Source organism: Carcharhinus amblyrhynchos, unplaced genomic scaffold, assembly GCF_965287045.1.
Source record: "Carcharhinus amblyrhynchos unplaced genomic scaffold, sCarAmb.v2.hapA scaffold_47, whole genome shotgun sequence".
Taxonomy (NCBI): Eukaryota; Metazoa; Chordata; class Chondrichthyes; order Carcharhiniformes; family Carcharhinidae; genus Carcharhinus; species Carcharhinus amblyrhynchos.
Window position 1 is genome coordinate 1165090 of NW_027649788.1, and position 72089 is coordinate 1237178.

The 72089-nt window shown below is 46.9% G+C and overlaps 1 protein-coding gene across 1 annotated transcript; it reads left to right on the plus strand.

The window, feature by feature from the left end:
- Positions 1 to 12084: 12084 nt before the first annotated feature.
- Positions 12085 to 46643, plus strand: LOC145337354 (putative G-protein coupled receptor 139). Its single transcript, XM_080182145.1, is given in 5 exon segments — positions 12085 to 12524; positions 29700 to 29758; positions 44070 to 44175; positions 44177 to 44909; positions 46584 to 46643. Coding segments are annotated over 5 exon segments (1398 nt in total).
- The last annotated feature ends 25446 nt before the right edge of the window (positions 46644 to 72089 follow it).

Genomic DNA, 72089 nt, shown 5'->3' on the forward strand with positions numbered 1-72089 from the left:
ATTGACATAATTAGTTGGATTCTAATGAAATAAATAATCTGGAGAAACTAAATTTCCTGAATTATTCTTGTAGTCATGTTGTGTTGGATGAACTATTTCCATCTCACCCATGACTTTCAGCTGTTGGATTCAGTGCAATATTGTTTCTGTTGATCCAAACATCGAAGTAGGGGGAAAAAATCATCAGGAACATGAATTTCCAAGGTGACGAGTTGGCAAAAGTTATACTGAATATGATGACCAATTAGAATGTGGCATCTGGCTTCAGTAATGAGAAAAAATATTGTTTATCAAGTTAAAATAATCTTGTGTTTGGGGTGGTAACTGGAGGGCAGATAAAGACTTGTCAATGGACAATATAATTCAATCTGGGAAGAAACTTCACTCATACTAAGGAAAGTCAATGACCGAATTGTCTTGTAACGATTGATCTTCTTCCCCAAGTCTGGTCCTGATAATCATTAGGTCCTGGGCGCAGTGTTTTTAAGAGGTTATCTCTACAAATGTCATGAAATAAACATTAATATCTCTGACCATGTAATACTCAAGTTTCAGATCTTAAAACATGGAAACTCACCCCAACTGATTTACTTCAATCTTTATTTTGTCCTCAGTCTATCTTTATTACAGCTGGTCTAATCTCCATTCCTTCCTCGCCGTGGTTCAAACTCACTCCGTGAACATTTTTTCACATTTCATAAACATTTGAAATACACTCCGTCCATGTATGTGTACAATACTTGAGAAGGATGTGAAGGCTTTGGAAAGTGTATAGAGGAAATTCAGAAGCCTGATTCCAAGCCAAACGAACTGTAGCTGTTTTGATGGATTGGAGAGAGTGGTCTATCATCTGCGGAGGAAATAAGGCTGAGGTGCCACTTGATCTGGTTGTTCAAGATGCCGAGGGACACAGATAGAACAAAATAATGAGAAATTGCTCCCAAATGAGAGAGCAGCAAAAACTAGAGAAGAGATGCAACATAATGGGCACAAAGTTCGAAAGAGAATGTGAGTTTATTTTCACTCAGACTGTTGCTGGAACCTGGATTGAATTTCCATGAAACAAATGATAGAGGAACATCCTTTCAAGGCATGGAATAGGAAATTGGCATGCAAACTAAAAGCAGTAAAGTGTAAAGTTACGGGGATAGGCCAAGGTTCTGATACGAGGTTGAATATTCTTTCAGAGAGCCAGTTGCTATATAATGGGCCGAAAGGCTTCCTTCCATACTTTCAGTACTCTATGATTCTATGTCGTAGCAAATGTACTTTTACTCCACTCATGGAATAGAAGATTGCCTGTGAAATATGTATCTTTGTGTATTCATAAATAGTTTCGCCTAGTTTTGATGAAATTTAGGTTTGCACAGCCTCTTAAGTGTTACAGGTATCTTATCCACATTCAAAATCTCAAACCCCTTGGAAATTTGAATTTCTTCTGTTGAGTCACCCCTTATCCTCCTCGTCTCCATATTATAGAGACGCGTTATTTTTAGCTAATCCACACCTCCACAGTTTTGGTGTGACTTCCGTAATAATACAACCGCGCCACAAAAAAAAAATCACCTGAAGATCGGAACACAAACAATAGGCAAAGGGTTTCGAACCAAAAAGAACACAACTTCTCTTAATTTAGTAATCTCCCATGTGGAAAATAATGCTGCACTTTGATCATGCCTGAATACTAACATTATTATTCTTCTGAATATAAAACACTGAAACTTCAACAGCTCCGTTCCAGAATCCAGGGAATGGCCTGAAACGAATCGTTTTCTCTGATTGAGGGAGTGTTTTGAGTTTGCAAGGGAATCTGGAAACGTCGGAATCCCCATGCACGCTTCATTGCTGCAAAAAGAAAAGTATGCTCTGTGCAGAAAGGGAAGATGCTTATTGGTGGTTTATAATGTCTGTTCCTTCTTTTTATTTGCAGTTAACTCAGTGGCAATCATCATTCTGTCCAACGGGAAATGCGGCCTTTCCAGTTGAACCACGTGCTACCTGATGGCAATGGCCATAGCGGATCTACTGGTCATTATTACTGAGGTCATTCTCTATCGAATCGATGATTATTATTTCCCACTGAATTTCCTCACAATAACGCCTGTGTGTAGTGTTCGCTATGTCCTGCTCCGTGCAGCCACAGACTGTTCTGTCTGGTTCACAGTCGCTTTCACTTTTGATAGATTTGTTGCCATTTGTTGCCAAAAGCTAACATCAAAATATTGCACCAAGAAAACTGCGTCCACAGTTCTAGGGACAACGAGCACTTTGTTTGTTTTGAAAAATATTCCTATGTATTTTAGATTTGAACCCAGAAGAATTGTTGACAATGTACCATGGTACTGTTCCAATAAGCGAAGCTATTTCACTGACCCTAGATGGATTGGGTTCAGAAATTTTGAAAAGATTTTAAACCCGGTGATGCCATTCAGGTTAATTCTGTTACTCAACGCTCTGACTGTCAGACACATTTTAGTGGCCAGTCGAGTCCGCAAGGGATTAAGGGGTCAGAAAAAGGCAGATAATTGCAATGATCCAGAGATGGAGAGCAGAAGGAAATCTATAGTTTTACTGTTCACCATATCTGGGAGCTTTATATTTCTGTGGTTACTGTACGTTTTATATTTCTTTAATGCTGCTAGTAGCTTAGATGATCTTTCATTTTATATCTTTGAAAACATTGCATATATGCTGCGCAATTTAAGTTGCTGCACAAACACATTTATTTATGTAGCAACTCAGTCGAAATTCAGAGAGCAGTTAAAGGGAGCAGTGAAATATCCTGCTACATCAATTATTAAATTAATTAATAAATGCAAACAATGAAAACAGCTCACAGCATCAGTGTGCTGCAATAGGTGAAATTCAGTGAACCAGAAGTAAAATATTTGGAAGGGCAAAAACGTGGAAGTATTACTAAGGATGGGTCAGGAGGCAACAGCCCATGACCCAGGAGAAAGGGCAACCAATTCAAGGGCTGGAAAAAGAAACAATGAGTGGAAAATGCAGACAAAACAATAAACGGATTGATAAACGCACGGGAGAAGTTTGAATGATTTGTAGCAACTACAAATTGGTAGCAGGTGGAATCGGACACACCAAAGTGACGCAGCAAAATGGCGAGTGGTGGCATGCAGATTATTAGAAGGAAATAACAGGAGGTCTGTTTGTCTGTCTCTCTAATGTCCATCTATCCATCCATCACATGTCCGTCCGTCCGGCGACCCGTCTGTCTGTCTGTCTGGTTATCTGTCTTATTTATCTATCCATCTGTCTGTCAACCTGACTGTCTGACAGTCTTCCTGCCTGTATGCCAGTCTGTTTGTCTGCCTACCTTTTTGTTTATCTATCTCTCCAAACATTCCTCTACCTATCTGTCTGTCTCTCTATAAATCTGCAATTATTTTTTCCCTCTCCTTCCCTCTCTCTGTTTCCAGATCACGCTCTTGTAGATCAAAACCAAAAAAAAGTCAAAACTCACACATGCTTAAGTCCCTCAACACCGTTAAAACAATTGTCATCGAATAAAACCACTGAGGAACATACTGAACTTAAATGGAGAGTAATAAGAACATAAGAACATAAGAAATAGGAGCAGGAGTAGGCCATCTAGCCCTTCGAGCCTGCCCCGCCATTCAATAAGATCATGGCTGATCAGAAGAGGATCAGTTCCACTTTCCCGCTTTCTCCCCATCACCCTTAATTCCCTTGTCTATCAAAAACCTATCTACCCGTGACTTAAATATGTTTAGCGAGGTAGCCTCCACCACTTCAACGGGCAGAGAATTCCAGAGATTCACCACCGTTTGAGTGAAGACGTTCCTCCTCAACTCCGATCTAAACTGTCTCCCCGCCCCGCCCTTTTCTTGAGGCTGTTCCCTCTAGTCCTGCTATCCTTTCTAAGCGTCAGGAATATCTCTACCTCTACCCTATCCATCCCTTTCATTATTTTCTACGTCTCTATAAGATCCCCCCTCATCCTTCTAATCTCCAACGAGTACAGACCCAGTCTATTTAGGCTCTCTTCATAGTCCAACCCCCTCATCTCCAGTATCAGCCTAGTGAACCTCCTCTGTACTCCCTCCAAGGCCAATATATCCTTGTGCAAGTGTGGCGACCAAAACTGCACACAGTACTCCAGCTGTGGCCTCACCAGTGCCCTGTACAGTTGCAGCAAGACCTCCCTACTTTTATATTCTATCCCCCTCGCTATAAAGGCCAGCATCCCATTCGCCTTCTTGATCACCTGCTGCACCTGCAGACTGGGTTTTAGCGACTCATGCACAAGGACCCCCAGGTCCCTCTGCACCATAGCATGTTGCAGCTTTTCGCCCTTTAAATAGTAATCCCTCCTACTATTATTTCTGCCAAAGTGGATAACCTCACACTTGCTAACATTGTACTCCATCTGCCAGGTCCTCGCCCACTCGCTCAGCCTATCCAGATCCCTCTGCAGACTTTCCACACCCTCCACGCAATTTGCTTTTCCACTCAGCTTCGTGTCATCAGCAAATATCGTCACCCTAAACTCAGCCCCCTCCTCCAGATCATCTATATAAATGGTAAATAGCTGAGGCCCCAGCACCGATCCCTGCGGCACTCCACAAGTCACCAACCGCCAATCAGAATAGCACCCATCGATACCAACTCTCTGCTTCCTATTGGACAACCAATCCTCTATCCACGCTAACACCTTACAACCAACTCCGTGCACCCGAACATTCTGTAGCAACCTTTTATGAGGCACCTTATCAAACACCTTCTAAAAATCTAAAAACACCACATCCACCGGTTCCCCTCTGTCTACCGCATGAGTCACATCCTCATAGAAATCCAAGAAATTTGTCAAACACGACTTCCCTTAACAAATCCGTGCTGCATAATTTGTAATATTTTGTCCTCCCGAACAGCTCCTGCTTCTCTTCTCTCTTGCCCTTTTTTGCTATGAGATTTCGATGGTACGTGACACTTGACCATCCACATAGCAGCAGTTCCGCTGGAAATAGCCCAGTTGTCGTTTGCAGCGTGAAACAATACTGGGATAAAAATCTTCAGATCTTTGTACTCAACGAATCATCTTCCACTTTTTTTTCAATCCCTACTTCAGAGCTCCGCCAAACCATTTGAAACCACATGAAATGGTGCAGTACGGAAATAGTATATGCCATTGTTTTGCATAAATTCTTGAAGAAAAAACATTGTGTACATAGTTCCATTATCCAAAACAGAAGAATCATGTGCACCATGAGTTGCAAATATTTGATGTAGTTTCTCACTTTCATAGAAGTTGGAATATTAATCATGAATTCTGCTCCCAAACACAGTCAAAACGGCCGTCCGTGACCCCCACAGTATGCATCAATCCTGCATACATAACTCATCCTCTATGATAGTTGCCTATCTTTGCAACACAAATGGATTAACTTTTGACAAAACAGAGTCTCTGTCCATCAACTGCTTCGTCTGTTTTGGAGATTGGGAAATGTTTCCAGTAAAAAGAGATACCATGGGAAGACAGAATGCCTTGAATGGCAAATCCAAGAAAGGGAGATGACTCAACACATTCACAGTCTCGTTGTTTTCCCCTGTTCTGTGCACAATATGGTCCTGATCAGCTGGCAATGGGAAGAATTTATTCGGACTCACATAATAGATTTCCCAATGACTTGTGGTCTGTTTATAGGGTGAACGAATGACTATAGAGGTTGGAATAGAATCTTTCGACTGCAAAACGACAGTTTGATGTCTTTTTGCCCTCGTGTGAATATTCCTTATCAGCCTTTTTTTCTGAAACCAATGGCCTTTCGGACCCGCCCTCCATTAAATGAAAATAAATCTGTCCGACACAGTAGCGTAATTCATCGTACCACGGGATACGTTCCCCTGATTCAAAATGTACTCGCAGATCCGTCGATTTCAACAAGTTATTCACATTCTTGGACTCTTTTCGCTCTGCACACATTCTATAATTTCACAATTCTCGGATAATGGAATGTGAGATCTGAAACTGATTTTAAAAACCTCCTGAGTCCCCCTGAGGAAACATTCCTAGACATATATTACCTTTGCATTTCCACTGAACTCAAACAGTTTGATTTTAAATCGCCCTTGTTATCGGACGATAAATTTTATGAAATTGGGCACACAAAATGGAAGCAAACTAAAGCTCCCCTCAGAGCCCCTCCACCAAGAATCACAAAGTAACAGACACCGATCTGTGGGCAAGAGCATGCTTTTAGAATGCAGGTGAGGGCTGGCACATAAGGGAAGCTGGACAGGATGGCACCGACAGGAACTAAATCTCCACCCCGTCAAAATCAGCACCTTTAAAACAGTCAACCAACCCATGGAGACACCTAAAATTAGCATCGTTAAGGAAACATTCCTGGCCCCTCAAAACCTCTTTTGAGATCAATGACACACCTATGGTTCAAACCCCGGAGATTCGAGACTATTAAATAACCAATCAGACAAAACAATTAACACACACCGAAAACAATTTCCTCAACACTTGGAAACATCGAGACAGGATGGCTAAGGTCGAATACTGGAAATAAAGTATTAGCATTTGAATCGCACACTGCCCCGAAGTTCAGGTATAACTATAGCCTGCTGCCAGGGACGGGCAGAGCGCTTTCGGGACAGTCCGATTGGATGTCCTGACTGTGCTTCTCCGTCGACGGAAATGAAAATAAAGCTGTGCCGTTATTGACCTTCACCCTGAGTCCGTCGTGGTCGTTTCGCCCACTGGCGCTAACAATTGGGGGCTCGTCCGGGATCGCGACCGTCGCTGGAACGCCGTCTCCCGGCACTGGGTGAGTATCTTTACTCATTTCATCAAACCCGCGGAATATGAGTGTCCCAGTGTCAGAGCGGTGTTTCACGGCTGCCTCGATCTGTACTTGTGAACAGGGTTCGTTCAGTAGCTGCACAGCGGGAACGTGGGTTTAAGTTTCTTTTTGGGCGGGGGGCTGGGATCGTGTTATTTTTACATTCCCGCTGACCCCCCCGACCAGCCCGACCACAGACTGACTGCCCACTAGGGGAGCCAACAGAACAGGTCTTACAGAGTAGGGATATTCCTCTGGGATTTATGGTTCAGGGACAGCACCCTGGGATTTCAGGTTAAGGAGGACGTCCAAGGTTTCGGGCCACTGGGATCGGGCTCACGGAGTTCGGGACACGTCCAGAAGCTGCAAGTCGGTGAGGACCTCTGCAGGGGTGAGAGATCGGGCCACTGGAGGCAAAATCCCCCAGGAATTTGCTCCATGTCCGGGCGCTCCTAAGTCTGGAGCCTCTGTGAGTGTCTCCACCACTACAAGCAGGAGACCTCTGGTAGCGTGAAAAAACCACTACACATCGGGGGAATTCCGACCCGCGGTCGACTACACGCCAGTCCGCACCCAGGTCCGGGTGACTCCCTGGGAGATCGGGAAACGGCTGCCCTCTGAGAGTCGATTTAGCGATAGGAGTTTGGGTAGGAGCTAGTGGCCCCGGTCACTGTAGTCGGGAGTCTCTCCGTACACTGCGGCCCCTGCGGAGAGGCTGTACAGAGCTCACCTGCCTCTGAGAGCGGCAATCTCCCCGCTACACGCAGGTCGGGCTCTGCGGGTTGTCACTGAAGGGACAAACGTACTAACAGTGGGAACACGAGACCGTAACCCAATCAGATACACACACAAGTATCTGTGAAAGCATTAGAGCCAGGGTTAGTTACACTACTGACCCCAGTAAAGGAAACTAACACGGAGAGCAACAGTATCACCTTTGAATGGGGACCAGAAGGCCGGTGGATGTGGTCTTTCTAGATTTTCAGAAGGCGTTTGACAAAGTGCCTCACAAGAGGTTATTGCAGAAGGTCGAGGGACATGGAGTTGGGGGTAGGGTGTTAGCGTGGATAGAGGATTGGTTGTCAAATAGGAGGCAGAGAGTGGGGGTCAACGGGTGCTATTCGGATTGGCGGATGGTGACTAGTGGAGTGCCCCAGGGGTCGGTGCAGGGGCCTCAGCTATTTACCATTTATATAGATGATCTGGAGGAGGGAACCGAGTGTAGAGTGTCGAAATTTGCTGATGACACCAAGATTGGGGGAACGGCAAATTGTGCGGAGGGTGTGGAGAGTCTGCAGAAGGATCTAGATAGGCTGGGCGAATGGGCCAGGAAATGGCAAATGGAATTTAATGTTGGCAAGTGTGAGGTGGTCCACTTTGGTAGGAAAAATGGTAGGAAGGACTATTACTTACAGGGCGAAAAACTGCAGCAGGCGACGGTGCAGAGGGACCTCGGGGTCCTTGTGCATGAGTCGCAAAAACCCAGCTTGCAGGTGCAGCAGGTGGTCAGGAAGGCGAATGGGATGCTGGCCTTCATAGCGAGGGGGATTGAATATAAAAGTAGGGAGGTCTTGCTGCAGCTGTATAGGGCATTGGTGAGGCTGCAACCGGAGTACTGTGTGCATTTTTGGGCGCCGCACCTGCGCAAAGATATTTTGGCCTTGGAGGGAGTGCAGAGGAGGTTTACTAGGCTGATACCGGAGTTGAGGGGGTTGAGCTATGAGGAGAGGCTGAATAAACTGGGCTTGTACTCGTTAGAGTTTAGAAGAATGAGAGGAGATCTCATTGAGACGTATAAGATGATGAATGGGATGGATAGGATAGAGGTGGAGAGACTCTTCCCGCTCAAAAAAGACAATAGGACTAGGGGGCACAGCCTCAAGATAAAAGGGGGGCGGTTTAGAACGGAGTTGAGGAGGAACTTCTTCACTCAAAGGGTGGTGAATCTCTGGAATTCTCTGCCCGTTGAAGTGGTGGAGGCTGCCTCGCTAAATATTTTTAAGACGCGGGTTGATGGGTTTTTGATAAGAGAGGGGATTAAGGGTTATGGGGAGAGGGCGGGAAAGTGGAACTGAGCAGCGACAGATCAGCCATGATCTTATTGAATGGCGGGGCAGGCTCGAAGGGCTAGATGGCCTACTCCTGCTCCTATTTCTTATGTTCATATGTCCCTCACCAGCTATCTCGCAGAGAAAAAAAACAAGAATCTAATTAAAAGCACGATGAAGGCAGGGTGGAAACCCCACGACCCTCTCGAAACCCAACGGGAGTGGTGGGCGAAAGAGAAAAGGAGCAAGGATGAGAAGGCTTGGATGCTAATATTAAAGGCTGATCTCACCCTTGCAGGACGAGTTCATAAATATGTACAAGGCAAGCAGGAACAAGCTGCACAGGGACAACACGCCGCTGTGATGGACACTAACCCTGTGCTGCCAGCGCTGTCCGACTTCTCACACCAACCTCCCAGTGAGGAGTGTCCCGACTGGGAATGTTTAGTGGATGAGACGGGTCCATTAGCCCCAACAGGAGGGAGCATTCCACCTCCCACCGACCCCCCCATCCCAGAGCGTTATGGCAGCCCCCCCGTTAAAATTGAGTGTGTCCCCGGGGCGGGGGGGGGCAAGGGGGAGACGGGCGAGGGCGATCTGCCCAGGCTCAGAGAAAGATGACCCGTGTATCCCTTACCCCGGGGGGGGTGGGGGGACACCGTGAAACTGCTGGACAAACTCCCGACCCTCCAGCCCACACACAGTAACGCAATCTTCTGGCAAAAACACTTAAAGAGATGCAAATGTGTCCCAATTTCTATCATCGGGAGATAGCAGGGCTCCTAAGAGCCAAAATGCCGGGGAATTATTGGACCCGGCTTCAGGGAGAGCACCAGAACGGGACCTGGTGCGCCAACCTGAACCAGAGCCGCCCAGAGCAAGACCGAGCTCTGAGGGATTTTAAAGATGATATTACCCAAACCATGGGGCGAGTCCCCGTGAGATGGAACGCAATCGTAGGGTTAGTGCAGGCGAAGGAGGAGAAAGCCCAGGAATACGGGCGATGGAAATTTGATGCCTTTTTGGGCCCACGGGGGAATGCCCGATGCCGATAGACAGAACCCCGCGTTCCTCCAGCTATATAAGGACGGGCTGAGCCCAGCGCACCGAGCAATCCTAAAGACCGGGTTGGGAAACTTTAACACCTTTGACGAGCGAGAGAACTGGGCTATTACTGTAGACAACCAACAGAGAAAGATCCAAAGCGCTAGGGCAGGGGGATCTTCCCTGGGAACTGACGGAGGGAGCTGCTACAAGTGTGGGAAACCTGGTCATTATAGAAAGGACGGCCCAGCCCAGGCGTCCCAACCCTCCCACATTTGCCCCAATTGCAGCAGGACTGGACACAGCGATTCAGCTTGCTGAAGCAGGAGGTTCCCAAGGGGGGAGAGAGAGAAAGCCCCCCCAGGTACGACCAAACCCCGGCAAGCCCCCCCCGACCTGAAAGGGAATGAAGTCATTCCCAATCCCGCACACCTCAGCCACCAGCAGCTGCTGGATATTATCCAGACTCTGGCGGAGAGAAAGACCGCATGAATCGTTCAGCCCCCACCCCGGGAGCCCACCCCCGCATCTGGGTTAATGCATCGTTAGGGGGGGCCGGCGATGCAAAATATTAATAGATACGGTGGGGGGGGGGGGCCACGATATCCCTCACCAACATGGCACTTCCTACAACCCACCGTTCCATCGTAGTAGTGGGGGGGTTCGGGGGAAATAGAACTACAGCTTACCAGAGCCAGGCAGTCCTACTAGAGATTGAGGACATCTTACTCCCAGTACACTTCTGGGTCTGCCCGAATCTGGAGGGAACAATCTTGGGAATAGACCTCCTGGGGGGGAGTTCGGGGGTGGTGGTGGGTGCCTTTAACAAGCGCCTGCTGTGGACTGCGAGAAAGGAACACAAAAGTGGGATTCAGGGATATTGGGTCCCGAACACAAACGTGGATGCAATCCGGGCAGGAGACCACACACCCACAGCCCGAGATTGGAGAAGGGAAGGGATAGTAGGGCTTCTATGTCCATCATTACCCCAAGTCTGGGCAGCAGGGAAACAAGACTGCGGCCTGGTAAAAACCCCTCCCCTACACATACACGGGCCCATCCACACCCCTCACATACAATACCCCATAAAGCCCCAGGCACTACAGGCCACTGAGAAAACCGTTCAGGCTTTGGTTGCCCAGGGTATTTGAAGACCTACAGTGTCTAACACCAACTCCCCGATAAGGCCAGTCCGTAAGCCAGACGGAAGTTACCGACTGGCCATAGACTACACTGCCCTCAACAAAATAACCCCCAAAGAACACCCCATAGTCGCCAGTCCATCCACTATTTTTAATGGACTCGGATCTGAACATGGTATTTTCTCTGTGTTAGACACAGCAAACGGATTCTCGTCCATCCCGCTTCACACGGACTCCCAGGAAAGGTTGGCCTTTCCCTGTGGAGGGAAACAGTACACACGGACACGCCTCCCCCAAGGGCTCCACAACATTCCCAACATTTTCCACCCAGTTATGAGTGAGGCCCTTGAGGACTGCGATCTGTCCCCATATGGAAGCACCTTCCTCCAATATGTGGACCACATCTTCATTGCCTCCACCAACCGCACAGCACATATCGGAGCCCTGTCCACAATCCTACGCGCCTCGCAGGCTGCGGGGTTTAAAATCAACCCAACCAAGGCACAGATTGCACAACAGGAGCTCCGGGATTTGGGAAACAACATAAGTCAGGGAAAGACAGCCCTCTCCTCCGATCGGAAGACCGGGATTATAAATATGCCCTGTCCAAACACAGTTAAAGGGGTGTGTAGAGTTATGGGACTATTTCACGACTGCCGGGATTGCATTGACCAGTTTGCATCTCTGTCTGAACCAATTCAGCGGCTGGTCAAAGGGGGAAAGCCAGGAGCAGGAACGATCGAGTGGGGACCCAAACAGGAGGTAGCATTCACCCGCCTAAAATCAGAACTATTAGCAGCTCCAGCCCTACGCCCGCCCAATATAATCAAACCCTTCCACCTCTTCTATGACTCAGAAGAGGGATTTTATCGCTCCGCGGGAACCCAAGAATACGGGGGGACCATGCGACCGGTGGCATATTATTCCACCCGACAATCCCCGGGAGCCCAGGGACTGCACAAGTGTGTGGCAGCTCTAGATTGCCCCTCCTGGGCAGTCAGGGTACGCGAACCGATCACTATGTCAGGACAAATCATTTCACACACGAAACACACCATCGCTGAGCTCCTGAATACAGGCCGACTCCGGACTGTTTCGGACGCCCGAAGGGCCAATAGGGAAGCGGTACTCCTCCCCCGAGACCGGTCAGTCCAGATAGTGCGGGACACTGGGAAGAACCCCGCTGAGGGACTCCTATCAGAGGGAAGTCCGCACTACTGCCCGATTAACCCAGACACTGAAGCGGAGGGAGGCATTAATGACCAACCCCGAGATAACCCCGACCTCATACTGTATGTAGATGGGTCCCGAAGACAAGTAGAGGAACAATACCACACAGGCTGGGCAATAGTAGACCAGGAAGGGACACTGGGAGCAAAGGACAGTATGAGTGGGGAGACCTCAGCCCAAATGGCCAAACTCATAGCCCTCACGGAAGCCCTCAAGACAGGAAGGGAAAAGTGAGTAAATGTGTATACTGACAGCCGATATGCATTTGGGGCGGTCCACGATTACATGATGGACTGGAAAAGGGGCGGGTTTATCAGCACGGTTGGGGGTGGGGGGAGGGGGGGTGGGGTGCATAACGCATGAAAATATAACCCGAGACCTGGTAGCTGCAGCCAGGCTGCCCTCAGAAGCAGCCGGAATGAAGATAAAAGCCCACCAAAGGGTAAAGACAGCAGAACAGAAAGGGAAGCAACTCGCAGACACTGCAGCCAAGGCTGTAGCTGGGAAGCCCTCCCACACACAGCCCCCACCACAACAGCACCCTTGGAGGAAGTGGATCTTTATAAGCTGCAGGGTAACACCAGCCCACATGAGGTGGCACAGTGGGAACAGGCAGGGGCGTCCAGGGACAAAGATGGAGTGTGGCGCAGAGGGCACCAAGTCGTCGCCCCCTCATTTCTACCCACCGAACTACTCCGAGTCCACCACGAGCCCCACCACTCCGGCTGGGATGGGACCCTGGCCCCACTATCAGCTGATTGGTGGTTGCCAGGGATGGGACGGGGTGGAGCCAAACATTGCCAGCGCTGTATCATACACGCCCAGCACAACCCGGGCCCACCCCTGAGAGTCAAACTGGCCCACCAACCCCGACCAAAGGGATCCTGGGAAAACCTGCAGATCGACTTCAGAGGCCCCCTACCCACTCGCCGAGGGAAGAAATATTGTTTAGTCTGAATCGATCAATTCACCCGCTGGGTGGAAGCATTCCCAACTGCGGATTGCGAAGACACCACCGGAGCCCGCATCCCAGCATACAAAATCATCCCGAGGTGGGGAGTCCCACTACAACTCAACTCCGACCAAGGATTTCAGTGAGGCGTTTGATAAAGTCCCTCATGGTAGGTTGGTGGAAAAGATTAAGGCTCATGGGATACAAGGCCAGGTATCTCGATGGGTAGAGAACTGGCTTGCTAAGAGGAGACAGAGAGGAGTTGTGGAGGGGTCCTTTTCTAGCTGGAGGTCTGTCACTAGTGGTGTGCCGCAGGGCTCGGTACTGGGACCCCTTCTCTTTGTAGTGTATATAAATGATTTGGAAGAGGGAGGCGGTGGTGTGATCAGCAAATTTGCAGATGACACGAAGATGGCTGGATTGGCGGGCAGTGAGGAGCAGTGTCTGGCAATACAACGGGATATTGATAGGCTGGTTGATTGGGCAGACATATGGCAAATGGAGTTTAATCCTGATAAATGTGAGGTGATGCATTTTGTCTGGAATAATGTAGGGGGCAGTTATATGATAAAGGGTAAGCCTATAAAGAGTATAGAAACACAGTGGGACCTGGGGGTGCAAGTGCACAAGTCTTTGAAGGTAGCAGTACAAGTGGAGAGCGTGGTGAAGAAAGCCTATGGTATGTTAGCCTTTATAGGAAGGGGTATTGATAATAACGGCTGGAGTCTAATGTTGCAGTTGTTTGCCTGAACAGAGAGAGGCAGAGAGTGAGTTTTTAAAGTTTATTAAGTGTCCGAAGTCGGGCTGACATTAACACTGCAGTGAAGTTACTGAGAGAGAGTGACAGTGAGAGAGAGGGAGAGACAGACAGAGAGAGGGGGGATCGATATTTCCCCTCAGTTCTCCAGGGACTATTCCTGCCTGGTTAATGTTTTCCCCTCGCTTCTCCAGGGATTCAGTACACCTGGTTCATGTTTTGCCCCTGCTTGTCCAGAGGGTACAATAAAAGGGGGACTGCCATTGCCCACACCGCAGCAGCAGCAGCTGGTTAATGTTTTCCCCTCGCAAGTGGAAGCCTCCCTTCCCCCATCTGGCTGATACACTGACTTTCCCATTCCCTCAGCATCTTTACAAACACTGCCTGCCATTTCTTCAAAGCTTTGTTGACAGCTGCCTGCACCAGCTTCAATACTCACCTCTCCCCCGCTCTTAGTCGAACACTCAACCTGTGCCTGAACAGAGAGAGGCAGAGAGGGAGTTTTTAAAGTTTCTTAAGTGTCCGAAGTCAGGCTGACATTAACACTGCAGTGAAGTTACTGAGAGAGAGGGACAGTGAGAGAGAGGGAGAGACAGACAGACAGAGAGTGGGGGATTGATATTTAAAGGTGTCAACTTGAATGATTCGCCTCACAAGCAAGGCCTACATTCACACTGAATCAGCTTACTGGGACACAGAGATACAGAGGGAGAGGTGAAAGTTTTCCCCGACTGGTTAATGTTTTCCCCCCTGCTTCTCCAGGCTCCAAGTCCCACTGGTTAATGTTTTCCCCGGTTGGTTAATGTTTTCCCCACGGTTGATTCATGTTTTGCCCATCCAGCCAGAGCCTAAGGACCACTGGTTCATGTTTTCCCCACGGTTGGTTAATGTTTTGCCTATCCAGCAGGAGTCTTCGTAGTGTTGAAGAGCAGAAGGATCTTGGGGTCCGGGTCCACAGGACTCTTAAACCGGCCTCGCAGTTGGAGGATGTGGTCAAGAAGGCGTATGGTGTACTGGCCTTCATTAATCAAGGGATTGAGTTTAGGAATCGGGAGGTAATGCTGCAACTTTATAAGACCCTTGTCAGGCCTCACTTGGAGTACTGTGCGCAGTCCTGGTCACCTCACTATAGGAAGGACGTAGAAGCTATTGAAAGGGTACAGAGGAGATTTACAAGGATGTTGCCTGGACTGGGAGGCATGCCTTATGAAGTTAGGTTGAGGGAGCTGGGACTCTTTTCCCTGGAGAGACGAAGGTTGAGAAGTGACCTGATAGAAGTTTATAAAATGTTGAGAGGAATAGATAGGGTGGATTCTCAGAGGCTATTTCCCCGGGTTGAAATGGTCGCTACGAGAGGACACAGATTTAAGGTGCGGGGAGGCAAGTACAGAAGTGATGTTAGGGGTAAGTTTTTCACTCAGAGGGTGGTGAGTGAATGGAATCGGCTGCCGTCAGTGGTGGTGGAGGCGAACTCACTGGGGTCTTTTAAAAGACTTCTGGATGAGTATATGGGATTTAATGGGATTGGGGGTTACAGATAGGTCTATGGATTGGTAGGTGTTGATGTGATCGGCGCAACTCGTGGGCCGAAGGGCCTGTTTGTGCTGTAGTGTTCTATGTTCTATGAAATATCAGAATATATATTTAAAATATGAAATTCTGCAGAAGTCTCACTGAGACATCAAAACCATGCTTAATTGGAGAGAATAACTGAACAACATTCAATGGGCTGAATGGCCTTCTATGAATGTGCACTGTAATAATTCAACGATTAAAGTGAATTCCACAGATTCGTAACATTTGAGAAAAGTATTTTCTTCTCATCTGTTTTAAATCAGCTACCTTCCATCCTAAAGTTATGACCTCTCATTCTAAATTGCCCCAAAAGAGGAAATGTCCATTTTTCACTTATTTTGTCAAAACTTTTTCTTATCTTACTTGCAAAAGGTAAATTCGTCATAGTCCCAGCTAAATATAAGTTGTGACTGATGGTGATTTAACCCAACGATCACCAACCGTCAGGCATATTTGAGAAGGTGGGACTTAATGAATAATTTTAGTCAGTACGGGAATTAAATCTACGTTTTTGGTATCACTTTTTAAAATCGCTATCCAGCAGTCCAGCCAACTGAGATAAGTCAAATCGCTTATTCACTAAGACATCTGATTATCCTGTAATTCGTACTATAATCAGAATATTGCAGTTTCCATTTCTGTGGCGATAATTTTACAGACAAATCAGGTCCAAATTAATTAAACCAAATATTCTTTATCATATTGTATACTTCATCTCCACTCATGATTCTCAATTCTAAAGACTATCAGCCTAAACTTCTCAACTTATCTTCGTAAAAGAACTCCTTGTCTCTGGAATCAATGCAGTGAATTGCCTCTGAACAGACTGGCACCATCCACTTTATTTTTATTATTATTAATTCATAAGATGTAGTGCTTGCTGTCTTAGCCAGCATTTATTGTCCAATTCCATGAGATGGCGGTGGTGATCTTCCTTTTTGAACTGCTGCAGTCCATGTAATATATGTAAACAGACTGTGTTGTTTGGGAAACAGTTCCAGGATTCCTCTCTAATGGCAGTGAAGGATTGGCAATGTATTTCCCGATCAGTATGTTGAGTGACTTCGAGGAAAATTTCCAGGCGGTGATTTTCCCATGTGTCAACTGCCTTTTTCTTTCTAGATGACAGTGGTTGTGGGTTTGGAATTTGCTACTTCAGAAGGCTTGATAAGATTCTGTAGTGCAACTGTTAGATTGCACATACTGCGACCAATGCGCATTGATGATGGAGGGAGTGGGTATTTTTTGATGAGGTGCCAATCAAATGGGTTACTATGTCCTGGACAGCATAACTTGTCTTGAGCATTGTTGAAGCTGTACTCATCCCAAAAGAAATAACAGAGTACTCCATCAAACACCTGATTCCTTGGTTTTCGAAAGTCAGGAGATGAGATTTTGCCATTGGTTATTTCTAATCATGGGATCTGAGCATCGTTGGCTGGGCCAGCATTTATTGTTCCTCTCCCATTTCCATTGAACTGAATGGCTTGTTAGGTTATTTCAGAAGGCATTTTCAGAGACAACAATATTGTTTTTAGTCTGAGGTTACATAAAGGCCAGCCCAGGCAAGGATCATAGATTTACTTGAGTAAAGGACATCAGTGAACCAGATGGGTTTTCACAACAATTGACAACGGTTTCATAGGGTTTGAACACGGGTCTTCAGTTCAACAGCCTGGCCCTATGTCTTTGGATTATTGCACTGATGACAATACGACTGTATACTATCTCCCCTCCCATCTGACTTGCTGTTGGAGCAATAGTATGCATATGAGTAATCCAGTTCAGTTTCAGGCCAACAGTAAACCCCAGGGTGTCGGTAACGGACAATTTGGCGATGGTAATGCAATTGAATATGAATGGAGGAATGATCAGATTTTCTCTTATTGGAGATAGTCATTGCCTGACACTTGTGTGGCGCGAACACTACTTGTCATTTGTCAACCCAAAAGTGGATATTGTCTATTTCTTACTACATTTGAACATGGTCGACTTCAGTATCTGAGGGTTTGCGAATGGTGTTGTGCATTGTTCAACTATTAGTGAATGTCCCCACTTCTGATGGTATTTTGGAAGAATAGCTAAAGGCGGGTAGGCCTCAGAAACGCACATGAGAAACTCCAGCTGTAGTGCTATGGAACGGATATGGCTGACCTCCAACAATTACATGTGCTCGCAAAAACAGAGGTCCTGAGGGTGTTGGCATGTGATCCCAATGAAGAAGGAACGAGTTTACAGAGGAGTGTTTTGGAGGTTTCTTCTGCAGTCCTGAGGAGGTGATGCTTTTAGCCGAGGGTTCTATCAAGAAATACATCTGGGTGAACAAGTTTGGGGCCTTGATACTGTTGTGACCACCAGGGTGATATCCAATTCCATCTTGGCGCTGGTAGTGTGAAGGTGAAATATATTGTTGACTGCTTTCCTGGGTTCCTATATGTGAAGACATGTCTCGTGACTGGCAGGCAGCTCTTCAATATCTAAGCCTGCACGCTAATGTAGATGATGACATCTGTGTTGATCAATCTACCAGGACCAAGTTGAAAGTGGTAATGTGACGTACAAGTGAAGATGTGTGGGGTAAATCCGAGGTAAATATTCTGTGAAGGATCTGGTTTTGTCACCCAGAAGTACCGTGAAACATCTGGACAGCAATTCAATGGTTGAGGAAAGAAAAAAACTCTTGACTGTGACAAACAGATTTAACCTGCCAGGATGGACAGCAGCGTTCAGTAAAGGAAAGGAATTGTATCCCCAGTTCTTTTGAAAGCCATTTTTCAGCCAATGTGAGTGTTATTAGGAGCTGAGCACCAATTGCTAATTCTTCCTTGTTTAAAGTCTGCTCCATCCACACTGATGAGAACCTTTCACTGGGGTCAAGACAGCACACTGATGAGAAGGACCTTCCTATTGGCTGGGAGCAGGTGATTGATAGCCGCTACAACAAATGGGGAGAGGGTGTAGATTGCAGCCCCGCCCTCTTCATTCTCCAGGCAGCGGCGCGCTCGGGTTGTAACCGTCTGTGCGCGAGACGGACAGCACGGAAGGAACTCCAAGACTCGCGCACTGCGCAGGCCCTTTGTCTGTGACCGGGGGGCGTTGGAGGGCGGACGAAGAAGCAGTTCTCCGTATGCGCATGCGCCGGGCTCTTTGAGCGCGTGCGGTTTTACCTCACAAACAACGACGCGCAGTCGCAGAGTTGCTTCTTTCCAGAAGTTTCGGCGGTAGAAAGTCCGGGTGAGAAAGCGATGCAAATATTTATACTCGGTTCTGAGCAGGGAGGATTTTCAGCTTTTTTAATCGTGTTTAAGAAGCGGCCTGGTTCCTGGACCAATTCTGGGGAGAAAATGGCGAATTCCAACTTTCCCAGAAAGCAAAGAGAGTGAAGATGGAGATAGTGAAATCAGAGAGAGTAATCCCAGGGAGATAGAGATAGTGAAATCAGAGAGTGTAATCCCAGGGAGATAGAGATAGTGAAATCAGAGAGAGTAATCCCAGGGAGATAGAGATAGTGAGATCAGAGAGAGTAATCCCAGGGAGATAGAGATAGTGAAATCAGAGAGAGTAATCCCAGGGAGATAGAGATAGTGAGATCAGAAAGTGTAATCCCAGGGAGATAGAGATAGTGAAATCAGAGAGAGTAATCCCAGGGAGATAGAGATAGTGAAATCAGAGAGAGTAATCCCAGGGAGACAGAGATAGTGAAATCAGAGAGAGTAATCCCAGGGAGATAGAAATAGTGAAATCAGAGAGTGTAATCCCAGGGAGATAGAGATAGTGAAATCAGAGAGAGTAATCCCAGGGAGACAGAGATAGTGAAATCAGAGAGAGTAATCCCAGGGAGATAGAAATAGTGAAATCAGAGAGTGTAATCCCAGGGAGATAGAGATAGTGAAATCAGAGAGAGTAATCCCAGGGAGATAGAGATAGTGAGATCAGAGAGTGTAATCCCAGGGAGATAGAGATAGTGAGATCAGAGAGTGTAATCCCAGGGAGATAGAGATAGTGAGATCAGAGAGTGTAATCCCAGGGAGATAGAGATAGTGAGATCAGAGAGAGTAATCCCAGGGAGATAGAGATAGTGAGATCAGAGAGAGTAATCCCAGGGAGATAGAGATAGTGAAATCAGAGAGTGTAATCCCAGGGAGATAGAGATAGTGAAATCAGAGAGAGTAATCCCAGGGAGATAGAGATAGTGAAATCAGAGAGTGTAATCCCAGGGAGATAGAGATAGTGAGATCAGAGAGAGTAATCCCAGGGAGATAGAGCTAGTGAGATCAGAGAGTGTAATCCCAGGGAGATAGAGATAGTGAGATCAGAGAGAGTAATCCCAGGGAGATAGAGGTAGTGAGATCAGAGAGTGTAATCCCAGGGAGATAGAGATAGTGAAATCAGAGAGTGTAATCCCAGGGAGATAGAGATAGTGAGATCAGAGAGTGTAATCCCAGGGAGATAGAGATAGTGAAATCAGAGAGAGTAATCCCAGGGAGATAGCGATAGTGAGATCAGAGAGTGGAATCCCAGGGAGATAGAGATAGTGAGATCAGAGAGAGTGATCCCAGGGAGATAGAGATAGTGAGATCAGAGAATGTAATCCCAGGGAGATAGAGATAGTGAAATCAGAGAGAGTAATCCCCGGGAGATAGAGATAGTGAAATCAGAGAGAGTAATCCCAGGGAGATAGAGATAGTGAGATCAGAAAGAGTAATCCCCGGGAGATGGAGATAGTGAAATCAGAGAGTGTAATCCCAGGGAGATAGAGATAGTGAGATCAGAGAGAGTAATCCCAGGGAGATAGAGATAGTGAGATCAGAGAGAGTAATCCCAGGGAGATAGAGATAGTGAGATCAGAGAGTGTAATCCCAGGGAGATAGAGATAGTGAAATCAGAGAGTGTAATCCCAGGGAGATAGTGATAGTGAGATCAGACAGTGTAGTCCCAGGGAGATAGAGATAGTGAGATCAGAGAGAGTAATCCCAGGGAGATAGAGATAGTGAAATCAGAGAGAGTAATCCCAGGGAGATAGAGATAGTGAGATCAGAGAGAGTAATCCCAGGGAGATAGAGATAGTGAAATCAGAGAGTGTAATCCCAGGGAGATAGAGATAGTGAAATCAGAGAGAGTAATCCCAGGGAGATAGAGATAGTGAAATCAGAGAGTGTAATCCCAGGGAGATAGAGATAGTGAGATCAGAGAGAGTAATCCCAGGGAGATAGAGCTAGTGAGATCAGAGAGTGTAATCCCAGGGAGATAGAGATAGTGAGATCAGAGAGAGTAATCCCAGGGAGATAGAGATAGTGAGATCAGAGAGTGTAATCCCAGGGAGATAGAGATAGTGAAATCAGAGAGTGTAATCCCAGGGAGATAGAGATAGTGAGATCAGAGAGTGTAATCCCAGGGAGATAGAGATAGTGAAATCAGAGAGAGTAATCCCAGGGAGATAGCGATAGTGAGATCAGAGAGTGGAATCCCAGGGAGATAGAGATAGTGAGATCAGAGAGAGTAATCCCAGGGAGATAGAGATAGTGAAATCAGAGAGAGTAATCCCAGGGAGATAGAGATAGTGAGATCAGAGAGTGTAATCCCAGGGAGATAGAGATAGTGAAATCAGAGAGAGTAATCCCAGGGAGATAGAGATAGTGAAATCAGAGAGAGTAATCCCAGGGAGATAGAGATAGTGAGATCAGAGAGAGTAATCCCAGGGAGATAGAGATAGTGAGATCAGAGAGAGTAATCCCAGGGAGATAGAGATAGTGAGATCAGAGAGTGTAATCGCAGGGAGATAGAGATAGTGAGATCAGACGGTGTAATCCCAGGGAGATAGAGATAGTGAGATCAGAGAGTGTAATCCCAGGGAGATAGAGATAGTGAGATCAGACGGTGTAATCCCAGGGAGATCGAGATAGTGAGATCAGACGGTGTAATCCCAGGGAGATAGAGATAGTGAGATCAGAGAGTGTAATCCCAGGGAGATAGAGATAGTGAGATCAGAGAGTGTAATCCCAGGGAGTTAGAGATAGTGAAATCAGAGAGAGTAATCCCAGGGAGATAGAGATAGTGAGATCAGAGAGAGTAATCCCAGGGAGATAGAGATAGTGAGATCAGAGAGTGTAATCCCAGGGAGATAGAGATAGTGAGATCAGAGAGAGTAATTCCAGGGAGATAGAGATAGTGAGATCAGAGAGTGGAATCCCAGGGAGATAGAGATAGTGAGATCAGAGAGTGTAATCCCAGGGAGATAGAGATAGTGAGATCAGAGAGAGTAATCCCAGGGAGATAGAGATAGTGAGATCAGACGGTGTAATCCCAGGGAGATAGAGATAGTGAGATCAGACGGTGTAATCCCAGGGAGATAGAGATAGTGAGATCCGACAGTGTAATCCCAGGGAGATAGTGATAGTGAGATCAGAGAGAGTAATCCCAGGGAGATAGAGATAGTGAGATCAGATAATGTGTAATGGGGGGAGGGTGGGAATGGAGGCAGTGAGATCTGTCTGTAAACACAAGAGGATGGTACCAATATGAACAGACAGTGTCCAATCCGGGCAGGATGGAGACATGGCGATCAGACAGTGTGTAAACTGGAGAAAACGGAGGCAGCGAGTTCAGACAGTGCGTAACCCGGGAAGGATGGAGACTTCAGTTCGGGGGCATGGAGCCAGTGAGATCAGACGGTGTGTAACCCGGAGGGGATGGCCGCAGTGTGTAGCCTGGGGAGGATGGAGCGTGATGCTCACGGGTAAGGCCAAAAGAACATAAGAAATAGGAGCAGGAGTAGGCCATCTAGCCCTTCGATTCAAACCCAGGTCCCTGTAGCTGTGAAGCAGCAGTGCTAACCACTGTGCTACTGTGCAGCCCAATTTGAATCCAGTGACAGGCTGTGAAGAAAAACATTGCATAATAGTGGCAGAAACGTTAACAGACTGAAAATGAACAAACTGGGGAAAAAAAAGTCACAGGTAGATAGGTTTTTGACAGACAAGGGAATTAAGGGTTATGGGGAGAAAGTGGGAAAGTGGAACTGATCTACTTCTGATCAGCCATGATCTTATTGAATGGCGAGGCAGGTTCGAAGGGATCGATGGCCTACTCCTGCTCCTATTTCTTATGCTCTTATGTTCTTATGCCTTGCCAGAAAGACGGAATGATAGAAATTGAATCTTTAATGTTTCTAATAAAGAGATGAAACGGCGACATAAGCAGACCAGAGACTGCTAAGAATAGAGGGTGTTAGCGCGAGTGGGCGAAACGACCACGACGGACTCAGGGTGAAGTTCAATAATGGCACAGCTTTATTTTCATTTACGTCGACGGAGAAGCACAGTCAGGACATCCAATCGGACTGTCCCGAAAGCTCTCTGCCCGTCCCTGGCAGCAGGCTATAGTTATACCTGAACTTCGGGGCAGTGTGCGATTCAAATGCTAATACTTTATTTACAGTGTTCAACCTTAGCCATCTTGTCTCGATGTTTCCAAGTGTTGAGGAAATTGTTTTCAGTGTGTGTTAATTGCTTTGTCTGATTGGTTATTTAATAGTCTCGAATCTCCGGGGTTTGAACCATAGGTGTGTCATTGATCTCAAAAGAGGTTTTGAGGGGCCAAGCATGTTTCCTTAACTATGCTAATTTTAGGTGTCTCCATGGGTTGGTTGACTGTTTTAAAGGTGCTGATTTTGACGGGGTGGAGATTTAGTTCCTGTCGGTGCCATCCTGTCCAGCTTCCCTTATGTGCCAGCCCTCACCTGCATTCTAAAAGCATGCTCTTGCCCACAGATCGGTGTCTGTTACTTTGTGATTCTTGGTGGAGGGGCTCTGAGGGTAGCTTCAGTTTGCTGCCATTTTGTGTGCCCAATTTCATAAAATTTGCTGTCCCATAACAGTTCCCCCGTGTGGGTCGGGAGCGGGCTTGTTCCTCCTCCCTCAGACCAATTTCCTTCACAAATGCTATGTCCGGTGCTCCCTGCATTTGCACGCTGCAGTCGTACAGTTTAGGGGAACCCCGGGTTTGTCAAATTAGGTGTATGCGGGAGAAGCCTTCCCGAGATGTTCATTGTCCCATGTTGCCAATCGTTCCGATGAGTTCCCTCCTAGTTTTATTTTTCTTGTGCTGGTGGGATGTATTATGACCCCCCCAGGATATTGCCAGTATGAGTTGGATGGCAACCGGTATGTGCGAGACTATCCGGATCCAGGGGTGAATGTCCACACTTAGACCCCAGTCCCACACCCTCCGAACCCATGTCTGGCTCTGTAAGGCTGACTCTGTGTCATGCTCTCGGGTTTTGATATGTGATTGGAACTGGTGGTATAATCGAACAGAGTGTCCCACTTAGAGACGTAACTCTCTCAGTACTTCTGCTAAGTGTGGGATGGGGACCTGTTCTGGCTCTCGGTAATATTTGAGGTCGTCTCACAAAAGGGTGGTTGGGGTAAAATCAGTCCTCTCAGGGACAGACGTGGGGAATTGTGCTTAGAGGCAGAGGGAATGGGGGAGATCCTGAATGAATACTTTGCGTCGGTATTCACGAAGGAGAGGGGCTTGATGTCTAGTACGGCCATTGAGGGAGCGGTAGACCGATTGAAAGATCTGTTGATTACCAGGGAAGAAGTGTGAGGGCTTTTCGAGGGCATTCAGACCGATAAATCTCCGGGTTCTGATTGCATTTATCCTAGGCTGCTTAGAGATGCAAGGGATGAGATTGCTGGGCCTCTGACGCGAATCTTTGTCTCTTCTTTGGACACAGGTGAGGTCCCGGAGGACTGGAGGGTAGCGAATGTGGTACCGTTGTTTAAAAAGGGTAGGAGGGATAGCCCGGGTAACTATACGCCGGTGAGCTTAATGTCAGTGGTAGGTAAGTTGATGGAGAGGATTCTTAGGGATTGGATGTATGTGCACTTGGAGCGTTGCGATCTGATTAAGGATACGCAGCATGGCTTTGTCAAGGGGAAGTCTTGCCTTACGAATCTGGTAGAATTCTTTGAGGAGGTGACAAAAACGGTTGACGAAGGACGAGCCGTTGATGTCTATATGGATTTCAGTAAGGCGTTTGACAAAGACCCTCATGGTAGGTTGGTACAGAAGATTAAAGCTCATGGGATATGTGGTCAGGTATCTAGATGGGTAGAGAACTGGCTTGCAAAGAGGAGTCAGAGAGTAGTTGTGGAGGGGTCTTTTTCTAGCTGGAGGTCTGTCACTAGTGGGGTGCCGCAGGGCTCGGTACTGGGACCTCTTCTCTTTGTAGTGTATAGAAATGATTTGGAAGAGGGAGTCGGTGGTGTGATCAGCACATTTGCTGATGACACCAAGATGGCTGGATTGGCGGGCAGTGAGGAGCAGTGTCTGGCAATACAGCAGGATATTGATAGGCTGGTTGATTGGGCAGATACGTGGCAAACGGAGTTTAATCCGGATAAATGTGAGGTGATGCATTTTGGCCGGAATAATGTAGGGGGAAGTTATATGATAAAGGGTAAGCCTGTAAGGAGTATAGAGTCGCAGCGAGACCTGGGGGTGCAAGTGCACAAGTCTTTGAAGGTGGCAGTGCAAGTGGAGAGTGTGGTGAAGAAAGCCTATGGTATGTTAGCCTTCATAGGAAGGGGTATAGAATATAAGTGCTGGAGTCTAATGTTGCAGTTGTATAGAACGTTGGTTAGGCCGCATTTGGAGTACTGCGTACAGTTCTGGTTGCCTTACTACCAGAAGGTCGTGGAGACTCTGGAGAGAGTGCAGAGGAGGTTTACCAGGATGTTGCCTGGTATGGAAGGACTGGGGTGTGAGGAAAGATTGAAGAAATTGGGACTCTTTTCCCTTGAAAGACGCCGACTGAGGGGGGGATCTAATAGAGGTATATAAGATTATGAAGGGTATAGATAGAGTAAACAGAGGTAAGCTATTTCCTATAATCGAGTCACGTAGGACGAGGGGCCATGGGCTTAAGGTGAAGGGGGAGAGGTACAACACAGATATTCGAGGGAGGTTTTTCACGCAGAGGGTAGTGGGGGTATGGAATGCTCTGCCAAGTAAGGTGGTGGAAGCAAACACGCTAGAGTCCTTTAAGAGTAACTTAGGCACATGACTGAGCTGGAGATGGGTGGATATAGGAGAACCTTTAATGAAGGGTCATTAGCATTGGGGTGTCCCTAGAAATGTAAATGGATATAGTATGATAATAATGTTTTTCTCTGTTTTCATTCACAGGTTTGAAGTCGGTCCACCTCGTGTCCAACGAGGGGCATACACGCGATGGGTCGTACTGGGGCTGCTCTTGGTTGTTCGAGATTGGCGTAGTGCTTCATGTCGTTAGTGTGTGCCTAAACTGGACAAGATACTGGGCAAGACGACAGCTCAGTGACTATCGCTGATTGCTGTGCAGACACATGGATTTGGGCCGGTGTCTGTGGGAGTTTGCGCATTCTCCCCGTGCTTGCGTGGGTTTTCTCCGGGTGCTCCGGTTTCCTCCCACACCCCAAAGATGTGCTGTTCGGCTGATTGGCAGGAATAAATTGTCCCTAAATTAGTTTTCCCTCAATCTGGATGGCCATAAAACATGAGATAGGGGTCATGGGTAGAGAGGTGGAGTTGAGATGGCAGCGTGGGCTCGTTGGGCCGAAGGGCCTGTTTCCCAGGCTGATTTTGTTCTTTGTTCTTTGACTGGTTAACGTTTTCCCTGACTGGTGAATGTTTTGCCTGACTGGTTCATGTTTTCCCCACGGTTGGTTAATGTTGTGCTCCTGCTTCTCCAGGGACTATGCCCGACTGGTTAATGTTTTCCCCGCGGGTGGATACGGTTCTACCCATCCAGCCAGAGACTCAGTCCCACTGGTTAATGTTTTCCCCGACTGATTAATGTTTTCCCCGGTTGGTTAATGTTTTGCCCAACTCGTTAATGTTTTCCCTGACTGGTTAATGTTTTGCCCTACTGGTTAATGTTTTGAGAACATAAGAAATAGGAGCAGGAGTAGGCCATCCAGCCCTTCGAGCCTGCCCCGCCATTCAATAAGATCATGGCTGATCTGTCGTGTCTCAGTTCCACATTCCCGCCCTCTCCCCATAACCCTTAATCCCCTCGCTTATCAAAAACCCATCAACCCGCGTCTTAAAAATATTTAGCGAGGCAGCCTCCACCACCTCAACGGGCAGAGAATTCCAGAGATTCACCACCCTTTGAGTGAAGAAGTTCCTCCTCAACTCCGTTCTAACCCACCCCCCCATTATCTTGAGGCTGTGCCCCCTAGTCCTACTGTCCTTTCTGAGTGGGAAGAGCCTCTCCACCTCTATCCTATCCATCCCATTCATCATCTTATACTTCTCAATGAGAACTCCCCTCATTCTTCTAAACTCTAATGAGTACAAGCCTAGTTTATTCAGCCTCTCCTCATAGCTCAACCCCCTCAACTCCGATATCAGCCTAGTAAACCTCCTCTGCACTCCCTCCAAGGCTAAAATATCCTTGCGTAAGTACGGCAACCAAAACTGCACACAGTGCTCCAGCTGCGGCCTCACCAGTGCCCTATACAGCCGCAGCAAGACCTCCCTACTTTTATATTCAATCCCCCTCTCTATGAAGGCCAGCATCCCATTTGCCTTCCTGACCACCTGCTGCACCTGCAGGCTGGGTTTTTGCGACTCATGCACAAGGACCCCGAGGTCCCTCTGCACCGTCGCCTGCTGCAGTTTTTCGCCCTGTAAGTAATAGTCCTTCCAACCTTTATTCCTGCCAAAGTGGACCACCTCGCACTTGCCAACATTAAATTCCATTTGCCAGGTCCTGGCCCATTTGCCCAGCCTATCTAGATCCTTCTGCAGACTCTCCACACCCTCCGCACAATTTGCCGTTCCCCCAATCTTAGTGTCATCAGCAAATTTCGACACCATACACTCGGTTCCCTCCTCCAGATCATCTATATAAATGGTAAATAGCTGAGGCCCCAGCACTGACCCCTGGGGCACTCCACTAGTCACCAACCGCCAATCCGAATAGCACCCATTGACCCCCACTCTCTGCCTCCTATTTGACAACCAATCCTCTATCCACGCTAACACCCTACCCCCAACTCCATGCCCCCTTACCTTCTGCAATAACCTCTTGTGAGGTACCTTGTCAAACGCCTTCTGAAAATCAAGAAAGACCACATCCACCGGCTCTCCTCTATCCACTGCCCTAGACACATCCTCATAGAACTCCAGTAAATTTGTCAGACACAACTTCCCCTGAACGAAACCGTACCCACAACAGACGTTTTCCCCACGTTTGGTTGCTGCTGTGCCCCTGCTTCTCCAGGGACTATGTCCAACTGGTTAATGTTCTCCCCTTGGTTGTCCAGGGACAAGGTCCAACTGGTTAATGCTTTCCCCGTGGTTGGTTAATGTTTTGCCCATCCAGCCAGAGCCTAAGTCCCACTGGTTAATGTTTTCCCCGACAGGTTAATATTTTCCCCGGTTGGTTAATGCTTTCTCCCCCCACGGTTGGTTAACGTTGTGCCCCTGCTTCTCCAGGGATTATGTCCAACTGGTTCATGTTTTCCCCCTGCTTCTCCAGGGACCAGTTCCCACTGGTTAATGTTTTCCCCGACTGGTTAATGCTTTGCCCCTGCTTCTCTGGAGACTAAGTGCAACTGGTTTAATGTTTTCCCTTCTACTCCAGGGACCAGAGTCTAACTGGTTAATGTTTTCCCTTCTGCTCCAGGCACCACGTCCAACTGGTTCATGTTTTGCCCCTGCTTGTCCAGAGGGTACAATAAAAGGGAGACTGCCATTGCCCACACCGCAGCAGCAGCAGCTGGTTAATGTTTTCCCCTCGCAAGTGGAAGCCTCCCTTCCCCCATCTGGCTGACACACTGACTTTCCCATTCCCTCAGCATCTTTACAAACACTGCCTGCCATTTCTTCAAAGCTTTGTTGACAGCTGCCTGCACCGGCTTCAATACTCACCTCTCCCCCACTCTCACTCGAACACTCAACCTGTGCCTGAACTGAGGGAGGCAGAGAGTGAGTTTTTAAAGTTTATGAAGTGTCCGAAGTCAGGCTGACATTAAGACTGCAGTGAAGTTATTGAGAGAGAGCGACAGTGAGAGAGAGGGAGAGACAGACAGACAGGCAGAGAGAGGGGGGATCGATATTTAAAGGTGTCAACATGAATGATTCACCTCACAAGCAAGGCTTACATTCACACTGAATCAGCTTACTGGGACACAGAGATACAGAGGGAGAGGTGAAAGTTTTCCCCGACTGGTTAATGTTTTCCCCACAGTTGGTTAATGTTGTGCCTCTGCTTCTCCAGGCACCAACTACGACTGGTTAATGTTTTCCCTTCTGCTCCAGGCACCCAGCCCAGCTGGTAAACGTTTACATCCTGCGTCTCCAGGGACCCAAGTCCCACTGGTTAATGTTTTCCCCGCGGTTGGTTAATGCTTTCCCCGGTTGGATAATGTTCTTCCCAACTGGTTAATGTTTTCCCCGACTGGTTAATGTTTTCCCCCTTCTTCTCCAGGCACCCAGCCCGACTGGTTAATGTTTTCCCCCTGCTTCTCCAGGCACCAAGCCCAACTGGTTAATGTTTTCCCCTCGGTTCTCCAGGGACAAGGTCCGACTGGTTAATGTTTTGCCCCTGCTTCTCCAGGGACTATGTCCGACAGGTTAATGTTTTCCCCTCGCTTCTCCATGCACCAAGTCCAACTGGTTCATGTTTTTCCCAGCTGGTTAATGTTTTCCCCTCGGTTGGTTCATGTTTTGCCCATTCAGCCAGAGCCGACGTCCCACTGGTTAATGTTTTCCCCAGTTGGTTAATGTTTTCCCCGACTGGTTATTGTTTTCCCCGTTTGGTTAATGTTTTCCCCACGGTTGGTTAATGTTTTGCCCGTGCTTCTCCAGGGACTATGTCCAACTGGTTAATGTTTTCCCCTCGGTTCTCCAGAGACAAGGTCCGACTGGTTAATGTTTTGCCCCTGCTTCTCCAGGGACTATGTCCGACTGGTTAATGTTTTCCCCTCGGTTCTCCAGGCTCCAATTCCAACTGATTAATGCTTTTCCCCTGCTTCTGCAGAGACCAAGTCCCACTGGTTAATGTTTTGCTCGGTTGATAAATGTGTTGCCCGGTTGGTTAATGTTTTGCCCCTGCTTCTACAGGTACCGAGTCCAACTGGTTAATGTTTTCCCCTCGGTTCTCCAGGGATTAGGTGCAACAGGTTAATGTTTCCTCCTCGCTTCTCCAGGGACCATCTCCAACTGGTTAATGTTTTCCCCTCGCTTCTCCAGGGTCCATCTCCAATTGATTAATGTTTTCCCCTCGGTTCTCCAGGCACTATGCCCAACTGGTTCATGTTTTCCCCTCGCTTCTCCAGGGACAACGTCCAACTGGTTAATGTTCTCCCCGGTTGGTTAATGTTTTCCCCTACTGGTTAATGTTTTCCCCGACTGGTTAATGTTTTGCCCCTGCTTCTCCAGGGATTATGTGCAACTGGTTAATGTTTTCCCATCGGTTCTCCAGGGACTATGTCCGACTGGTTAATGTTTTCCCCTCGCTTCTCCAGGCTCCAAGTCCAACTGGTTAATGCTTTCCCCCTGCTTCTCCAGAGACCAAGTCCCACTGGTTAATGTTTTCCCCATGGTTGGTTCATGTTTTCCCCACGGTTGTTTCACATTTTGCCCTTCCAGCCACAGACTAAGTCCCACTGGTTAATGTTTTCCCCGTTTGGTTAATGTTTTTGCCGACTGGTTAATGTTTTCCCCGGTAGGTTAATGTTTTCCCCGACTGGTTAATGTTTTGCCCACGGTTGGTAAATGTTTTGCCCCTGCTTCTCCGGAGGCCAAGGACAACTGGTTAATGTTTTCCCCCTGCTTCTCCGGGCACCAAGTGCGACTGGTTAATGTTTTCCCCCTGCTTCTCCAGGCACCAAGCCCAACTGGTCAATCTTTTCCCCTCGCTTCTCCATGCACCAAGTCCAACTGGTTCATGTTTTCCCCCATTGGTTAATGTTTTCCCCTCGGTTGGTTCATGTTTTGATCTTCCAGCCAGAGCCTACGTCCCACTGGTTAATGTTTTCCCAGGTTGGTTAATGTTTTCCCCGACTGGTTAATGTTTTCCCCGACTGGTTAATGTTTTCCCCGGTTGGTTAATGTTTTCCCTAGGGTTGGTTAATGTTTTGCCCCTGTTTCTCCAGGGACTATGTCCAACTGGTTAATGATTTCCCCTCGGTTCTCCAGGGATAAGGTCCAACTGGTTAATGTTCTTCCCTTGCTTCCCCAGGGTCAAGTTCTGACAGGTTAATGTTTTGCCCCTGGTTCTCCAGGGTCTATGTCCAACTGGTTAATGTTTTCCCCTCGGTTCTCCAGGGGCCAAGCCCAACTGGTTAATGTTTTCCCCCTGCTTCTCCAGGCACCATGTCCAACTGGCTAATGCTTTCCCTTCTGCTCCAGGCACCCAGGCCAACTCGTTAATGTTTTCCCCCTGCTTCTCCAGGCACCCAGCCCAACTGGTTAATGTTTTCCTCCTGCTTCTCCAGGGATCAAGTCCCACTGGTTAGTGATTTCCCCATGGTTGGTTCATGCTTTCCCCACCGTTGTTTCATGTTTTGCCCCTCCAGCCAGACCCTAAGTCCCACTGGTTAATGTTTTCCCTGACTGGTTAATGTTTTGCTCGACTGGTTAATGTTTTCCCCACGGTTGGTTAATGTTGTGTACCTGCTTCTCTAGGGACTGTGTCCAATTAGTTGATGTTTTCCCCAAGCTTCTCCAGGGGCTCTGTACAACTGGTTCATGTTCTCCCCAAGCTCCTCCAGGGACTATGTCCGACTGGTTAATGTTTTCCCTTCTGCTTCTCCAGGGACTAAGTCCCACTGGTTAATGTTTTCCCCGGTCGGCTAATGTTTTCCCCGGTCGGCTAATGTTTTCCCCGGTCGGCTAATGTTTTCCCCGGTCGGTTAATGTTTTACCGGACTGGTTAATGTTTTCCCCATGGTTTGTTAATGCTTTGCCCCTGCTTCTCCAGAGACTAAGTCCGACTGGTTAATGCTTTCCCCAAGCTTCTCAAGGCACCAAGTCCAACTGGTTAATGCTTTCCCTTCTGCTCCAGGCGCCCAGCCCAACTGGTCAATGTTTTCCTCCTGCTTCTCCAGTGCCCAAGTCCCACTGGTAAATGTTTTCCCCGTGGTTGGTTCATGATTTCCGCACGGTTGGTTAATGTTTTGCCCATCCAACCAGAGCCGAAGTCCCACTGGTTAATGTTTTCCCCAGTTGGTTAATGTTTTCCCCGACTGGTTCATGTTTTCTCACGGTTGGTTAATGTTTTGCCCCTGCTTCTCCAGGGACTATGTCCAACTGGTTCATGTTTTCCCCTCAATTCTGCAGGCACCATGTCCCACTGGTTAATGTTTTCCCTTCTTCTGCAGGCACCCAGCCCACCTGGTTAATGTTTTCCCCCTGCTTCTCCAGGGACCATGTCCCACTGGTGAATGTTTTCCCCGGTTGGTTAATGCTTTCCACGATTGGTTCATGTTTTGCCCGACTGGTTAATGTTTTGCCCGACTGGTTAAAGATTTCCCCACGGTTGGTTAATGTTGTGCCCTTGCTTCTGCAGTTAGTACACCCGACTGGTTAATGTTTTCCCCTCGGTTCTCCAGGCTCCAAGTCCCACTGGTGAATGTTTTCCCCGGTTGGTTAATGTTTTCCCCACGGTTGGCTCATATTTTGCCCATCCAGCCAGAGCCTAAGGACCACTGGTTAATGTTTTCCCTGACTGGTTAATGTTTTCCCCAACTGGTTAATGTTTTGCCTCTGCTTCTCCAGGGACCAAGTTCAACTGGTTAATGTTTTCCCCTCGGTTCTCCAGGGACTCTGTCCGCCTGGTTAATGATTTCCCTTCTGCTCCAGGCACCAAGTCCAAATGTTTCAGCTTTCCCCAGCTTCTCCAGGGACAAGGTCCGACTGGTTACTGCTTTCCCCACGGTTGGTTAATGTTTTGCCCACTCCAGCCAGCGCCTGAGTCCCACTGGTTAATGTTTTCCCCTACTGGTTAATGTTTTGCCCCTGGTTCTCCAGGGATTATGTGGAACTGGTTAATGTTTTCCCCTCGGTTCTCCAGGGACCATGTCCGACTGGTTAATGTTTTCCCCTCGCTTCTCCAGGTTCCAAGTCCAACTGGTTAATGCTTTCCCCCTGCTTCTCCAGGGACCAAGTCCCACTGGTTAATGTTTTCCCCATTTGGTTCATGTTTTCCCCGACTGGTTAATGTTTTGCTCACGGTTGGTTAATGTTTTGCCCCTGCTTCTCCAGAGACCAATACCCTTGGGATATTCCAGTCGATGTTTGGGAAATTGAAGTCTCCCATCATGACAACTCTGTTATTACTACATCTCTCTAGAATCTGTTTCCCTATTTGCACCTCAACTTCCCTGTCACTATTGGGCGGCCTGTAGAATACACCCAGCAAAGTTATCGACCCTTTGCTGTTACTAACTTCCACCCACAGGGACTCCGTAGACAGTCCCTCCACGGCATCCTCCTTCTCTGCAGCCATGACACTGTCCCTGATCAACAGAGCCACTCCACCACCTCTTTTGCCCCCCTCCCTGTCCTTCCTGAAGCATCTGAATCCTGGCACCTGAAGTACCCAGTCCTGTCCCTGAGACATCCAAGTGTCCGTAATGGCCATCACATCACATTCCCAAGCAGCAATCCACGCCCTAAGCTCATCTACCTTATTTACTACACTCCTGGCGTTAAAATAGATACACTTCAGCCCCTCAGTCTGGGCATTTCCCTTCTCCACCCCCTGTCTAACCTCCCTCTCATACTGCCTGCAGTCCTTCCCTACCTGGGAGCTAACCTCCTCGGTCCCAGTATCCCCATCACAATTCCCTCCCCCCATCCTTTCTAGTTTAAAGTCCCCCCAGTAGCCTTAGCCAGTCTTCCCACCAAGATATTAGCCCCCCTGGGATTTAAGTGCCACCCGTCTTTACTGTACAGGTCACACCTGCCCCTAAAGAGGTTGCAATGATCTAGGAACCGAAATCCCTGCCCCCTGCTCCAGTCCCTCAGCCACGCATTCAGCCTCCACCTCATTCCATTCCTGCCCTCATTCTCCCGTGGCACAGGCAGCAATCCTGAGATTACTACCTTCGCTTTTCTCTTCCTCAGCTGCCTACCCAGTTCCCTATAATCCCTTTTCACCACTGCCTCCCTCTTCTTGCCTACGTCAGTAGTACCTATATGCACTCCAACCTCCGGTTCCTCACCCTTCCCCTTCAGGATGTCTGGGACATGCCCAGAGACATCCCGGATCCCAGCTCCAGGGAGACGAACCACCATCCACGACTCACGTCTACGTCCACAAAAATGCCTGTCCGCCCCCCCTCACTGTGGAGACCCCTATTAATACTACCTTTCTGCTCTCTTTTTTAATTTTTTGACATACTGGCTCAGCTCCAGAGACCTGGCCACTGCTGCCTCGCTCAGATGAGCTGTCCCCCCCAGTAGTACTCAGGCAGGAGGACTTATTTTGAAGGGGGACATCCACCAGCGTGCTCTCCATCACCTGAGGTTTCCCCTTCCTAATAGTTACCCACGTGCCTTCTTCCCGTTGCTCTGGTGTGACTACTTGCTGATAGCTCCTATCAATTATCTCCTCACTCTCTCTAATGAGCCAAAGGTCCTTGAGCTGCATTTGCAGCTCCTTAACCTGGTTCCGTAGGGTCTGCAGCTCCACACACCGAGCACAGGTGTGGATGTCTGGTAGACCAGGAGCCTCCAAGACCTCCCACATGTTGCACTGGCAACAACATACTGGCCTCACACCCATACTTGCCCCTTTTTAGTAACCCAGAGGAAAAAGTAAAAAAAAACTTATAACTTACCTTGCCTCACCCTTATCTCTTTGGCCCTGTGAGCCAAAGCCCTTACAGCACACTCAAAAACAAAAACAGACTTACCTGCTCTCAGTCAGAGCCCCTCTCTCTCTCTCTCTCTTTTTGAGGTTAGAGGAGGGGGGAGGGCTGGGATACTCTACCTATGTGGAGTATCGGGATTCCTCACCGCTCTAATTTATAGTAAGGTAAAAAAAACTCTACCCGAGTGCCCTAGTAACTGCTTCCGGTGCAAAAATTTAAAGAAAAAAAAACAAATACAAAGTTAGTTTTAAAAAAATCGCTGTACTCACCCACAAGCTCTCCTCTCGCAAATCGCAGCCTCTCTTCAGTGCTCCAACGGAACAATGAGGTTGAATCCCCGAGGTGAGTAACTTTTATATGTTAAAAAAAAACTCTACCTGAGTGTCTTTGCAACTGCTTCCGGTATAAAATTTAAAGAAAAAAAACTGTTAAAAAGTTAGCTTTGAAAAATCGGTCTACTCACCCACAAGATCTCCTCTCGCAAATCACTGCCTCTCTTCAGTGCTCCCACGGAACAATGAGCATGCAGATTATTAGAAGGAAATAACGGGAGCTCTGTTTGTCTGTCTGTCTGTCTCTCTAACATCCATCTGTCCATCCATCACACGTCCGACCATCCGTCTGCCCACCTGTGCACCCGTCCGTCTGTCTGTCTGGTTATCTGTCTATTTATCTATCCATCTATCTATCTGTCAACCTGACTGTCTGGCAGTCTGTATGCCAGTCTGTCTGTCTGTCTACCTTTTTTGTTTATCTATCTCTGTATCCATTCCTCTACCTATCTGTCTGTCCCTCTATAAATCTGCTATTATTTTTTTCTCTCCATCCCTCTCTCTCTTTGTTTCCAGGTCACGCTGTTGTAGATCAAAACCAAAAAAAAGTCAAAACTCACAGATGCTTAAGTCCCTCAACACCGTTAAAACAATTCTCATCCAATAAAACCACTCAGGAACATACTGAACTTCAATGGAGAATCAGTAATCATTTCCCGTCCCGAACTGTTCCGGCTTCTCTTGTCTCTTGTTCTCTTTTGCTATGAGATTTCGATGGTACAGATCCACGTGACACTTGACCATCCACATAGCAGCAGTTCCGCTGGAAATAGCCCAGTTGTCGTTTGTAGCGTGAAACAATACTGGAACAAAAATCTTCAGATCTTTGTACTCAACGAATCATCTTCCACTTTTTTTTCAATCCCTACTTCAGGGCTCTGCCAAACCATTTGAAACCACATGAAATGGTGCAGTCCGGAAATAGTATATGCCATTGTTTTGCATAAATTCTTGAAAAAAAAAACATTGTGTACGCGGTTCCATTATCCAAAACAGACGTATCATGTAGACCATGAGTTGCAAATATTTGATGTAGTTTCTCACTTTAACAAGAACAGTTACATTAATCATGAATTCTGCTCCCAGACAGGGTCGAAACGGCCATCCGTGACCCCCACAGTATGCATCAATCCTGCATACATAACTCATCCTCTATGATAGTTGCCTATCTTTGCAACACAAATGGATTAACTTTTGACAAAACAGAGTCTCTGTCCCTCAACTGCTTCGTCTGTTTTGGAGATTGGAAAATGTTTCCAGTAAAAAGAGATACCATGGGAAGACAGAATGCCTTGAATGGCGAATCCAAGAAAGGGAGATGACTCAACAAATTCACAGTCTCGTTGTTTTCCCCTGTTCTGTGCACAATATGGTCCTGACTCGCTGACAATGGGGAGAATGTATTTGGAATCACATAAAAGACTTCCCAATGTCTTGTGGTCTGTTAAGAGGGTGAACGAATGACTATAGAGGTTCGAATAGAATCTTTCAACTGCCAAACGACAGTCAGATCTCTTTTTGTCCTCGTGTGAGTATCCTTTATCAGCCTATTTTTATCTGAAACCAATGGCCTTTCGGACCCGCCCTCCATTAAATGAAAATAAATCTGCCCGACACAGTAGTGCAATTCATCGTACCACGGGATACGTTCCCCTGTCTGATTCAAAATGTACTAGCAGATACGTCGATTTTAATAAGTTATTCACATTCTTGGACTCCTTTTGCTCTGCACACATTCTATAATTGCACAATTCTAGGATAATGGAATGTGAGATCTGAAACTCATTTTAAAAATCTCCCGAGTCCCCCTGAGGAAACATTCCTAGACATATATTATCCTTGAATTTCCACTGAACTTAAATAGTTTGATTTTAAATCGCCCTCTATTATTCGCAGTCTCTGGTATGCTTATGTCGCCGTTTCATCTCATTATTAGAAACATTAAAGATTCAGTTTCTATCATTCCATCTTTCTGGCAAGGCTGCACATTTCAGTCAGTTTTTTAAAATCAAACTGATGTTCCCCACTCACATTTCCACTTTTCATGTGTGACACTTCCCTTCCCTTTCCGGAATTCTCCACCTCAATATCAGCGAATAGACACGGATGGATACTTACTATAAACCAGAATTCCAAATGGACATTGGTCGAACTTCCTCTTAGTCTGCTTCTATACAGCCTTTGAATAATGTTCCCTTAACCTGTGTGTTTGTTTGGATGATGCAACGTCTGAGCTTCTGACATTGATTTCTCAACCTCAGAAGTTGACTCCCCGCACTATAGTTTGAAAAGATGATGCCGTTATGCTGCATTTCCCAGAATACTGTCTTCATCCCTTGCCCTCCAGAAAGGAATCTAGCATTTCACTCATTCCTTCCTTCAAACCTCAACTCCACCGCATGCAACACATCTGATGCTCCAATCTCAAAATGTTCAACTTTACTCACCAACCACTAGATTATTTTTGGTAAAAGCTGAGGATCGACCTGATAGATTTTTAGAACATAGAACAGAGAACATTACAGCGCAGTACAGGCCCTTCGGCCCTCGATGTTGCGCCAACCACTGGAACCAATCTAATGACCCTCTAACCTAAACTATTCCAATATTATCCATATGTCTATCCAATGAACATTTGAATGCCCTTAAAGTTAGCGAGTCAACTACTGCTGCAGGCAGGGCATTCACGCCCTTAATATCTCTGAGTAAAGAACCTACCTCTGACATCTGTCCTATATTTATCACCTTCAATGCAGCCATCACCATCCAAGGAAAAAAGCTCTCACTGTCCACCCTATCTAACCCTCTGATCATCTTGTATGCCTCAATTAAGTCACCTCTTAACCTTCTTCTCTCTAACAAAAACAACCTCAAGTCCCTCAGCCTTTCCTCATAAGACCTTCCCACCATACCAGGCAACATCCTGGTAAATCTCCTCTGCACCCTTTCCAATGCTTCCACATCTTTCTTATAATGCGGCGACCAGAACTATATGCAATACTCCAAGTGCGGCCGCACCAGAGTTTTGTACAGCTGCAACATGATCTCACGGCTCCGAAACTCAATCCTTCTACCAATAAAAGCTACTACACCGTACGCCTTCTTAACAACCCTATCAACCTGGGTGCCAACTTTCAGGGATCTATGCACATGTACACCAAGGTGTCTCTGCTCATCCACACTACCAAGGGTCTTTCCATTAGCCCAATACTCTGTAATCCTACTAATCCTTCCAAAGTGAATCACCTCACACTTTTCTGCATTAAACTCCATTTGCCACCTGTCAGCCCAGCTCTACAGCTTATCTATGTCCCTCTGCAAACTGTGACATCCATCCGCAATGTCTACAACTCCTCCGACCTTAATGTCATCCGCAAATTTACTAACCCATCCTTCTACACCCTCATCTATGTCATTTATAAAAATGATAAACAGCAGTGGCTCCAAAACAGATCCCTGTGGTACACCACTAATAACTGAACTCCAGGTTGAATATTTCCCATCAACCACCACCCTCTGTCTTCTTTCAGCTAGCCAATTCGTGATCCAAACTGCTAAATCACCCTCAATCCCATGCATTCATATTTTCTGCAGTAGCATACCATGGTGAACCTTATCAAACGCTTTACAGAAATCCACATACACCACATCAACTGCTTTACCCTTATCCACCTCTTTGGTCATCTTCTCAAAGAACTCAGTAAGATTTGTGAGACACGACCTACCCTTCACAAAACTGTGTTGACTATTCCTAATCAAATTATTTCTCTCTAGATGATTACAAGTCCTATCTCTTATAATCCTTTCCAAAACTTTGCCCACAACAGAATTAAGGCTCACCGGTCTACAATTTCCAGCCATCTATAATTTTCAATTGGAGATAATGACAACAACCAGATTATAGACTGAGAGTTTCCAAAGTCCCAGTAAGGTTTTGAGAAATGTTGGGTTGTAAATAGTTACACTTTAAACTGTTCATTTACTTCCAAGATAAAAGAGAGTTAGAGTCCCAACTTATCAGCATTTCCACCTACATCCAAGGCCCATGTGATAGATATTGCCATGGAGATGGTCTTTGAGAGAATAGGATCTAAGATATCCCTGAAAAATCACAATTTAAGAAGGACAAGATCCAGGAGAGAGAGAGAAGATATAGGCAGCAAGATGATACGGTTGACCAATTATGTTTTACACAATTATGAGACCAATCTGCAGAATGTCTTGTCAGAGTCTTTTTATCTCCGGGTATAAATGCCAATTGCTACAGGACATATTTTTTATGGCATAACGGGGAAACTATAAAGAGATGAGAGAGGCAAGATTTTTCTTAACAGAGAGGGTGATAAGTACCTGTATTTCGCTGACGGAGGGGATGTCAGAAGCAGATACAATAGCAATGGTTAAAAAAAATCTCGATAGATAGATACATGAATAAACAGGGAATACGGAGATACAGGCTGCGTAGATGCAAAACAAAATCATTACTTCAGATAAACATCATTTCTCGGCACAGACTTGACCGGACAAATGACATTTTTTTTCGGGTCTCTCCCTGTTCCTTTTCAATTTCAAAACAATAGACAGTCTTCAATCACACCCAGTATAGGATTATTTGCAGATGTCCACCGAACTCCAGCCAACACAACCCTCCTCCCCTTCCTTCCCATGAATATGCAGGACATAGAACACGTGTCCTTTTAAATAAGGTTATGAGGTCATCGGGCCCAGAAACAAGCGACCATTCGGCCTGGGTATCATATTTTACGATGAGATAATATAGTTGCTGATACGACAGAGAGGGCCGCGTGGTGGCACAGGGATTAGCACAGCAGTCTCCCCGCGTGAGGACCGGGATTTAGTTGCTGTTGTGGGTGACTGACTGTGTGGAGCGAGACATTCTCTCTGTGTTTGCATGTTTTTCCTCTGGGTGTGTTAGGTCTCCTCTCAAAAGCCAACGATGTGCAGGTTCAGTCGATTGTCCATGCTAAATTGTCCCTTATTTTCTCAAGGAGACCAGGTTAGATTGATTAGCCATGGGAAAGCATGGTTGGTGTGCCGAGGTAAAATTCTCTGTTAGAAAATCTTTGCAGACTCAATGGGCCGAATTCCCATGATCTGCACCGTGTGCCTCTATGTTTCTATGACTTTGTCATTCGTGTACCAGGACATCCTTGCCCCTCTATATCACAACATTCTGCAGTGGCTTTCAATATGAAATATGCTCTGCTTTTGTATTCTTCCAAACCATGTGGCAATCTCAATTTTCCCACATTGTGTGTAACATGTCCAAGTTTTACCTCTTCATTTAATCTACACGGGAACTTTGTGTCTCCTCATAACAATGTACTTTTCTACCTATCTTGGAACTTTCAGAAGAGTTGACTGTATTGAATAAATTCATATTGATTGCAAGTCAGTGATCCACAAGGATTAATCCCTGTGAATTCAATACATACTTTGTACTAACCTTAAAATGAACTGTTTATCCCAATTCTATGATTCCTGTTTGTGAACTAATCTGATATCCATGCTAATCTATTAACACGAAGAGCTGCAACCTTTTATGTGGCACATTAACGAATTCTCGTTTTTTTCACAGTACAAATGCATTACTTCACTTGATGTCCATGACCGAATCTTTCTGCTAAATCCTCAGAACATTCTAGTAAATCCTTAAAACATCATTTTCTTTCGTGAAACCATATTTCCTAATCTGGATGGTGTTCTGATTTTCTAAATTTCCTGCTGCTCTTTCCTTTAATGAATTCAGGTCTTTGCCCAATGACAGATATGAGGCCAATTGTAATGGAATTTTCTGTTTTTTGTCTCCCTCATTTCATGGACAGACATGTGACGGTGCCAATTTCCAAAACATTGAATTTTTCAGAATCGCGATTCTGAAATCAATAATATGGACTGTATCTCTGCACCCTCTTGACTGCAGGCCTCAGATGCATGAAACTTGGATTATTTGGCCCGAGTATATTTCAGGCCCTTTTCCCTCCTTTTCAATTTCCACCGTCCATTTCACCCAGTGCACTGTCCATGTCTCCCGATGGTATGAAATACAAAGATGAACACATTTATGAGGAATTTACACGTTAGTAAGAGGCTTGACTGATAGTTATATTTTGAGATTTCATTTATTTGATTACACGTGAGTGTTAATACTACTGTAAAGGGCAGAAGTGGGCAAGAGTTTCCAGAGTTTGTTCAGGATAAGTTTACGGCAAGAACCGTATCATCTAAAGAGAATGGAGACATTCCTGGATGAGGTGAGCCGAGCTGAGTATACGGAAAATGTGAAAGACAGCAATGTTGTATCATTAGGTTGATGTTGATAATTCGGGAGGACAAGGGATGATTTCAATCATGATTAGTGAACTCTAATGATAGAATGAGAAGACATTTGGTGCAGAACACCTGCAATGCAAGTTCGGTGGGAGATATTGTCTGAATAACTGCTGGCGTTAAGAGAGAGATTTTCTTTGCGAATTTCACTAATCCTGTCAAGATGCATATTTAAATTACCCGTGATTCCTGCTGCACTTTTCTCAGGAGCATTCTTTTTTTTATTGTTATATACTGTACCCTACTTTGGAGTTAATGCTCAGGGCCGTCAACTTTCTACTACCAGAATGTTCTTTCTTTTTTTATTTCCACCGTGATAGAAGCAACGTTTTTGTCTTTAATGCCAATATAATTTCTTCATGGAGCTTTGACGTTATATTTAACCAGTAAAGCAACCCCAGCTCGTGTTCCACCATGTATAATCTTTTAGAATACTGAGTAGCTTTGGACATTCAACTCCCAGTCCTTGCACTCCTGACATGAGGTCAAGGCATGGGATCATGGTGGTTGGAGGGTAATGATATCACTTTCGTTTGCTGTTAAATATAGTCTCCAATTATGAATAAGCATTGCATATAATGGCGGTTGCTTAGTAAATGAAAAAAAACATTGATTCAATTTAGTCTCAGCATCTCGTGTATTCAATCCGCAGGGAATTTATCCCGTTGTCCTAATGTGTTTGTTCTAATATAAAGATAACAATTTTTAGAACACTTTTGCAACAGCTGTATCTCCATGGAGATCGAGGGAACGCATAAAGGTGAATGCACAGGGACGTGTCACTACAGATTTTAATTCAGAGGAATAACTTGCTCAGCAAAGGAAGAGGGCCATTCCACGCAGAAAATGCATCGACCTATTGAATTGGTCTGGAAAATATTCTATCTGTTGCTTGCCTTAGTTGGTGTTCCTGGTACGTAGCTAAAACACATTATATAGTGTAACTATGCATAAGCTTGTTTCTGCTTTCAATCTGTTTCTTGTCATGTTGCATTGCATTGAATTGACATAATTAGTTGGATTCTAATGAAATAAATAATCTGGAGAAACTAAATTTCCTGAATTATTCTTGTAGTCATGTTGTGTTGGAAGAACTATTTCCATCTCACCCATGACTTTCAGTTGTTGGATTCAGTGCAATATTGTTTCTGTTGATCCAAACATCGAAGTAGGGGGAAAATATCATCAGGAACATGAATTTCCAAGGTGACGAGTTGGCAAAAGTTATACTGAATATGATGACCAATTAGAATGTGGCATCTGGCTTCAGTAATGAGAAAAAATAATGTTTATCAAGTTAAAATAATCTTGTGTTTGGGGTGGTAACTGGAGAGCAGATAAAGACTTGTCAATGGACAATATAATTCAATCTGGGAAGAAACTTCACTCATACTAAGGAAAGTCAATGACCGAATTGTCTTGTAACGATTGATCTTCTTCCCCAAGTCTGGTCCTGATAATCATTAGGTCCTGGGCGCAGTGTTTTTAAGAGGTTATCTCTACAAATGTCATGAAATAAACATTAATATCTCTGACCATGTAATACTCAAGTTTCGGATGTTAAAACATGGAAACTCACCCCAACTGATTTACTTCAATCTTTATTTTGTCCTCAGTCTATCTTTATTACAGCTGGTCTAATCTCCATTCCTTCCTCGCCGTGGTTCAAACTCACTCCGTGAACATTTTTTCACATTTCATAAACATTTGAAATACACTCCGTCCATGTATGTGTACAATACTTGAGAAGGATGTGAAGGCTTTGGAAAGTGTATAGAGGAAATTCAGAAGCCTGATTCCAAGCCAAACGAACTGTAGCTGTTTTGATGGATTGGAGAGAGTGGTCTATCATCTGCGGAGGAAATAAGGCTGAGGTGCCACTTGATCTGGTTGTTCAAGATGCCGAGGGACACAGATAGAACAAAATAATGAGAAATTGCTCCCAACTGAGAGAGCAGCAAAAACTAGAGAAGAGATGCAACATAATGGGCACAAAGTTCGAAAGAGAATGTGAGTTTATTTTCACTCAGACTGTTGCTGGAACCTGGATTGAATTTCCATGAAACAAATGATAGAGGAATATCCTTTCAAGGCATGGAATAGGAAATCGGCATGCAAACTAAAAGCAGTAAAGTGTAAAGTTACGGGGATAGGTCATGGTTCTGATACAAGGTTGAATATTCTTTCAGAGAGCCAGTTGCTATATAATGGGCCGAAAGGCTTCCTTCCATAATTTCAGTACTCTATGATTCTATGTCGGAGCAAATGTACTTTTACTCCACTCATGGAATAAAAGATTGCCTGTGAAATATATATCTTTGTGGATTCATAAATAGTTTTGCCTAGTTTTGATGAAATTTAGGTTTGCACAGCCTCATAAGTGTTACAGGTATCTTATCCACATTCAAAATCTCAAACCCCTCAAAAATTTGAATTTCTTCTGTTGAGTCACCCCTTATCCTCCTCGTCTCCATATTATAGAGACGCGTTATTTTTAGCTAATCCACACCTCCACAGTTTTGGTGTGACTTCCGTAATAATACAACTGCGCCACAAAAAAAATCACCTGAAGATAGGAACACAAACAATAGGCAAAGGGTTTCGAACCAAAAAGAACACAACTTCTCTTAATTTAGTAATCTCCCATGTGGAACATAATGCTGCACTTTGATCATGCCTGAATACTAACATTATTATTCTTCTGAATATAAAACACTGAAACATCAACAGCACCGTTCCAGAATCCAGGGAATGGCCCAAAACAAATCGTTTTCTCTGATTGAGGGAGTGTTTTGAGTTTGCAAGGGAATCTGGAAACGTCGGAATCCCCATGCACGCTTCATTGCTGCAAAAAGAAAAGTATGCTCTGTGCAGAAAGGGAAGGTGCTTATTGGTGGCTTATAATGTCTGTTCCTTCTTTTTATTTGCAGTTAACTCAGTGGCAATCATCATTCTGTCCAAAGGGAAATGCGGCCTTTCCAGTTGTACCACGTGCTACCTGACGGCAATGGCCATAGCGGATCTACTGGTCATTATTAGAGGTCATTCTCTATCAAATCAATTATCATTATTTCCCACTGAATTTCCTCGCAATAACGCCTGTGTGTAGTGTTCGCTCTGTCCTGCTCCGTGCAGCCACAGACTGTTCTGTCTGGTTCACAGTCGCTTTCACTTTTGATAGATTTGTTGCCATTTGTTGCCAAAAGCTAGCATCAAAATATTGCACCAAGAAAACTGCGTCCGTCGTTCTAGGGACAACTAGCACTTTGTTCGTTTTGAAAAATATTCCTATCTATTTCAGATTTAAACCTAAAATAATTCTCGACAACGTACCATGGTACTGTATCAATAAGCCAAGCTATTTCACTGACCCTAGATGGATTGGGTTCAGAAATTTTGAAAAGATTTTAAACCCGGTGATGCCATTCGGGTTAATTCTGTTGCTCAACGCTCTGACTGTCAGACACATTTTAGTGGCCAGTCGAGTCCGCAAGGGATTAAAAGGTCAGAAAAAGACAGATAATTGCAATGATCCAGAAATGGAGAGCAGAAGGAAATCTATAGTTTTACTGTTCACCATATCTGGCAGCTTTATATTTCTGTGGTTGGTGTACGTTTTATATTTCTTTAATGTTGCAAATGGCTTAGATGATCTTTCATTTTATATATTTGAAGACATTGCATATATGCTGCGCAATTTAAGTTGCTGCACAAACACATTTATTTATGTAGCAACACAGTCGAAATTCAGAGAGCAGTTAAAGGAAGCAGTGAAATATCCTGCTACATCAATTTTTAAATTAATTAATAAAAGCAAACAATGAAAACAGCTCACAGCATCGGTGTGCTACAATATGTGATCTTCAGTGAACCAGAAGTACAATATTTGGAAGGGCAAAATCGTGAAAATAATATTAACGATGGGTCAGGGGGCAATAGAGAGGGGCACAACGAGAGACAAAATAGCAGTGGGTAAAGTATACAGAATAAGTCCATGACCCAGGGGAAACTGCAACCAATTCAAGGACTGAAAAAAAAACAATGAGTGGAAAAATACAGGCAAAACAATAAACAGATTCATAAACATAAGGGAAAAGTTTGAACCATTTGTACCAAATACAAATTTGTAGCAGGTAGAATCGGACACACCAAAGTGACGCAGCAAAATGGCTCGTGGTGGCATACAGATTATGAGAAGGAAATAATGGGATCTCTGTTTGTCTGTCTGTCTGTCTCTCGAACATCCATCTGTCTATCCATCACACGTCCGTCCGCCCGTTTGCCCACCCGTGCACTCATCCGTCTGTCTATCTGGTTATCTGTCTATTTTTCTATCCATCTATCTATCTGTCAACCTGACTGTCTGACAGTCTGTCTGCCTGTATGCCAGTCAGTCTGTCTGTCTACCATTTTGTTTATCTATCTCTCTATCCATTCCTCTACCTAGCTGTCTGTCCCTCTATAAATCTGCTCTGATTTTTTTCTCTCCATCCCTCTCTCTCTTTGTTTCCAGGTCACGCTCTTGTCGATCAAAACCAAAAAAAAGTCAAAACTCACAAATGCTTAAGTCCCTCAACACCGTTAAAACAATTGTCATCGAATAAAACCTCTGAGGAACATACTGAACTTCAATGGAGAATCAGTAATACTTTGCCCTCCCTAACTGTTCCAGCTTCTCCTGTCTCTTGTTCTGTTTTGCTATGAGATTTTGACATACAGATCCACGTGACACTTGACCATCCACATAGCAGCAGTTCCGCTGGAAATAGTCCAGTTGTCATTTGTAGCGTGAAACAATACTGGAATAAAAATCTTCAGATCTTTGTACTCAACGAATCATCTACCAGTTTTTTTTCAATCCCTACTTCAGGGCTCCGCCAAACCATTTGAAACCACATGAAATGGTGCAGGACGGAAATAGTATATGCCATTGTTTTGCATAAATTCTTGAAAAAAACATTGTGTACGCGGTTCCATTATCCAAAACAGACGAATCATGTGCACCATGAGTTGCAAATATTTGATGTAGTTTCCCAGTTTAACAAGAACTGTTATATTAATCATGAATTCTGCTCCCAGACAGGGTCGAAACGGCCATCCATGACCCCCACAGTATGCATCAATCCTGCATACATAACTCATCCTCTATGATAGTTGCCTATCTTTACAACACAAATGGATTAACTTTTGACAGAACAGAGTCTCTGTCCGTCAACTGCTTCGTCTGTTTTGGAGATTGGGAAATGTTTCCAGTAAAAAGAGATACCATGGGAAGACAGAATGTCTTGAATGGCAAATCCAAGAAAGGGAGATGACTCAACACATTCACAGTCTCGTTGTTTTCCCCTGTTCTGTGCACAATATGGTCCTGATCAGCTGGCAATGGGAAGAGTGCATTTGGACTCACATAAAAGATTTCCCAATGACCTGTGGTCTGTTTATAGGGTGAACGAATGACGATAGAGGTTCGAATAGAATCTTCCTACCGCAAAACGACAGTTTGATCATGTTTTGTCCTCGTGTGAATATTCCATATCAGCCTTTTTTTTTCTGAAACCAATGGCCTTTCGGACCCGCCCTCCATTAAATGAAAATAAATCTGCCCAACACAGTAGCGCAATTCATCACACCACGGGATACGTTCCCCTGTCTGATTCAAAATGTACTAGCAGATCTGTCGATTTCAATAAGTTATTCACATTCTTGGACTCTTTTCGCTCTGCACACATTCTATAATTGCACAATTCTAGGATAATGGAATGTGAGATCTGAAACTCATTTTAAAAATCTCCTGAGTCCCCCTGAGGAAACATTCCTAGACATATATTATCCTTGCATTTCCACTGAACTCAAATAGTTTGATTTTAAATCGCCCTTGTTATCGGACGATAAATTTTATGAAATTGGGCACACAAAATGGAAGCAAACTAAAGCTCCCCTCAGAGCCCCTCCACCAAGAATCACAAAGTAACAGACACCGATCTGTGGGCAAGAGCATGCTTTTAGAATGCAGGTGAGGGCTGGCACATAAGGGAAGCTGGACAGGATGGCACCGACAGGAACTAAATCTCCACCCCATCAAAATCAGCACCTTTAAAACAGTCAACCAACCCATGGAGACACCTAAAATTAGCATTGTTAAGGAAACATTCCTGGCCCCTCAAAACCTCTTTTGAGATCAATGACACACCTATGGTTCAAACCCCGGAGATTCGAGACTATTAAATAACCAATCAGACAAAACAATTAACACACACCGAAAACAATTTCCTCAACACTTGGAAACATCGAGACAGGGTGGCTAAGGTCGAATACTGGAAATAAAGTATTAGCATTTGAATCGCACACTGCCCCGAAGTTCAGGTATAACTATAGCCTGCTGCCAGGGATGGGCAGAGCGCTTTCGGGACAGTCCGATTGGATGTCCTGACTGTGCTTCTCCGTCGACGGAAATGAAAATAAAGCTGTGCCATTATTGAACTTCACCCTGAGTCTGTCGTGGTCGTTTCGCCCACTGGCGCTAACAACTGGGGGCTCGTCCGGGATCGCGACCGTCACTGGAACGCCGTCTCCCGGCACTGGGTGAGTATCTTTACTCATTTCATCAAACCCGTGGAATATGAGTGTCCCAGTGTCAGAGCGGTGTTTCACGGCTGCCTCGATCTGTACTTGTGAACAGGGTCCGTTCAGTAGCTGCACAGCGGGAACGTGGGTTTAAGTTTCTTTTTGGGCGGGGGGCTGGGATCGTGTTATTTTTACATTCCCGCTGACCCCCCCCGACCAGCCCGACCACAGACTGACTGCCCACTAGGGGACCCGACAGAACAGGTCTTACAGAGTAGGGATATTCCTCTGGGATTTATGGTTCAGGGACAGCACCCTGGGATTTAAGGTTAAGGAGGACGTCCAAGGTTTCGGGCCACTGGGATCGGACTCACGGGGTTCGGGACACGTCCGGAAACTGCAAGTCGGTGAGGACCTCTGCAGGCGCGAGAGATCGGGCCACTGGAGGCAAAATCCCTGAGGAATTTGCTCCATGTCCGGGCGCTCCAAAGTCTGGAGCCTCTGTGAGTGTCTCCACCACTACAAGCAGGAGACCTCTGGTAGCGTGAAAAAACCACTACACATCGGGGGAACTCCGACCCGCGGTCGACTACACGCCAGTCCGCACCCAGGTCCGGGTGACTCCCTGGGAGATCGGGAAACGGCTGCCCTCTGAGAGTCGATTTAGCGATAGGAGTTTGGGTAGGAGCTAGTGGCCCCGGTCACTGTAGTCAGGAGTCTCTCCGTACACTGCGGCCCCTGCGGAGAGGCTGTACAGAGCTCACCTGCCTCTGAGAGCGGCAATCTCCCCGCTACACGCAGGTCGGGCTCTGCGGGTTGTCACTGAAGGGACAAACGTACTAACAGTGGGAACACGAGACCGTAACCCAATCAGATACACACACAAGTATCTGTGAAAGCATTAGAGCCAGGGTTAGTTACACTACTGACCCGAGTAAAGGAAACTAACACGGAGAGCAACAGTACCACCTTTGAATGGGGACCAGAAGGGTCCCTCACCCGCTATCTAGCAGAGAAAAAAAACAAGAATCTAATTGAAAGCACGATGAATGCAGGGTGGAAACCCCACGACCCTCTCGAAACCCAACGGGAGTGGCGGGCAAAAGAGAAAAGGAGCAAGGATGAGAAGGCTTGGATGCTAATATTAAAGGCTGATCTCACCCTTGCAGGACAAGTTCATAAATATGTACAAGGCAAGCAGGAACAAGCTGCACAGGGACAACACGCCGCTGTGATGGACACTAACCCTGTGCTGCCAGCGCTGTCCGACTTCTCACACCAACCTCCCAGTGAGGAGTGTCCCGACTGGGAATGTTTAGTGGATGAGACGGGTCCATTAGCCCCAACAAGAGGGAGCATTCCACCTCCCACCGACCCCCCCATCCCAGAGCGTTATGGCAGCCCCCACCGTTAAAATTGAGTGTGTCCCCGGGGGGGGCAAGGGGGAGACAGGCGAGGGCGATCTGCCCAGGCTTGGAGAAAGATGACCCGTGTATCCCTTACACCGTGAAACTGCTGGACAAACTCCCGACCCTCCAGTCCACACACAGTAACGCGATCTTCTGGCAAAAACACTTAAAGAGATGCAAATGTGTCCCAATTTATATCATCGGGAGATAGCAGGGCTCCTAAGAGCCAAAATGCCGGGGAATTATTGGACCCGGCTTCAGGGAGAGCACCAGAATGGGACCTGGTGCGCGAACCTGAACCAGAGCCGCCCAGAGCAAGACCGAGCTCTGAGGGATTTTAAAGATGATATTACCCGAACCATGGGGCGAGTCCCCGTGAGCTGGAACGCAATCGTAGGGTTAGTGCAGGGGAAGGAGGAGAAAGCCCAGGAATACGGGCGATGGAAATTTGATGCCTTTTTGGGCCCACTGGGGAATGCCCGATGCCGATAGACAGAACCCCGCGTTCCTCCAGCTATATAAGGACGGGCTGAGCCCAGCGCACCGAGCAATCCTAAAGACCGGGTTGGGAAACTTTAACACCTTTGACGAGTGAGAGAACTGGGCTATTACTGTAGACAACCAACAGAGAAAGATCCAAAGCGCTAGGGCAGGGGGATCTTCCCTGGGAACTGACGGAGGGAGCTGCTACAAGTGTGGGAAACCTGGTCATTATAGAAAGGACGGCCCAGCCCAGGCGTCCCAACCCTCCCACATTTGCCCCAGTTGCAGCAGGACTGGACACAGCGATTCAGCTTGCTGAAGCAGGAGGTTCCCAAGGAGAGAGAGAGAGAGAGAGCCCCCCCCAGGTACGACCAAACCCCGGCAAGCCCCCCCCGAGCTGAAAGGGAATGAAGTCATTCCCAATCCCGCACACCTCAGCCACCAGCAGCTGCTGGATATTATCCAGACTCTGGCGGAGCGAAAGACCGCATGAATCGCGTCGCCCCCCACCCCCCCCACCCCGGGAGCCCACCCCCACATCTGGGTTAACGCATCGTTAGGGGGGGGGCCGGCGATGCAAAATATTAATAGATACGGGGGGGGGGGGGGCGTGATATCCCTCACCAACATGGCACTTCCTACAACCCACCGTTCCATCGTAGTAGTGGGGGGGTCGGGGGAAATAGAACTACAGCTTACCAGAGCCAGGCAGTCCTACTAGAGATTGAGGACATCTTACTCCCAGTACACTTCTGGGTCTGCCCCAATCTGGAGGGAACAATCTTGGGAATAGACCTCCTGGGGGGGAGTCCGGGGGCGGTGGTGGGTGCCTTTAACAAGCGCCTGCTGTGGACTGCGAGAAAGGAACACAAAAGTGGGATTCGGGGATATTGGGTCCCGAACACAAACGTGGATGCAATCTGGGCAGGAGACCACACACCCACAGCCCGAGATTGGAGAAGGGAAGGGATAGTAGGGCTTCTATGTCCATCATTACCCCAAGTCTGGGCAGCAGGGAAACAAGACTGCGGCCTGGTAAAAACCCCTCCCCTACACATACACGGGCCCATCCACACCCCCTCACATACAATACCCCATAAAGCCCCAGGCACTACAGGCCCCTGAGAAAACCGTTCAGGCTTTGGTTGCCCAGGGTATTTGAAGACCTACAGTGTCTAACACCAACTCCCCGATACGGCCAGTCCGTAAGCCAGACGGAAGTTACTGACTGGCCATAGACTACACTGCCCTCAACAAAATAACCCCCAAAGAACACCCCATAGTCGCCAGTCCATCCACTATTTTTAACGGACTCGGATCTGAACATGGTATTTTCTCTGTGTTAGACACAGCAAACGGATTCTCGTCCATCCCGCTTCACACGGACTCCCAGGAAAGGTTGGCCTTTCCCTGTGGAGGGAAACAGTACACACGGACACGCCTCCCCCAAGGGCTCCACAACATTCCCAACATTTTCCACCCAGTTATGAGTGAGGCCCTTGAGGACTGCGATCTGTCCCCATATGGAAGGACCTTCCTCCAATATGTGGACCACATCTTCATTGCCTCCACCAACCGCACAGCACATATCGGAGCCCTGTCCACAATCCTACGCGCCTCGCAGGCTGCGGGGTTTAAAATCAACCCAACCAAGGCACAGATTGCACAACAGGAGCTCCGGGATTTAGGAAACAACATAAGTCAAGGAAAGACAGCCCTCTCCTCCGATCGGAAGACCGGGATTATAAATATGCCCTGTCCAAACACAGTTAAAGGGGTGTGTAGAGTTATGGGACTATTTCACGACTGCCGGGATTGCATTGACCAGTTCGCATCTCTGTCTGAACCAATTCAGCGGCTGGTCAAAGGGGGAAAGCCAGGAGCAGGAACGATCGAGTGGGGACCCGAACAGGAGGTAGCATTCACCCGCCTAAAATCAGAACTATTAGCAGCTCCAGCCCTACGCCCGCCTAATATAATCAAACCCTTCCACCTCTTCTATGACTCAGAAGAGGGATTTTATCGCTCCGTGGGAACCCAAGAATACGGGGGGACCATGCGACCGGTGGCATATTATTCCACCCGACAATCCCCGGGAGCCCAGGGACTGCACAAGTGTGTGGCAGCTCTAGATTGCCCCTCCTGGGCAGTCAGGGTACGCGAACCGATCACTGTGTCAGGACAAATCATTTCACACACGAAACACACCATCGCTGAGCTCCTGAATACAGGCCGACTCCGGACTGTTTCGGACGCCCGAAGGGCCAATTGGGAAGCGGTACTCCTCCCCCGAGACCGGTCAGTCCAGATAGTGCGGGACACTGGGAAGAACCCCGCTGAGGGACTCCTATCAGAGGGAAGTCCGCACTACTGCCCGATTAACCCAGACACTGAAGCGGAGGGAGGCATTAATGACCAACCCTGAGATAACCCCGACCTCATACTGTATGTAGATGGGTCCCGAAGACAAGTAGAGGGACAATACCACACAGGCTGGGCAATAGTAGACCAGGAAGGGACACTGGGAGCAAAGGACACTATGAGTGGGGAGACCTCAGCCCAAATGGCCAAACTCATAGCCCTCACGGAAGCCCTCAAGACAGGAAGGGAAAAGCGAGTAAATGTGTATACTGACAGCCGATATGCATTTGGGGTGGTCCACGATTACATGATGACCTGGAAAAGGCGCAGGTTTATCAGAACGGTTGGGGGTGGGGGGGGGAGTTGGGGGGTGCATAAGGCATGAAAATATAACCCAAGACCTGGTAGCTGCAGCCAGGCTGCCCTCAGAAGCAGCCGTAATGAAGATAAAAGCCCACCAAAGGGTAAAGACAGCGGAACAGAAAGGGAACCAACTAGCAGACACTGCAGCCAAGGCTGTAGCTGGGGAAGCCCTCCCGCACACAGCCCCCACCACAACAGCACCCTTGGAGGTAGTGGATCTTTATAAGCTGCAGGGTAACACCAGCCCACATGAGGTGGCACAGTGGGAACAGGCAGGGGCGTCCAGGGACAAAGATGGAGTGTGGCGCAGACGGCACCAAGTCGTCGCCCCCTCATTTCTACCCACCGAACTACTCCGAGTCCACCACGAGCCCCACCACTCCGGCCAGGATGGGACCCTGGCCCCACTATCAGCTGATTGGTGGTGGCCAGGGATGGGACGGGGTGGAGCCAAACATTGCCAGCGCTGTATCATACGCGCCCAGCACAACCCGGGCCCACCCCTGAGAGTCAAACTGGCCCACCAACCCCGACCAAAGGGATCCTGGGAAAACCTGCAGATCGACTTCAGAGGCCCCCTACCCACTCGCCGAGGGAAGAAATATTGTTTAGTCTGAATCGATCAATTCACCCGCTGGGTGGAAGCATTCCCAACTCGGGATTGCGAAGACACCACCGGAGCCCCATCCCAGCATACGGAATCATCCTGAGGTGGGGAGTCCCACTACAACTCGACTCCGACCAAGGATTTCAGTGAGGCGTTTGACAAAGTCCCTCATGGTAGGTTGGTGGAAAAGATTAAGGCTCATGGGATACAAGGCCAGGTATCTCGATGGGTAGAGAACTGGCTTGCTAAGAGGAGTCAGAGAGGAGTTGTGGAGGGGTCCTTTTCTAGCTGGAGGTCTGTCACTAGTGGTGTCCCGCAGGGCTCGGTACTGGGACCCCTTCTCTTTGTAGTGTATATAAATGACTTGGAAGAGGGAGTCGGTGGTGTGATCAGCAAATTTGCTGATGACACCAAGATGGCTGGATTGGCAGGCAGTGAGGAGCAGTGTCTGGCAATACAGTGGGATATTGATAGGCTGGGATATTGGGCAGATATATGGCAAATGGAGTTTAATCCGGATAAATGTGAGGTGATGTATTTTGGCTGGAATAATGTAGGGGGCAGTTATATGACAAAGGGTAAGCCTATAAAGAGTATAGAAACACAGTGAGACCTGGGGGTGCAAGTGCACAAGTCTTTGAAGGTAGCAGTACAAGTGGAGAAGGTTGTGAAGAAAGCCAATGGTTTGTTAGCCTTTATAGGAAGGGGTATTGATAATAACAGCTGGAGTCTAATGTTGCAGTTGTTTGCCTGAACAGAGAGAGGCAGAGAGTGAGTTTTTAAAGTTTCTTAAGTGTCAGAAGTCAGGCTGACGTTAACACTGCAGTGAAGTTACTGAGAGAGAGGGACAGTGAGAGAGAGGGAGAGACAGACAGAGAGTGGGGGATCGATATTTAAAGTTGTCAACTTGAATGGTTCGTACTGACAAGCAAGGCCTCCATTCACACTGGATCAGCTTACTGGGACAGAGATACAGAGGGAGAGGTGAAAGTTTTCCCTGACTGGTTAATGTTTTCTCCCCTGCTTCTCCAAGCTCCAAGACCCACTGGTTAATGTTTTGCCCGGTTGGTTAATGTTTTCCCCATGGTTGGTTCATGTTTTGCCCATCCAGCCACAGACTAATTCCCCCGGTTAATGTTTTCCCCCGTTGGTTAATGTTTTCCCCAACTGGTTCATGTATTGCCCCTGCTTCTGCAGGGATTATGTGCAACTGGTTAATGTTTTCCCCTTGCTTCTCCAGGGACTATGTCCGACTGGTTAATGTTTTCCCCTCGCTTCTCCAGGCTTCAAGTCCAACTGTACAATGCTTTCCCCCTGCTTCTCCAGAGACCAAGTCCCACTGGTTAATGTTTTGCCCGTTTGGTTAATGTTTTCCCCGATTGGTTAATGTTTTCCCCTACTGGTTCATGTTTTCACCGGTTGGTTCATGTTTTCCCCAACTGGTTAATGTTTTGTTCACAGTTGGTTAAAGTTTTGCCCCTGCTTCTCCAGGCGCCAAGTGCGACTGGTTAATGTTTTCCCCCTGCTTCTCCAGGCGCCAAGCCCGACTGGTTCATGTTTTCCCCCTGCTTCTCCAGAGACCAAGTCCCACTGGTTAATGTTTTCCCCGATTGGTTAATGTTTTCCCCGGTTGGTTAATGTTTTCCCCGACTGGTTAATGTTTTGCCCACGGTTGGTTAATACTTTGACCCTGTTTCTCCAGGCACCAACATTAACCAACCGGGGAAAACATAAACAAGTGGGTCTTAGGCTCTGGTTGGATGGGCAAAAGATTAACCAACCGTGGGGAAAGCATGAACCAACCACGGGGAAAACATTTACCAGTGGGACTTGGGCCCTGGAGAAGCAGGGGGAAAACATTAACCAGCTGGGCTGGGTGCCTGAAGCAGAAGGGAAAACATTAACCAGTGGGATATGGTGCCAGGAGAAGCTTGGGGAAAACATTAACCACTTGGACTTGGTGCCTGGAGAAGCAAGGGGAAAATATGAACCAGTTGGACATAATCCCTGGAGAAGCCGGGGCCCAACATTAACCAACCGTGGGGAAAACATTAACCAGGAGGGCAAAACATTAACCAGTCGGGGAAAACATTAACCAACTGGGGAAAACATTAACCAGTGGGACTTAGGGTCTGGCTGGATGGGCAAAACATGAAACAATGGTGGGGAAAGCATGAACCAACCATGGGGAAATCACTAACCAGTGGGACTTGATCCCTGAAGAAGCAGGGGGAAAACATTAACGAGTTGGCCTGGGTGCCTGGAGCAGAAGGGAAAGCATTAGCCAGTTGGACATTGACCCTGGAGAAGCAGGGGCAAAACATTAACCAGTCGGACCTTGTCCCTGGAGAAGCAGGGAGAAAACATTAACCAACCGTAGGGAAAACATTAACCAGTCGGGGAAAACATTAACCAACCGGGGAAAACATTAACCAGTGGGACGTCGGCTCTGGCTGGATGGGCAAAACATGAACCAACCGAGGGGAAAACATTAACCAACCAGGGAAAGCATGAACCAGTTGGACTTGGTGCATGGAGAAGCGAGGGGAAAACATTAACCAGTTGGTCTTGGTCTCTGAAGAAGCAGGGGCAAAACATTAACCAACCGTGGGCAAATCATTAACCAGTCGGGGGAAACACTAACCAGTCGGGGGAAACAGGAACCAGTGGCACTTGGTCCCAGGAGAAGCGGGGGAAAACATGAACCAGTCGTACTTGGTGCCTGGAGAAACAGGGGGAAAACATTAACCAGTTGGGCATTGTCCCTGGAGAAGCGAGGGGAAAATAATTAACCAGTTGGAGATGGTCCCTGGAGAAGCGAGGGGAAAACATTAATCAGTCGGACCTAATCCCTGGAGAACCGAGGGGAAAACATTAACCAGTTGGACTTCGTACCTATAGAAGCAGGGGCAAAACATTAACCAACTGGGCAAAACATGAACCAACCGGGCAAAACATGAACCACTGGTCCTTAGGCTATGGCTGGATGGGCAAAACATTAACCAACCGTGGGGAAAATATTAACCAACCGGGGAAAACATTAACCAGTGGGACTTGGAGCCTGGAGAAGCAGGGGGGAAAACATTAACCAACCAGGGAAAACTTTCACCTCTCCCTCTGTATCTCTGTGTCCCAGTAAGCTGATCCAGTGTGCATGTAGGCCTTGCTTGTCAGGACGAACCATTCAAGTTGACACCTTTAAATATCGATCCCCCACTCTCTGTCTGTCTGTCTCTCCCTCTCTCTCACTGTCCCTCTCTCTCAGTAACTTCACTGCAGTGTTAATGTCAGCCTGACTTCTGACACTTAATAAACTTTAAAAACTCACTCTCTGCCTCTCTTAGTTCAGGCACAGGTTGAGTGTTCGAGTGAGAGCGAGGGAGAGGTGAGTGTTGAAGCCGGTGCAGGCAGCTGTCAACAAAGCTTTGAAGAAATGGCAGGCAGTGTTTGTAAAGATGCTGAGGGAATGGGAAAGTCAGTGTGTCAGCCAGATGGGGGAAGAGAGGCTTCCACTTGCGAGGGGAAAACATTAACCAGCTGCTGCTGCTGCAGTGTGGGCAATGGCAGTCCCCCTTTTATTGTACCCTCTGGACAAGCAGGGGCAAAACATGAACCAGTTGGACGTGGCGCCTGGAGCAGAAGGGAAAACATTAACCAGTTAGACTCTGGTCCCTGGAGTAGAAGGGAAAACATTAAACCAGTTGCACTGAGTCTCCAGAGAAGCAGGGGCAAAGCATTAACCAGTCGGGGAAAACATTAACCAGTGGGACTTGGTCCCTGGAGGAGCAGGGGGAAAACATTAACCAGTTGGACTTGGTGCCTGGAGAAGCGAGGGGAAAACATTAAGCAGTCGGACATGGTCCCTGGAGGAGCTTGGGGAGAACATGAACCAGTCGGACAGAGCCCCTGGAGAAGCTTGGGGAAAACATTAACCAGTTGGACATAGTCCCTGGAGAAGCAGGGACACAACATTAACCAACCGTGGGGAAACCATTAACCAGTCAAGGAAAACATTAACCAGTCAGGGAAAACATTCAGCAGTTGGGCAAAACATTAACCAGTCGGGGAAAACATTAACCAGTGGGACTTGGCCTCTGGCTGGATGGGCAAAACATTAACCAACCGTGGGGAAAGCATGAACCAACCATGGGGAAAACATTAACCAGTGGGACTTGGTCCCTGGAGAAGTAGGGGGAAATCATTAACCAGACGGGCTGGATGCCTGGAGAAGCAGGGGGAAAATATTAACCAGTTGGGCTGGGTGCCTGGAGAAGCAGGGGGAAAACATGAACCAGTCGGGCTGGGTGCCTGGAGAAGCAGGGGGAAAATATTAACCAGTCGGGCTGGGTGCCTGGAGAAGCAGGGGGAAAACATGAACCAGTCGGGCTGGGTGCCTGGAGAAGCAGGGGGAAAATATTAACCAGTCGGGCTGGGTGCCTGGAGAAGCGAGGGAAAAACATGAACCAGTCGGACTTGGTGCCTGGAGAACTGAGGGGAAAACATTAACCAGTCGGACATACTCCCCAGAGAAGCAGGGGCACAACATTAACCAACCGTGGGGAAAGCATTCACCAGTCGGGGAAAGCATTCACCAGTCGGGGAAAGCATTCACCAGTCGGGGAAAGCACTCACCAGTGGGACTTAGTCTCTGGCTGGAGTGGGCAAAACATTAATCAACTGCGGGGAAAACATTAACCAGTGGGACATGGGTCCCTGGAGACGCAGGGGGAAAACATTAACCAGTTGGGCTGGGTGCCTGGAGCAGAAGGGAAAACATTAACCAGTGGGACATGGTGCCTGGAGAAGCGAGGGGAAAATATGAACCAGTTGGTCATACTCCCTCGAGAAGCAGGGGCACAACATTAACCAACCGGGGGAGAAAACATTAACCAGTCAGGGAAAACATTAACCAGTCGGGGAAAACATTAACCAGTGGGACTTAAGCCCTGGCTGGATGGGCAAAACATTAACCAACCAAGGAGAAAGCATGAACCAACCATGGGGAAAACATTTACCAGTGGGACTTGGGCCCTGGAGAAGCAGGGGGAAAACATTAACCAGTTGGACATGGTGCCTGGAGAAGCTTGCAGAGAGCATAAACCAGTCGGACTTAGTCTCAGGAGAAGCAGGGGCAAAGCATTAACAAACCGTGGGGAAAAGATTAACCAACCGGGGAAAACATTAACCAACCATGGGGAAAACATTAACCAGTGGGACTTGGTTCCTGGAGAAGCAGGGGAAAACATTAACCAGTCGGGCTGGGTGCCTGGAGAAGCAGGGTGAAAACATGAACCGTGGGACCTGGTCCCTGGATAACCGAGGGGGAAACATTAACCAGTCGGGCATACTCCCCGGAGAAGCAGGGGCACAACATTAACCAACCGTGGGGAAAACATTAACCAGTCGGGCAAAACATTAACCAGTTGGGGAAAATATTAATCAACCGGGGAAAGCATTAACCAACCGGGGAAAACATCCACCAGTGGGACTTAGTCTCTGGCTGGAGTGGGCAAAACATTAACCAACCGCAGGGAAAACATTAACCAGTGGGACATGGTCCCTGGAGACGCAGGGGGAAAAAATTAACCAGTTGGGCTGGGTGCCTGGAGAAGCGAGGGAAAACATGAACCAGTTGGGCATAGACCCTGGAGAAGCAGAGGCACAACAATAACCAACCGTGGGGTTGGGGAAAATATTAACCAACCGGGGAAAACATGAACCAGTGGGACTTCGGCTCTGGCTGGATGGGCAAAACATTAACCAACCGTGCGGAAAGCAAGAACCAACCACGGGGAAAACATTTACCAGTGGGACTTGGGCCCTGGAGACGCAGGGGGAAAACATTAACCAGTTGGGCTGGGTGCCTGGAGCAGAAGGGAAAGCATTAACCAGTGGGACATGGTGCCTGGAGAACCTTGGCGAAAGCATCAACCAGTCGGACTTAGTCTCTGGAGAAGCAGGGGCAAAGCATTAACAAACCGTGGGGAAAACATTAACCAGCCGGGGACAACATTAACCAGTGGGACTTAGGCACTGGCTGGAGTGGGCAAAACATTCACCAACCGTGGGGAAATCAGTAACTAGTTGGACCTTGTCCCTGAAGAAGCCGGGGAAAGCTGAAACAATTGGACTGGGTGCCTGGAGCAGAAGGGAAAACACTAACCAGGTGGACAGAGTCCCTGGAGAAGCAAGGGGAGAACATTAACCAGTTGGACATTGTCCCCGGAGAAGGAGGGGCACAACATTAACCAACCGTGGGGAAAACATTAACCAGTCGGGCAAAACATTAACCAGTGGGACTTAGGCTCTGCCTGGATGGGCAAAACATTAAGCAACGGTGGGGAAAGCATGAACCAACCATGGGGAAAACATTAACCAGTGGGACTTAGTCCCTGGAGAAGCAGAAGGGGAAACATTAACCAGTTGGACATAGTCCCAGGAGGAGCTTGGGGAGACCATGAACCAGTTGGATATAGTCCCTGGAGAAGCAGAGGCACAGCATTAACCTACCGTGGGGAAAACATTAACCAATCGGGGAAAACGTTAACCAGTCGGGGAAATAATTAACCTGTTGGGGAAAACATGAACCAGTCGGACCTAACCCCTGAAGAACCGAGGGGAAAACATTAACCAGTTGGACTTGGTCCCTGAGGAAGCAGGGGCAAAACATTAACCAACCGGGCAAAACATCAACCAGTGGGATTGGGGCTCTGGATGGATGGGCAAAACATAAACCAACCGTGGGGAAAACATGAATCAACTGGGGAAAACATTAACCAGTGGGCCTTGGGCTCTGGCTGAATGGGAACACATTAACCAACCGTGGGGAAAACATTAACCAACCGGGGAAAACATTATCCAGTGGGAGTTGGAACCTGGAGAAGCAGGGGGGAAAACATTAACCAGTCGGGGAAAACTTTCACCTCTCCCTCTGTATCTCTGTGTCCTAGTAAGCTGATTCAGTGTGAATGTAGGCCTTGCTTGTCAGTACGAACCATTCAAAGTGACACCTTTAAATATCGATCCCCCCTTTCTCTGTCTGTCTGTCTGTCTCTCTCTCACTGTCCCTCTCTCTCTCTCTCAGTAACTTCACTGCAGTGTTAATGTCAGCCTGACTTCGGACACTTAATAAACTTTAAAAACTCACTCCCTGCCTCTCTCAGTTCAGGCACAGGTTGAGTGTTCGAGTGAGAGCGGGGGAGAGGTGAGTATTGATGCCGGTGCAGGCAGCTGTCAACAAAGCTTTGAAGAAATGGCAGGCAGTGTTTGTAAAGATGCTGAGGGAATGGGAAAGTCAGTGTGTCAGCCAGATGGGGGAAGGGAGGCTTCCACTTGCGAGGGGAAAACATTAACCAGCTGCTGCTGCTGTGGTGTGGGCAATGGCAGTCCCCCTTTTATTGTACCCTCTGGACAAGCAGGGGCAAAACATGAACCAGGTGTACTGAATCCCTGGAGAAGCGAGGGGAAAACATTAACCAGTTGGACTTCGTCCCTGTAGAAGCAGAGGCAAAACATTATCCAGTCGGGCAAAACATTAACCAGTCGGGGAAAACATTAATCAGAAAGCCAAAGCCACTGGAGCATTGTGGAAGTCATTAACCAGTGGGACAAAGTCCCTGGAGAAGCGAGGGGAAAACATTAACCAGTTGGATCTGCTCCCTGGAGTAGAAGGGAAAACATTAACCAGTTGCACTTAGTCTCCAGAGAAGCAGGGGCAAAGCATTAACCAGTCGGGGAAAACACTAACCAGCTGGACTTGGTGCCTGGAGAAGTGAGGGGAAAACGTTAACCAGTCGGGCACAGTCCCTGGAGAAGCAGGGGCACAACATTAACCAACCGAGGGTAAAACATTGACCAGTCGGGGCAAACATTAACCAGTCAAAGAACAAAGAACAAAATCAGCCTGGGAAACAGGTCCTTCGGCCCAACGAGCCCACGCTGCCACCTCAACTCCACCTCTGTACCCATGACCCCTATCTAATGTTTTATGGCCATCCAGATTGAGGAAAAACTGATTTCGGGACAATTTATTCCTGCCAATCAGCCTAACACCACATCTTTGGGGTGTGGGAGGAAACCGGAGCACCCGGAGAAAACCCACGCAAGCACGGGGAGAATGCGCAAACTCCCACAGACACCGGCCCAAATCCATGTGTCTGCACAGCAATCAGCGATAGTCACTGAGCTGTCGTCTTGCCCAGTATCTTGTCCAGTTTAGGCACACACTAACGACATGAAGCACTAGGCCAATCTCGAACAACCAAGAGCAGCCCCAGTACGACCCATCGCGTGTATGCCCCTCGTTGGACACGAGGTGGACCGACTTCAAACCTGTGAATGAAAACAGAGAAAAACATTATTATCATACTATACCCATTTACATTTCTAGGGACACCCCAATGCTAATGACCCTTAATTAAAGGTTCTCCTATATCCACCCATCTCCAGCTCAGTCATGTGCCTGTCTAAGTTACTCTTAAAGGACTCTTAGCATGTTTGCCTCCACCACCTTACTTGGCAGAGCATTCCATACACCCACTACCCTCTGAGTGAAAAACCTCCCTCTAATATCTGTGTTGTACCTCTCCCCCCTCACCTTAAGTCCATGGCCCCTTGTCCTACGTGACTCTATTATAGGAAATAGCCTACCTCTGTTTACTCTATCTATACCCTTCATAATCTTATATACCTCTATTAGATCCCCCCCTCAGTCGGCGTCGTTCATGGGAAAAGCGCCCCAATTTCTTCAATCTTTCCTCATACCCCAGTCCTTCCATACCAGGCAACATCCTGGTAAATCTCCTCTGCACTCTCTCCAGAGTCTCCACGTCCTTCTGGTAGTAAGGCGACCAGAACTGTACGCAGTACTCCAAATGCAGCCTAACCAACGTTCTATACATCTGCAACATTAGACTCCAGCTCTTATATTCTATACCCCTTCCTATAAAGGCTAACATACCATAGGCTTTCTTCACCACACTCTCCACTTGCACTGCCACCTTCAAAGGCTTGTGCACTTGCACCCCCAGGTCTCGCTTCGACTCTATACTCCTTACAGGCTTACCCTTTTTCATATAGCTTCCCCCTACATTATTCCGGCCAAAATGCATCGCCTCACATTTATCCGGATTAAACTCCATTTGCCACGTATCTGCCCAATCAACCAGCCTATCAATATCCCGCTGTGTTGCCAGACACTGCTCCTCACTGCCCGCCAATCCAGCCATCTTGGTGTCATCAGCAAATTTGCTGATCACACCACTGACTCCCCCTTCCAAATCACTTATATACACTACAAAGAGAAGGGGTCCCAGTACCGAGCCCTACGGCACACCACTAGTGACAGACCTCCACCTAGAAAAAGACCCCTCCACAACTCCTCTGACTCCTCTTTGCAAGCCAGTTCTCTACCCATCTAGATACCTGACCACATATCCCATGAGCTTTAATCTTCTGTACCAACCTACCATGAGGGACTTTGTCAAACGCCTTACTGAAATCCATATAGACGACATCAACGGCTCGTCCTTCGTCAACCGTTTTTGTCACCTCCTCAAAGAATTCTACCAGATTCGTAAGGCAAGACATCCCCTTGACAAAGCCATGCTGCGTATCCTTAATCAGATCGCAATGCTCCAAGTGCGCATACATCCTATCCCAAAGAATCCTCTCCATCAACTTACCTACCACTGATGTTAAGCTCACTGGCCTATAGTTACCTGGGTATCCCTCCTACCCTTTTTAAACAACAGTACCACGTTCGCTATCCTCCAGTCCTCTGGGACCTCACCTGTGTCCAAAGAAGAGACAAAGATTTGCACCAGAGGCCCAGCAATCTCATCCCTCGCCTCTCTAAGCAGCCTAGGATAAATGCAATCAGGCCCCGGAGATTTATTGGTTTTAATGCCCTCGAAAAGCCCGAACACTTCTCCCCTCGTTTGAAGGGACGAATGAGTGAAATGCTAGATTCCTTTCTGGGCGCCAACGAATGAAGACATTATTTTGGGAAATGCAGCAAAACGGCATAATTTTTTCAAACTATAGTGCGGGTAGTCAACTTCTGAAGTTGAGAAAACAATGTCAGGTGCTCAGACGTTGCATCATCCAAACAAATACACAGGTTAAGGGAACATTATTCAAAGGCTCAGAGGAAGTACGGTCAATCTCACTCTGGAATTCTGGTTTCTTGTAAGTGTTCATCCGTGTTTATTCGCTGATATTCAGATGGAGAATTCCAGAAAAGGAAGGGAAGTGTCACACATGAAAAGTGCAAATGTAGCTGGGGAAAATCAATTTGATGAAAAATAAATGACTAAAAATGGAGTTGGGGGTAAGGTGTTAGTGTGGATAGAGGATTGGTTGTCCAATAGGAGGCAGAGAGTTGGTATCGATGGGTGCTATTCTGATTGGCGGTTGGTGACTTGTGGAGTGCCACAGGGATCAGTGCTGGGGCCTCAGCTATTTACCATTTATACAGATGATCTGGAGGAGGGGGCTGAGTTTAGGGTGACGACATTTGCTGGTGACACGAAGATGAGTGGAAAAGCAAATTGTGTGGAGGGTGTGGAAAGTCTGCAGAGGGATCTGGATAGGCTGAGCGAGTGGGCGAGGACCTGGCAGATGGAGTACAATGTTAGCAAGTGTGAGGTTATCCACTTTGGCAGAAATAATAGTAGGAGGGATTACTATTTAAAGGGCGAAAAGCTGCAGCATGCTACGGTGCAGAGGGACCTGGAGGTCCTTGTGCATGAGTCGCTAAAACCCAGTCTGCAGGTGCAGCAGGTGATCAAGAAGGCGAATGGGATGCTGGCCTTTATAGCGAGGGGGATAGAATATAAAAGTAGGGAGGTCTTGCTGCAACTGTACAGGGCATTGGTGAGGCTGCAGCTGGAGTACTGTGTGAAGTTTTGGTTGCCGTACTTGCGCAAGGATATTTTGGACTTGGAGGGAGTGCAGAGGAGGTTCACTGCTGATACTGGAGATGAGGGGGTTAGACTATGAAGGGAGACTAAATAGACTGGGTCTGTACTCGTTGGAGTTTAGAACGATGAGGGGGGATCTTATAGAGATGTACAAGATAATGAAAGGGATGGATAGGGTAAGAAGTAGAGAGATTCTTCCTGCTCAGAAAGGACAGCAGGACTAGAGGGCACAGCCTCAACATGGGGGGGCGGTGGGGGGGGGGCGCGGTTTAGAATGGAGTTGAGGAGGAACTTCTTCACTCAAAGGGTGGTGAATCTCTGGAATTCTCTGCCCGTTGAAGTGGTTGAGGCTACCTCGCTAAATACTTTTAAAACACGGGTAGATAGATTTCTGATAGACAAGGGAATTAAGGGTTATGGGGAGAAAGCGGGAAAGTGGAACTGAGCCACTTCAGATCAGCCATGATCTTATTGAATGGCGGGGCAGGCTGGAAGGGCTAGATGGCCTACTCCTGCTCCTATTTCTTATGTTCTTATGGCCTTACCCGTTAGCATCACCCTCCATCCTCCCCAGGTTACACACTGCAGCCATCCCTTCCGGGTTACACACCGTCTGATCTCACTGGCTCCATGCCCCCGAACTCAGTTTCCATCCTTCCCGGGTTACGCACTGTCTGAACTCGCTGCCTCCGTTTTCTCCAGTTTACACACTGTCTGATCACCATGTCTCCATCCTGCCTGGATTGGACACTGTCTGTTCATATTGGTACCATCCTCTTGTGTTTACAGACAGATCTCACTGCCTCCATTCCCACCCTCCCCCCATTACACATAATCTGATCTCACTATCTCTATCTCCCTGGGATTACACTGTCGGATCTCACTATCTCTATCTCCCTGGGATTACACTGTCTGATTTCACTGCTCCATCTCCCTGGAATTACGCTGTATGATTTCGCTAGCTCTATCTCCCTGGGATTACATTATCTGATCTCACTATCTCTATCTCCCTGGGATTACACACTCTGATCTCACTATCTCTATCTCCCTGGGATTACACTGTCTGATCTCACTATCTCTATCTCCCTGGGATTACATTATCTGATCTCACTATCTCTATCTCCCTGGGATTACACTGTCTGATCTCACTATCTCTATCTCCCTGGGATTACTCTCTTTGATTTCACTATCTCTATCTCCCTGGGATTACTCTCTCTGATTTCACTATCTCTATCTCCCTGGGATTACTCTCTCTGATTTCACTATCTCTATCTCCCTGGGATTACATTATCTAATCTCACTATCTCTATCTCCCTGGGATTACACTGTCTGATCTCACTATCTCTATCTCCCTGGGATTACTCTCTCTGATTTCACTATCTCTATCTCCCTGGGATTACACTGTCTGATCTCACTATCTCTATCTCCCTGGGATTACACTCTCAGATCTCACTATCTCTATCTCCCTGGGATTACACTGTCTGATCTCACTATCTCTATCTCCCTGGGATTACACTGTCTGATCTCACTATCTCTATCTCCCTGGGATTACTCTCTCTGATTTCACTATCTCTATCTCCCTGGGATTACTCTCTCTGATTTCACTATCTCTATCTCCCTGGGATTACACTCTCTGATCTCACTATCTCTATCTCCCTGGGATTACACTCTCTGATCTCACTATCTCTATCTCCCTGGGATTACTCTCTCTGATCTCACTATCTCTATCTCCCTGGGATTACTCTCTCTGATTTCACTATCTCTATCTCCCTGGGATTACACTGTCTGATTTCACTATCTCTATCTCCCTGGGATTACTCTCTCTGATCTCACTATCTCTATCTCCCTGGGATTACTCTCTCTGATCTCACTATCTCTATCTCCCTGGGATTACTCTCTCTGATCTCACTATCTCTATCTCCCTGGGATTACACTCTCTGATTTCACTATCTCTATGTCCCTGGGATTACTCTCTCTGATCTCACTATCTCTATCTCCCTGGGATTACACTGTCTGATCTCACTATCTCTATCTCCCTGGGATTACACTGTCTGATCTCACTATCTCTATCTCCCTGGGATTCCACTGTCTGATCTCACTATCTCTATCTCCCTGGGATTACACTGTCTGATCTCACTATCTCTATCTCCCTGGGATTACTCTCTCTGATTTCACTATCTCTATCTCCCTGGGATTACTCTCTCTGATTTCACTATCTCTATCTCCCTGGGATTACTCTCTCTGATCTCACTATCTCTATCTCGCTGGGATTACACTGTCTGATCTCACTATCTCTATCTCCCTGGGATTACACTGTCTGATCTCACTATCTCTATCTCCCTGGGATTACACTGTCTGATCTCACTATCTCTATCTCCCTGGGATTACTCTCTGTGATCTCACTATCTCTATCTCCCTGGGATTACACTCTCTGATTTCACTATCTCTATCTCCCTGGGATTACTCTCTCTGATCTCACTATCTCTATCTCCCTGGGATTACTCTCTCTGATTTCACTATCTCTATCTCCCTGGGATTACTCTCTCTGATCTCACTATCTCTATCTCCCTGGGATTACTCTCTCTGATTTCACTATCTCTATCTCCCTGGGATTACTCTCTCTGATTTCACTATCTCTATCTCCCTGGGATTACTCTCTCTGATCTCACTATCTCTATCTCCCTGGGATTACACTCTCTGATTTCACTATCTCTATCTCCCTGGGATTACACTCTCTGATCTCACTATCTCTATCTCCCTGGGATTACACTCTCTGATTTCACTATCTCCCTGGGATTACTCTCTCTGATCTCACTATCTCTATCTCCCTGGGATTACACTGTCTGATCTCACTATCTCTATCTCCCTGGGATTACTCTCTCTGATTTCACTATCTCTATCTCCCTGGGATTACACTCTCTGATCTCACTATCTCTATCTCCCTGGGATTACTCTCTCTGATTTCACTATCTCTATCTCCCTGGGATTACTCTCTCTGATTTCACTATCTCTATCTCCCTGGGATTACTCTCTCTGATTTCACTATCTCTATCTCCCTGGGATTACACTCTCTGATTTCACTATCTCTATCTCCCTGGGATTACACTCTCTGATTTCACTATCTCTATCTCCCTGGGATTACTCTCTCTGATTTCACTATCTCCATCTTCACTCTCTTTGCTTTCTGGGAAAGTCGGAATTCGCCATTTTCTCCCCAGAATTGGTCCAGGAACCAGGCCGCTTCTTAAACACGATTAAAAAAGCTGAAAATCCTCCCTGCTCAGAACCGAGTATAAATATTTGCATCGCTTTCTCACCCGGACTTTCTACCGCCGAAACTTCTGGAAAGAAGCAACTCTGCGACTGCGCGTCGTTGTTTGTGAAGTAAAATTGCACGCGCTCAAAGTGCCCGGCGCATGCGCATACGGAGAACTGCGTCTTCCTTCCCCCTCTCCCCCCTTCCCCCGCTCCCCAGATCACAACTCACAAAGGGCCTGCGCAGTGCGCGAGTCTTGGAGTTCCTTCCGTGCTGTCCGTCTCGCGCACAGACGGTTACAACCCGAGCGCGCCGCTGCCTGGAGAATGAAGAGGGCGGGGCTGCAATCTACACCCTCTCCCCATTTGTTGTAGCGGCTATCAATCACCTGCTCCCAGCCAATAGGAAGGTCCTTCTCATCAGTGTGCTGTCTTGACCCCAGTGAAAGGTTCTCATCAGTGTGGATGGAGCAGACTTTAAACAAGGAAGAATTAGCAATTGGTGCTCAGCTCCTAATAACACTCACATTGGCTGAAAAATGGCTTTCAAAAGAACTGGAAGTCGGGGATACAATTCCTTTCCTTTACTGAACGCTGCTGTCCATCCTGGCAGGTTAAATCTGTTTGTCACAGTCAAGAGTTTTTTTCTTTCCTCAACCATTGAATTGCTGTCCAGATGTTTCACGGTACTTCTGGGTGACAAAACCAGATCCTTCACAGAATATTTACCTCGGATTTACCCCACACATCTTCACTTGTACGTCACATTACGACTTTCAACTTGGTCCTGGTAGATTGATCAACACAGATGTCATCATCTACATTAGCGTGCAGGCTTAGATATTGAAGAGCTGCCTGCCAGTCACGAGACATGTCTTCACATATAGGAACCCAGGAAAGCAGTCAACAATATATTTCACCTTCACGCTACCAGCGCCAAGATGGAATTGGATATCACCCTGGTGGTCACAACAGTATCAAGGCCCCAAACTTGTTCACCCAGATGTATTTCTTGATAGAACCCTCGGCTAAAAGCAACACCTCCTCAGGACTGCAGAAGAAACCTCCAAAACACTCCTCTGTAAACTCGTTCCTTCCTCATTGGGATCACATGCCAACACCCTCAGGACCTCTGTTTTTGCGAGCACATGTAATTGTTGGAGGTCAGCCATATCCGTTCCATGGCACTACAGCTGGAGTTTCTCATGTGCGTTTCTGAGGCCTACCCGCCTTGAGCTATTCTTCCAAAATACCATCAGAAGTGGGGACATTCAGTAATAGTTGAACAATGCACAACACCATTCGCAAACCCTCAGATACTGAAGTCGACCATGTTCAAATGTAGTAAGAAATAGACAATATCCACTTTTGGGTTGACAAATGACAAGTAGTGTTAGCGCCACACAAGTGTCAGGCAATGACTATCTCCAATAAGAGAAAATCTGATCATTCCTCCTTTGACATTCAATTGCATTACCGTCGCCGAATTGTCCGTTACCGACACCCTGGGGTTTACTGTTGGCCTGAAACTGAACTGGATTACTCATATGCATACTATTGCTCCAACAGCAAGTCAGATGGGAGGGGAGGTAGTATACAGTCGGATTGTCATCAGTGCAATAATCCAAAGACATATAGGGCCAGGCTGTTGAACTGAAGACCCGTGTTCAAACCCTATGAAACCGTTGTCAATTGTTGTGAAAACCCATCTGGTTCACTGATGTCCTTTACTCAAGTAAATCTATGATCCTTGCCTGGGCTGGCCTTTATGTAACCTCAGACTAAAAACAATATTGTTGTCTCTGAAAATGCCTTCTGAAATAACCTAACAAGCCATTCAGTTCAATGGAAATGGGAGAGGAACAATAAATGCTGGCCCAGCCAACGATGCTCAGATCCCATGATTAGAAATAACCAATGGCAAAATCTCATCTCCTGACTTTCGAAAACCAAGGAATCAGGTGTTTGATGGAGTACTCTGTTATTTCTTTTGGGATGAGTACAGCTTCAACAATGCTCAAGACACGTTATGCTGTCCAGGACATAGTAACCCATTTGATTGGCACCTCATCAAAAAATACCCACTCCCTCCATCATCAATGCGCATTGGTAGCAGTATGTGCAATCTAACAGTTGCACTACAGAATCTTATCAAGCCTTCTGAAGTAGCAAATTCCAAACCCACAACCACTGTCATCTAGAAAGAAAAAGGCAGTTGACACATGGGAAAATCACCGCCTGGAAATTTTCCTCGAAGTCACTCAACATACTGATCGGGAAATACATTGCCAATCCTTCACTGCCATTAGAGAGGAATCCTGGAACTGTTTCCCAAACAACACAGTGTGTTTACATATATTACATGGACTGCAGCAGTTCAAAAAGGAAGATCACCACCGCCATCTCATGGAATTGGACAATAAATGCTGGCTAAGGCAGCAAGCACTACATCTTATGAATTAATAATAATAAAAATAAAGTGGATGGTGCCAGTCAGTTCAGAGGCAATTCACTGCATTGATTCCAGAGACAAGGAGTTCTTTTACGAAGATAAGTTGAGAAGTTTAGGCTGATAGTCTTTTGAATTGAGAATCATGAGTGGAGATGAAGTATACAATATGATAAACAATATTTGGTTTAATTAATTTGGACCTGATTTGTCTGTAAAATTATCGCCACAGAAATGGAAACTGCAATATTCTGATTATAGTACGAATTACAGGATAATCAGATGTCTTAGTGAATAAGCGATTTGACTTATCTCAGTTGGCTGGACTGCTGGATAGCGATTTTAAAAAGTGATACCAAAAACGTAGATTTAATTCCCGTACTGACTAAAATTATTCATTAAGTCCCACCTTCTCAAATATGCCTGACGGTTGGTGATCGTTGGGTTAAATCACCATCAGTCACAACTTATATTTAGCTGGGACTATGACGAATTTACCTTTCGCAAGTAAGATAAGAAAAAGTTTTGACAAAATAAGTGAAAAATGGACATTTCCTCTTTTGGGGCAATTTAGAATGAGAGGTCATAACTTTAGGATGGAAGGTAGCTGATTTAAAACAGATGAGAAGAAAATACTTTTCTCAAATGTTACGAATCTGTGGAATTCACTTTAATCATTGAATTATTACAGTGCACATTCATAGAAGGCCATTCAGCCCATTGAATGTTCTTCAGTTATTCTCTCCAATTATGCATGGTTTTGATGTCTCAGTGAGACTTCTGCAGAATTTCATATTTTAAATATATATTCTGATATTTCATAGAACATAGAACACTACAGCACAAACAGGCCGTTCGGCCCACGAGTTGCGCCGATCACATCAACACCTACCAATCCATAGACCTATCTATAACCCCCAATCCCATTAAATCCCATATACTCATCCAGAAGTCTTTTAAAAGACCCCAGCGAGTTCGCCTCCACCACCACTGACGGCAGCCGATTCCATTCACTCACCACCCTCTGAGTGAAAAACTTACCCCAAACATAACTTCTGTACTTGCCTCCCCGCACCTTAAATCTGTGTCCTCTCGTAGCGACCATTTCAACCCGGGGAAACAGCCTCTGAGAATCCACCCTATCTATTCCTCTCAACATTTTATAAACTTCTATCAGGTCGCCTCTCAACCTTCGTCTCTCCAGGGAAAAGAGTCCCAGCTCCCTCAACCTAACTTCATAAGGCATGCCTCCCAGTCCAGGCAACATCCTTGTAAATCTCCTCTGTACCCTTTCAATAGCTTCTACGTCCTTCCTATAGTGAGGCGACCAGGACTGTGCACAGTACTCCAAGTGAGGCCTGACAAGGGTCTTATAAAGTTGCAGCATTACCTCCCAATTCCTAAACTCAATCCCTTGATTAATGAAGGCCAGTACACCATACGCCTTCTTGACCACATCCTCCACCTGCGAGGCCGGTTTAAGAGTCCTGTGGACCCGGACCCCAAGATCCTTCTGCTCTTCAACACTACGAAGACTCCTGCTGGATAGGCAAAACATTAACCAACCGTGGGGAAAACATGAACCAGTGGTCCTTAGGCTCTGGCTGGATGGGCAAAACATGAACCAACCGTGGGGAAAACATTAACCAACCGGGGAAAACATTAACCAGTGGGACTTGGAGCCTGGAGAAGCAGGGGGGAAAACATTAACCAGTCGGGGAAAACTTTCACCTCTCCCTCTGTATCTCTCTGTCCCAGTAAGCTGATCCAGTGTGAATGTAGGCCTTGCTAGTGAGGCGAATCATTCAAGTTGACACCTTTAAATATCAATCCCCCACTCTCTGTCTGTCTGTCTCTCCCTCTCTCTCACTGTCCCTCTCTCTCAGTAACTTCACTGCAGTGTCAATGTCAGCCTGACTTCAGACACTTAATAAACTTTAAAAACTCACTCTCTGCCTCTCTCAGTTCAGGCACAGGTTGAGTGTTCGAGTGAGAGCGGGGGAGAGGTGAGTATTGAAGCCGGTGCAGGCAGCTGTCAACAAAGCTTTGAAGAAATGGCAGGCAGTGTTTGTAAAGATGCTGAGGGAATGGGAAAGTCAGTGTGTCAGCCAGATGGGGGAAGGGAGGCTTCCACTTGCGAGGGGAAAACATTAACCAGCTGCTGCTGCTGCGGTGTGGGCAATGGCAGTCCCCCTTTTATTGTACCCTCTGGACAAGCAGGGGCAAAACATGAACCAGGTGTACTGAATCCCTGTAGAAGCGAGGGGAAAACATTAACCAGTCGAAAGTGGTCTCCAGAGAAGCAGGGGCAAAGCATTAAGCAGTCGGGGAAAACATTCACCAGTCAGACAGAGTCCCTGGAGAAGCGAGGGGAAAACATTAACCAGGCAGGAATCGTCCCTGGAGAACCGGGGGGAAAACATTAACCAGTTGGGCTTGGTCCCTGTAGAAGCAGAGGCAAAACATTAACCAGTCGGGGAAAACATTATCCAGTCGGGGAAGACATTAACCAGTCGGGAAACCATTAACCAGAAAGC